We start from the raw sequence: 72,089 nt of genomic DNA on the forward strand, positions 1-72,089 counted from the left end.
ATGCTATTTCCCGTGCAGTAAATGTAGCTGTAACATTAACTGAAGTGGAATTATTGTTTTTATAGACAGTGAGCTAGATCCACTTCTAATTCCGTTCCTGACCTGTAGGTGGCATATGCTATTTCCCGTGCAGTAAATGTAGCTGTAACATTAACTGAAGTGGAATTATTGTTTTTATAGACAGTGAGCTAGATCCACTTCTAATTCCGTTCCTGACCTGTAGGTGGCATATGCTATTTCTCGTACAGTAAATGTAGCTGTAACATTAACTGAGGGGGAATTATTGTTTTTATAGACAGTGAGCTAGATCCACTTCTAATTCCGTTCCTGACCTGTAGGTGGCGTATGCTATTTCCCGTGCAGTAAATGTAGCTGTAACATTAACTGAAGTGGAATTATTGTTTTTATAGACAGTGAGCTAGATCCACTTCTAATTCCATTCCTGACCTGTAGGTGGCGTATGCTATTTCTCGTACAGTAAATGTAGCTGTAACATTAACTGAGGGGGAATTATTGTTTTTATAGACAGTGAGCTAGATCCACTTCTAATTCCGTTCCTGACCTGTAGGTGGCGTATGCTATTTCCCGTGCAGTAAATGTAGCTGTAACATTAACTGAAGTGGAATTATTGTTTTTATAGACAGTGAGCTAGATCCACTTCTAATTCCATTCCTGACCTGTAGGTGGCGTATGCTATTTCTCGTACAGTAAATGTAGCTGTAACATTAACTGAGGGGGAATTATTGTTTTTATAGACAGTGAGCTAGATCCACTTCTAATTCCGTTCCTGACCTGTAGGTGGCGTATGCTATTTCCCGTGCAGTAAATGTAGCTGTAACATTAACTGAAGTGGAATTATTGTTTTTATACACAATGAGCTAGATCCACTTCTAATTCCATTCCTGACCTGTAGGGGGCGTATGCTATTTCCCTTGCAGTAAATGTAGCTGTAACATTAACTGAAGTGGAATTATTGTTTTTATAGACAGTGAGCTAGATCCACTTCTAATTCCGTTCCTGACCTGTAGGTGGCATATGCTATTTCCCGTGCAGTAAATGTAGCTGTAACATTAACTGAAGTGGAATTATTGTTTTTATAGACAGTGAGCTAGATCCACTTCTAATTCCGTTCCTGACCTGTAGGTGGCATATGCTATTTCCCGTGCAGTAAATGTAGCTGTAACATTAACTGAAGTGGAATTATTGTTTTTATAGACAGTGAGCTAGATCCACTTCTAATTCCGTTCCTGACCTGTAGGTGGCATATGCTATTTCTCGTACAGTAAATGTAGCTGTAACATTAACTGAAGTGGAATTATTGTTTTTATAGACAGTGAGCTAGATCCACTTCTAATTCCGTTCCTGACCTGTAGGTGGCATATGCTATTTCTCGTACAGTAAATGTAGCTGTAACATTAACTGAGGGGGAATTATTGTTTTTATAGACAGTGAGCTAGATCCACTTCTAATTCCGTTCCTGACCTGTAGGTGGCGTATGCTATTTCCCGTGCAGTAAATGTAGCTGTAACATTAACTGAAGTGGAATTATTGTTTTTATAGACAGTGAGCTAGATCCACTTCTAATTCCATTCCTGACCTGTAGGTGGCGTATGCTATTTCTCGTACAGTAAATGTAGCTGTAACATTAACTGAGGGAGAATTATTGTTTTTATAGACAGTGAGCTAGATCCACTTCTAATTCCGTTCCTGACCTGTAGGTGGCGTATGCTATTTCCCGTGCAGTAAATGTAGCTGTAACATTAACTGAAGTGGAATTATTGTTTTTATAGACAGTGAGCTAGATCCACTTCTAATTCCGTTCCTGACCTGTAGGTGGCGTATGCTATTTCCCGTGCAGTAGATGTAGCTGTAACATTAACTGAAGTGGAATTATTGTTTTTATACACAATGAGCTAGATCCACTTCTAATTCCATTCCTGACCTGTAGGGGGCGTATGCTATTTCCCTTGCAGTAAATGTAGCTGTAACATTAACTGAAGTGGAATTATTGTTTTTATACACAATGAGCTAGATCCACTTCTAATTCTGCATCTGTACAGCAGGGGGCAAAAACATACATAAACAGAAGGGGAAATAGAGGGTTTATAATAAATAATCTAGTTCCTCTTCAGTTACTGAAACAGAAGGGGCTCTAGTCCCTACTTTTATAGTGTCTAGTTCCCCTTCCGTAAAAACGTACATAAACAGAAGGGGAAATAGAGGGCTTATAATACATAGGCTAGTTCCTCTTCAGTTACTGAAACTGAGGGGGATCTAGTCTCTTCTTGCAGCTGGCTGCTACATGGGGCTTGCTGGAGGTCCTGATGCTCGATTGCGCGAGGTGTCTACCGTGGTGCCTGCGATTCCCGTCACTAGCCGACGCTGCTTCTCCGCTTGTGCTTGTAATGACGGTGGTCTTCTACGAAGTCCTGGTCCGCTGGCTGCACCTCCGGTCCTGGCTCTGCTTCACTCCCCAAGCAGTGACTTCTCTTTTCTTTCTGAACAGACGGGCAGTGACCCGGGCAGCCCTCACTCCCTCACAAGGGTCCTCAACAGAGACAGCGCCAGGGACTGGCAGAGCGGGAGCCGGGCATATGATACATGATCGCGGCTTCCTTCTCCGTCCTCCCCGTACAGTATGACGGAGTGTGCCCCGGGAGGTGACGTGGCAGCATCGCACAAGTGTGGGGAGCTGTAGTGGGAGCTCCGGCTATCCCTCTGTATAGCGCTAGTGTGTATATATATAATGATGGGATGTGTGCTGCGTAATCAGTGTGCGCTGCGGCATAGGCTGTGCACCTGGTGCCAGTGAGGGGATGGGGTGAGGCTGTATAGTGCCCTATATGTGCCAGGCTCTGCACCGTCTCTGTAACATGTAGTAATGGAGATGAATGGAGTCATTCTTCCAGCCACTGATGTGACCCTGCTTCTTGCACGATGTTCCTTATTCAATGTAACCAGCATCTACCCAGAATATAGTTACATATAATTAAGGCTATTGGCGATGATGGTATTTCTGCTGTAACGTGCAGCCACTGTGCATGCCATGCCGGGTGTCAGAGTGCTTACATAGAGGACAGCCTTCACACCAATAAGCCATGTGAGGTAATGATTTCATATGCAGAATGAATGTAGCCGTGTGCCTTTACCTTATTCATATCTCACATTACACTGAAGAGATGAGAAACCCAATAAGGTTCTGATGTGATGGAAGTGTGTAATGTGCGGCATCTATAGATGGTTCTGCTGCACCTGATCGGCTTTGCCAATGTGTTTCTACAGCATTCTGACCACAAATCTCCATCAAGTAGGGTGTAAGTGAATTGTTTGTGAATGGCGACAGCTGGAGGTTAGCCGTCCATTTTAGGAGACGGGTTTAGAAAATATGGGAGCTGAGGTAAATAGAAGCAGGGAATCCATAGTTGTCCTTTATAGTGATCTGTAGCACAAACTAGTACAGAATACATTCCGTATGTTTAATGTGAACATAGCAGAATACAGCACAAGCAGGACAGAGGGGATGTAGTTATGTGATCGGCGGTCAGGAGACCCGGCGGTCACAATACCGACAGCTACATCCCGGACCCTCTAAATCCCGACAGTCGCCATGCCAACTAACAGGGACCATTCCCAGTCATGGGTGTCCACGACACACAATACCGACGGCTACACCCCGACACCTCTAAATCCCAACAGTCGGCATGCCGACTAACCACAAGGGGCATCATAGCGCTCCCCTCCCCGCCGGCAATCTGCTGCCTGGGTCCCGCTGTCGGTATGCTGAACGCCGGGATCCCCAGCACCGGTCAACCATCCCCAACCCAGACAGAGGAAACCTATTGCAGTGTGGACTGTGATTGTGAGGAAAATGTTGTAAACTTACCCAAATTTATAGACAAAGGTAATATTTGTGTTGGAAACTAACAAAATTATTTTTACAGTCAAATCCTTCAATTTAAATCTGTGTGACACAAAGTGTCCCTTTTACGGGAATGTTAAAGTTGACTATAAAATGAAAATTATTTTATAGGCTATAAACAAATAATGGGTAATACTGACATATAACATATTATGCAGTGCTTGACAGAGAATGTTTACGAGCTCACATCAGTCCCTGCTTCATGAGAGCTTACAATCTAATTTCCATTCAGATGCACAAACTAATGCTGGGTACACACTCTGACGTCCTGCCAATCTCATGACTGACTGATACATTGGGTTCTATTCAGCAAGAAAGTCGATATTGCCTCCATCATTATCTATCAGGCAATATCTACACTAAAAAATATGTTTAACACTTTTTTCTCTTACGTCCTAGAGGATGCTGGGGACTCCGTAAGGACCATAGGGTATAGACGGGCTCCGCAGGAGATAGGGCACCTAAAAAGAACTTTGACTATGGGTGTCCACTGGCTCCTCCCTCTATGCCCCTCCTCCAGACCTCAGTTAGATCTTGTGCCCAGAGGAGAATGGGTGCACTGCAGAGAGCTCTCCAGAGTTTTCTGTGGAAAAAGAATTTTGTTAGGTTTTTTATTTTCAGGGAGTCCTGTTGTCAACAGGCTCCCTGCATCGTGGGACTGAGGAGAGAGAAACAGAGCTGGCTTGTAAAGTTGGGCACTGCTTCTAGGCTACTGGACACCATTAGCTCCAGAGGGAGTCGGAACACAGGTCTCACCTGGGGTTCGTCCCGGAGCCGCGCCGCCACCGTCCTCCTCACAGATGCCGAAGATAGAAGCCGGGTGAGTATTGAGGAAAAGACTTCAGGCGGCAGAAGACATCAGATCTTCATGAGGTAAGCGCGCAGCGGTAAGCTGCGCGCCATTGCTCCCTGTCACACACACAATGTAGGCACTGAAGGGTGCAGGGCGCAGGGGGGGGGCGCCCTGGGCAGCAATAAACCTCGTTTTGGCCATATATAAGGTGGATTAGGCTGGGGGACAGTAAATCCGAGGACCGCCGCCATAATATTAATATATGATGAAAGGACCGAAGCCCGCCATCGGGTGGGCGGGGCTTAAGGACCGCTGTGTCAGGAGACGGTAGCGCCACTTTCTTGGTAGCGCCATTTTCTCCACAGAGGCTGCATGAGGAAAACGCTGGCTCCCTGTTCTCTCCCCTGCTGAGCTTCACAGGTTGGAAAAAGGAGGAGGGGGGCACTTTGGCGACGCAGTGAGTGGAGATTACGATTATAAACATATAAAAGCGCTATCTGGTTGTATATTCCAGTGTTTTTAAGTGCTTGGTGTGTACTGGCATACTCTAACTCTCTGTCTCTCCTAAGGGCCTGTTTGGGGTTTTGTCCCCTTATAGGTAAATACCTGTGTGTGTGTGAGGTGTCGGTACGTGTGGGTCGACATGTCTGAGGCGGAAGGCTTCTCAAAGGAAGAGGTAGAGCAAATGAGTGGTGTGTCCCCGTCGGCTGTGCCGACTCCTGATTGGATGGACATGTGGCATACGATGCATGCAAGTGTGGCATCTTTACATAAGAGGCTTGATAAGGCTGGTTTAGGGGGGACATCAGGCGGTCAATCCTCAGATTGAACCGACTCACAGGACCCGTCGGGGTCTCAAAAGCGTCCCTTAACACAAGACACTACTACCGACACGGATTCAGATTCCAGTGTCGACTATGACGAAGTAAAATTGCACCCTAGGGTGACTAAAACTATTCAGGGTATGATTGTGGCAATAATGGATGTCTTGCATATTGTGGATGAACCCTCGGTCCCCGACACAAGGGTACACATGTTTAAGGAAAAGAAACAGATTATTAATTTTCCCACATCTCATGAATTAAATTAGTTCTTTGGAAAAGCTTGGGAGACTCCGGATAAGAGACCGCAGATCCCCAAAATAATTTTTATGGCATACCCTTTCCCTAAGCAGGACAGGGAGATTTGGGAATTACCCACCACTGTGGACAAGGCCCTGACGCGCTTATCCAAGAAAGTGGCGCTACCGTCTCCTGACACAGCGGTCCTTAAAGACCCAGCAGATCGCAGGCAAGAAACTACCTTAAAGGGTATTTATTCTCATACGGGTGCTGTGCTAAGACCGACGATTGCGTCGGCATGGGTGTGTAGCGCAATTGCAGCTTGGACAGATGAGCTGACAGATCAATTTGATAATATGGATAAGGATACTATATTCCTAACTCTAGCCCATATAAAAGACGCAGTCTTATATATGAGGGATGCTCAAAGGGACATTGGATTGCTAGCTTCTAGGGCCAATGCCATGGCTATCTCAACGAGAAGATCCTTATGGACTCGCCAATGGACGGGTGATGCGGATTCCAAGAAACATATGGAAGTACTACCCTATAAGGGAGATGTATTGTTTGGGGATGGGCTGATGGACCTGGTTTCCACAGCTACAGCAGGTAAATCAAATTTTTTACCATATATTCCCCAACAACAAAAGAAAGTAACACCCTCTCAGATGCAGTCCTTTCGGTCGCACAAGTCCAAAAGAGGTCGTGATCCTCTTTCCTCGCCAGAGGTAAGGGCAGAGGCAAGAGAGCACCTGCTTCGGCAGGTGCCCAGGAACAAAAGTCCTCCCCGGCTGCTTCAAAACCCACAGCATGACGCTGGGGCTCCCCTGAGGGAGTCCGCACCGGTGGGGGCACGTCTTCGACTTTTCAGTCAGGCCTGGGTCAGTTCGGACCTGAATCCCTGGGTGCTGGAAATAGTTTCCCAGGGTTACAAACTGGAATTCGAGGACGTGCCCCGGCGCCGATTTTTCAAATCGGCTCTACCAGCTTCCACATAGGAAAGGGATGTAGTGTTAGCTGCAATTCAAATGCTGTGTATACAGCAAGTCATAATCAAGGTTCCCCTGCAACAGCAGGGAAGAGGTTACTACTCAACCCTATTTGTGGTCCCGAAACCGGACGGTTCGGTCAGACCGATTTTGAATCTGAAATCCCTAAACCTGTACATAAAAAGATTAAAATTCAAAATGGAATCACTCAGAGCTATAATAGCCAACATGGAGGAGGGGGAGTTTATGGTGTCTCTGGACATAAAGGATGCGTACCTTCATGTCCCTATATATGCCCCCCATCAGGAATACCTGAGATTCGCTGTACAGGATTGTCATTACCAATTTCAGACGTTGCCGTTTGGACTTTCCACGGCCCCGAGGATTTTCACCAAGATAATGGCGGAAATGATGGTGTTCCTGCGCAAGCATGGTGTCACAATTATCCCATACTTGGACGATCTCCTGATAAAAGCAAGATCAAGAGAGAAATTGCTGAGCAGTGTGGCGCTCTCTCGGAGAGTGCTCCAGCAACACGGTTGGATTCTAAATCTACCGAAGTCACAGTTGATTACGACAACTCGACTGCCGTTCCTAGGTATGATACTGGATACGGAACAAATGAAGGTCTTCCACCCAATAGAGAAAGCCCAAGACATCCAGAACATGGTCAGAGAACTGCTAAAACCGAAAAAGGTGTCAGTTCACCAATGCCCTGAGTTCTGGGGAAAATGGTGGCGGCCTACAAGGCCATTCCCTTCGGCAGGTTCCATGCAAGGACTTTTCAATGGGACCTTCTGGACAAGTGGTCCGGGTCCCATCTGCACTTACATCGGACAATAACTCTGTCCCCAGGGACCAGAGTGTCCCTCCTGTGGTGATTGCAAAGTGCTCACCTCCTGGAGGGTCGCAGGTTCGGTATTCAGGATTGGATCCTGGTTACCATGGACGCGAGCCTCCGAGGATGGGGAGCGGTCACACAGGGAAAACATTTTAAGGGTCTGTGGTCAGACCAGGAGTCCTGTCTACACATCAATGTGTTGGAACTCAGGGCCATTTACAACGGCCTTCGACAACCAGAGAATTTTCTTCGAAACCTACCAGTTCTGATTCAATCAGACAATGTCACAGCAGTGGCTCATGTGAACCGCCAAGGCGGGACAAAAAGCAGAGTCGCAATGGCGGAGGCCACAAGGATCCTTTGCTGGGCGGAAAATCATGTAAGCGCTCTGTCAGCTGTCTTCATTCCGGGAGTGGACAACTGGGAAGCAGACTTCCTCAGCAGACACGATCTCCATCCAGGACAGTGGGGACTTCATCAAGAAGTCTTTGCAGACGTAACACGTCTTTGGGGAACTCCTCAAATAGACATGATGGCGTCACGTCTCAACAAAAACTTCAGAGGTACTGCGCCAGGTCTCGGGACCGTCAGGCAATAGCAGTGGACACTCTGGTAACACCGTGGGTGTTCAAATCGGTCTATGTGTTTCCTCCTCTTCCTCTCATCACGAAAGTGTTGAGGATCATAAGACGAAGAAGAGTACAGACGATACTCGTTGTCCCAGACTGGCCTCGAAGGGCTTGGTACTCGGATCTACAAGAGATGCTCACAGGAGACCCCTGGCCTCTTCCTCTGAGGGAAGACCTGTTGCAGCAGGGGCCCTGTGTATTTCAAGACTTACCGCGGTTACGTTTGACGGCATGGCGGTTGAACGCCGAATCCTAGCAAAAAAGGGGATTCCGGAAGAGGTCATGCCTACGTTAATAAAGGCTAGGAAGGAGGTGACGATAAAACATTATCACCGTATCTGGCGAAAGTATGTGTCTTGGTGTGAGATCAAGAATGCACCTACGGAAGATTTTCATCTGGGTCGTCTTCTCCACTTCCTACAGACAGGAGTGGATATGGACCTGAAATTAGGCTCTGTTAAGGTACAGATTTCGTCCCTCTCGATTTTCTTTAAGAAGGAATTGGCTTCTCTTCCAGAAGTCCAGACGTTTGTAAAGGGAGTGCTGCACATCCAGCCCCCCTTTGTGCCTCCAGTGGCACCATGGGACCTGAACGTGGTGTTGCAGTTCCTAAAATCACACTGGTTTGAACCGCTTAACAAGGTTGAGTTGAAATTTATTACCCGGAAGGTGGTCATGTTGTTGGCCTTAGCATCAGCAAGGTGAGTGTCAGAGTTGGCGGCTTTGTCACACAAGAGCCCCTACTTGATTTTTCATGTGGATCGAGCTTTATTGAGGACACGTCCACAATTTTTGCCTAAAGTGGTTTCTTCGTTCCATATAAATCAACCTATTGTGGTGCCTGTGGCTACAAGTGACCTGGAGGATTCCAGATCCCTGGACGTAGTCAGGGCCTTAAAAATGTATGTAGCCAGGACGGCTAGAATTAGGAAAACAGAGGCCCTGTTTGTCCTGTATGCGGCCAATAAGATTGGCGCTCCTGCTTCGAAGCAGACTATTGCTCGCTGGATCTGTAACACGATTCAGCAGGCTCATTCTATGGCTGGATTGCCGTTACCAAATTCGGTAAAGGCCCATTCCACTAGGAAGGTGGGCTCTTCTTGGGCGGCTGCCCGAGGCGTCTCGGCTTTACAACTTTGCCGAGCGGCGACTTGGTCGGGGTCAAACACTTTTGCTAAATTCTACAAGTTTGATACCCTGGCTGATGAGGACCTAGCGTTTGCTCAGTCGGTGCTGCAGAGTCATACGCACTCTCCCGCCCGATTGGATGCTTTGGTATAAACCCCATGGTCCTTACGGAGTCCCCAGCATCCTCTAGGACGTAAGAGAAAATAAGATTTTAAACCTACTGGTAAATCTATTTCTCCTAGTCCGTAGAGGATGCTGGGCGCCTGTCCCAGTGCGGAAACTCTGCAAGACTTGTATATAGTTGTTGCTTACATAAGGGTTATGTTACAGTTGACATCGGTCTTGGACCGTTACTGTTGTTTTGTTTATACTGTTAACTGGTTATGTATGTTCCAGGTTACATGGTATGATTGGTGTGGGCTAGTATGAATCTTGCCCTTGGATTGCTAAATCCTGCCTTGTATTGTCCATCTCCTCTGGGCACAGTTCTCTAACTGAGGTCTGGAGGAGGGGCATAGAGGGAGGAGCCAGTGCACACCCATAGTCAAAGTTCTTTTTAGGTGCCCTATCTCCTGCGGAGCCCGTCTATACCCCATGGTCCTTACGGAGTCCCCAGCATCCTCTACGGACTAGGAGAAATAGATTTACCGGTAGGTTTAAAATCTTATTTTATCAGGCTACTCAGCATAAAACGTCACAGGAACAGCGGTTGTGATAACGTCTGTTCCTGCAAAGTGCTACAAGGCTTTGTTTTCGGAACTTAGTAAACAAAGCCTTCTGTTTTTCCTCCTGAACATTCTCATCCATGATTTACTTACCAATGCAAATAGGGGTCATTCCGACCTGATCGCACGCTAGGATTTTTCGCTGCACTGCGATCAGGTCACTACTGTGCATGCCTATGCACCACAATGCGCAGGCGCAGCGTACGGGTACAAAGCGGATCGTTGCTGAGCGATGGATTTAACAAAGAATCCATTCGCACAGCCGATCGCAAGGAGATTGACAGGAAGAGGGCGTTAGTGGGTGTCAACTGACCGTTTTCTGGGAGTGTTTGGAAAAATGCAGGCGTGTCCAACCGTTTTCAGGGAGGGTGTCTGACGTCAATTCCGGGACCGGACAGGCTGAAGTTATTGCAGCGGCTGAGTAAGTTCATACCTACTCAGAAACTGCACAAACTGTTTTTTGTACTGCTCGGCTGCACAGGCGTTTACACGGCTGCAAAAAGTAGCTAGCGAGCAATCATCTCGGAATGACCCCCATAGTCTCCTTTTCACATTATTAAGTCTGCAGTGTAAGGAGCGGCAATTGTAAGCCCAACTCCAGCCTCCCAAATCCTCTGAATTGATTAAAATATGTATATAGACTTTATATTAGTCTGTATACATTTATAGTTATGTGGTTTATAATATACACATTTTAATCAATTCAGAGGCTTTAGGAGGCTGAAGCTGGGCATGCAATTTCCGCTCCTCACATTTTACTGCAGGGAATGATGGGAAATTAACCTCACTGCAATGTACGTCTCATCATGCCATCTGGTGTGCAGCACCTCAGATGGAAAGATGCGGCCACGCAATTCATGAAGCAAGGATTTGTACACACTACATGATAGTCATGCAGAGTATTTGCTGGCACCGTGATTGTACCACAAATCATCTAGTGTGTAAGATTAGTCTACTCTTTAGTCAGAAGCCAATGGACTTGCCAGTAGGTATTTCTCTTACGTCCTAGATGATGCTGGAGTCCACATTAGTACCATGGGGTATAGACGGGTCCACCAGGAGCCATTAGCACTTTAAGAGTTTGAGAGTGTGGGCTGGTTCCTCCCTCTATGCCCCTTACCAGACTCAGTTTAGAAAATGTGCCCAGAGGAGCCGGTCACAGCTAGGGGAGCTCTCCTGAGCTTTTCTGGTAAAGTTTTATTTTAGATTCTTCACACAAATCATCTAGTGTGTACCATGTGTAAGATTAGTCTACTCTTTAGTCAGAAGCCAATGGACTTGCCAGTAGGTATTTTTAGCTGTCAGAGGAAACCTTACAAAGACCATATTACCATTTTATTTATTTTTGGGGGCTTTCTTTTGACATGTGGGAGCATTTTACTGTGCCCTGGACAGTGTGTCTGTTTTAGTTTCAATAGTGAATGGGGATCATTGGGACAGTACGGGGGCAGGAAGGGTCCGGGGATCAGTGTGACAGTACTGGGGCGGGTATAAGGTCAGGGGATCAGTGTGACAGTACTGGGGCAGGAAGGGACCGGGGATCAGTGTGACAGTACTGGGGCAGGAAGGGACCGGGGATCAGTGTGACAGTACAGGGGCAGGTAGGGTCAGGGGATCAGTGTGACAGTACTGGGGTAGGAAGGGTCAGGGGATCAGTATGACAGTACTGCGGCAGGAAGGAACCGGGGATCAGTGTGACAGTACTGGGGCAGGAAGGGGCAGGGGATCAGTGTGACAGTACTGCGGCAGGAAGGGACCGGGGATCAGTGTGACAGTACTGGGGCGGGTATAAGGTCAGGGGATCAGTGTGACGGTACTGGGGCAGGTAGAAGATCAGGGGATCAGTGTGACAGTACTGGGGCGGGTAGAAGATCAGGGGATCAGTATGATAGTACTGGGGCAGGTAGGGTCAGGGGATCAGTGTGACAGTACTGGGGCAGGAAGGGTCAGGAGAGCAGTGTGACAGTACGGGGGCAGGAAGGGTCCGGGGATCAGTGTGACAGTACTGCGGCAGGAAGGGACCGGGGATCAGTGTGACAGTACTGGGGCGGGTATAAGGTCAAAGGATCAGTGTGACAGTACTGGGGCAGGAAGGGTCAGGGGATCAGTATGACAGTACTGCGGCAGGAAGGAACCGGGGATCAGTGTGACAGTACTGGGGCAGGAAGGGTCAGGGGATCAGTGTGACAGTACTGCGGCAGGAAGGGACCGGGGATCAGTGTGACAGTACTGGGGCGGGTATAAGGTCAGATGATCAGTGTGACAGTACTGGGGCAGGAAGGGACCGGGGATCAGTGTGACAGTACCGGGGCAGGTAGGGTCAGGGGATCAGTGTGACAGTACTGGGGTAGGAAGGGTCAGGGGATCAGTGTGACAGTACTGCGGCAGGAAGGAACCGGGGATCAGTGTGACAGTACTGGGGCAGGAAGGGGCAGGGGATCAGTGTGACAGTACTGCGGCAGGAAGGGACCGGGGATCAGTGTGACAGTACTGGGGTGGGTATAAGGTCAGGGGATCAGTGTGACAGTACTGGGGCAGGAAGGGACCGGGGATCAGTGTGACAGTACTGGGGCGGGTATAAGATCAGGGGATCAGTGTGATAGTACTGGGGCAGGTAGAATATCAGGGGATCAGTGTGATAGTACTGGGGCAGGTAGGGTCAGGGGATCAGTGTGACAGTACTGGGGCAGGAAGGGTCAGGGGATCAGTGTGACAGTACCGGGGCAGGTAGGGTCAGGGGATCAGTGTGACAGTACTGGGGCAGGAAGGGTCAGGGGATCAGTGTGACAGTACCGGGGCAGGTAGGGTCAGGGGATCAGTGTGACAGTACGGGGCAGGTAGGGTCAGGGGATCAGTGTGACAGTACGGGGCAGGTAGGGTCAGGGGATCAGTGTGACAGCACTGGGGCAGGAAGGGTCAGGGGATCAGTGTGACAATGCCGGGGCAGGTAGGGTCAGGGGATCAGTTAAACAGTACTGCGGCAGGATGGGTCAGTGGATCAGTGAGACAGTACTAGGGCGGGTATAAGGTCAGGGGATCAGTGTGACAGCACTGGGGCAGTTTCGGTGCCGTCCCCCTTTTTACTCTATAGTTACATATGTACTAAGGCCTGATTCGGAGCTGTACACAAAGCGGATTTTTCTGTTGTTGAGCAATTATCATCCAGCTTCGCATTCATTTAAGTCACACTGTGCATGTGACGCGACGGTGTTACTAGCGCTAATGGGCCCAAATTTCTTTCTGTACTATAATGATCTCTCATGTGTGATACCACTATGGGGCATATGTATTAAACTATTTGTGGGATGTCCCCCACAAAAACAGGTTTCTATAGAGGCTGCTACACTGTCAGATTTACCATGTTCCAGCATGTGTGTTACGCACACCAGTGCTAACAGGAGTATACCGGTGTATGAACAGAGAGGGATGCGAAGCAAACAAACTCACAGACAGTATAACACAACATACACAGGAGGTGATGGAATAACTAATAAACACAAAGTGAACGGGGAAGCCCAAAGGCTCAGGAATTGGGTGTCTCCCTAGTGTCAGGAATGCTCAGATGGAATAGAGCGGACAATGAAGCAAGATGTAGTGATTTAACATGTGGAGCACCCGAAATGATGTTGCTAAGAGCAACAGAAAAAACCCCAAAGGGTTACCAACGGGTGTGGGAATAAACTCCTTGGTCAGAGATAGAAATATAGGCCCTCATTCCGAGTTGTTCGCTCGGTATTTTTCATCGCATCGCAGTGAAAATCCGCTTAGTACGCATGCGCAATGTTCGCACTGCGACTGCGCCAAGTAACTTTACTATGAAGATAGTATTTTTACTCACGGCTTTTTCTTCGCTCCGGCGATCGTAATGTGATTGACAGGAAATGGGTGTTACTGGGCGGAAACACAGCGTTTCAGGGGCGTGTGGCTGAAAACGCTACCGTTTCCGGAAAAAACGCAGGAGTGGCCGGGGAAACGGTGGGAGTGCCTGGGCGAACGCTGGGTGTGTTTGTGACGTCAACCAGGAACGACAAGCACTGAACTGATCGCACAGGCAGAGTAAGTCTGGAGCTACTCTGAAACTGCTAAGTAGTTAGTAATCGCAATATTGCGAATACATCGGTCGCAATTTTAAGAAGCTAAGATTCACTCCCAGTAGGCGGCGGCTTAGCGTGTGTAACTCTGCTAAATTCGCCTTGCGACCGATCAACTCGGAATGAGGGCCATAGACACAAGGAGAGTATCCACAATCCTAACCCCCACTTGCAGGGCACAGGTTCAGCTTACTGCCACTAAACTGACACCTGGACGCCCTGCACAGTGAGGGAGGATTAAGCAAGCAGGTCTGAGAGTAAAAACAAAAGAACTACAGACAGCGCTTGCAGATTTCTTATTATAATAAATTTATTGATAAATTTTTATCTCAATAATAAAATTTTCACTAGTATTATTATAGTACCGAAACTAATAAAAAATCTTTCACTTGCTTTGACAACAAATTTACAAATAAAATTACTAAAACCACATTAATATTTCATATTGCATATAATAAAACATTCAATGCTCTGCTCCTTATAACAATTTTGCTAGCCCTTTTAGTGCAAAGAAGATACAATGGTTACAATGAATCCTAATGTTGCATTTAATTGCTACAAAGGTTACAGCAGCTGAGTCCGTGGTTTGGTTACTTATTTCCACTCGGTTCTCTGCTAAATCATGTCTTGAAATAGTTGTAATCTTGAGCTGGATATTATGACACTAAGTGAGATATATCATAGGTGGAAAGGATTTGCATTTACCACACACAGTCCGTGTATTATCCAATAGCTTTTTCTCTAACGTCCTAGTGGATGCTGGGGACTCCGTCAGGACCATGGGGAATAGCGGCTCCGCAGGAGACAGGGCACAAAAAGTAAGCTTTTAGGATCACATGGTGTGTACTGGCTCCTCCCCCTATGACCCTCCTCCAAGCCTCAGTTAGGTTTTTGTGCCCGTCCGAGCAGGGTGCAATCTAGGTGGCTCTCATAAAGAGCTGCTTAGAAAAAGTTTTTTAGGTTTCTTATTTTCAGTGAGTCCTGCTGGCAACAGGCTCACTGCTACGAGGGACTTAGGGGAGAGAAGTGAACTCACCTGCGTGCAGGATGGATTTGCTTCTTAGGCTACTGGACACCATTAGCTCCAGAGGGATCGAACACAGGCCCAGCCATGGAGTCCGGTCCCGGAGCCGTGCCGCCGACCCCCCTTGCAGATGCCGAAGTTGAAGAGGTCCAGAGGTCCGGAAACAGGCGGCAGAAGACTTTGTCTTCATAAGGTAGCGCACAGCACTGCAGCTGTGCGCCATTGTTGTCGGCACACTTCACACCAGCGGTCACTGAGGGTGCAGGGCGCTGGGGGGGGCGCCCTGGGCAGCAATGTATAATACCTTTTTCTATGGCTAAAATACATCACATATAGCCCTTGAGGCTATATGGATGTATTTAACCCCTGCCATATATCGCAAACTCCGGGAGAAGAGCCCGCCGTTTTAGGGGGCGGGGCCTATTCTCCTCAGCACACAGCGCCATTTTCCTGCTCAGCTCCGCTGTGAGGAAGGCTCCCAGGACTCTACCCTGCACTGCACTACAGAAACAGGGTAAAACAGAGAAGGGGGGCATATTTTGGCAATATTTTTATATATTAAGCGCATATAACAGAAACAACACCTTTTAGGGTTGTTTATATACATTTTTATAGCGCTTTGGTGTGTGCTGGCAAACTCTCCCTCTGTCTCCCCAAAGGGCTAGTGGGGTCCTGTCTTCGATAAGAGCATTCCCTGTGTGTCTGCTGTGTGTCGGTACGTGTGTGTCGACATGTATGAGGACGATGTTGGTGTGGAGGCGGAGCAATTGCCGGTAATGGTGATGTCACCCCCTAGGGAGTCGACACCGGAATGGATGGCTTTAATTATGGAATTACGTGATAATGTTAGCACGCTGCAAAAGTCAGTTGACGACATGAGACGGCCGGAAAACCAGTTAGTACCTGTCCAGGCGTCTCAGGCACCGTCAGGGGCTGTAAAACGTCCCTTACCTCAGTCAGTCGACACAGGTACCGACACAGATGAATCTAGTGTCGACGGTGAAGAAACGTATTTTCCAATAGGGCCACACGTTATATGATCACGGCAATGAAGGAGGCTTTGCATATCTCTGATACTGCAGGTACCTCAAAGGGGGGTATTATGTGGGGTGTGAAAAAACTACCTGTAGCTTTTCCAGAATCAGAGGAATTGAATGACGTGTGTGATGAAGCGTGGGTTAACCCCGATAGAAAACTGCTAATTTCAAAGAAGTTATTGGCATTATACCCTTTCCCACCAGAGGTTAGGGCGCGCTGGGAAACACCCCCTAGGGTGGATAAGGCGCTCACACGCTTATCAAAACAAGTGGCGTTACCGTCTCCTGATACGGCCGCCCTCAAGGATCCAGCTGATAGGAGGCTGGAAACTACCCTGAAGAGTATATACACACATACTGGTGTTATACTGCGACCAGCAATAGCCTCAGCCTGGATGTGCAGTGCTGGGGTGGTGTGGTCGGATTCCCTGACTGAAAATATTGATACCCTGGATAGGGACAGTATTTTATTGACTATAGAGCAATTAAAGGATGCTTTTCTTTATATGCGAGATGCTCAGAGGGATATTTGCACTCTGGCATCGAGAGTAAGTGCGATGTCCATATCTGCCAGAAGAAGTTTATGGACGCGACAGTGGTCAGGTGATGCGGATTCCAAACGGCATATGGAAGTATTGCCGTATAAAGGAGAGGAATTATTTGGGGTCGGTCTATCGGATCTGGTGGCCACGGCAACAGCCGGAAAATCCACTTTTTTACCCCAGGTCACCTCCCAACAGAAAAAGACACCGTCTTTTCAGCCGCAGTCCTTTCGTTCCTATAAGAACAAGCGGGCAAAAGGACAGTCATATTTGCCCAGAGGCAAAGGAAGGGGTAAGAGGGTGCAGCAAGCAACTACTTCCCACGAACAGAAGCCCTCCCCGGCTTCTACAAAGCCCTCAGCATGACGCTGGGGCTGTGCAAGCGGACTCAGGGGCGGTGGGGGGGTCGACTAAAGATTTTCAGCACACAGTGGGCGCGCTCACAGGTGGACCCTTGGATCCTGCAGGTAGTATCTCAGGGTTACAAGTTGGAATTCGAAAAGTCTCCCCCTCGCCGGTTCCTAAAGTCTGCTTTACCAACGTATACCTCAGAAAGGGCGACGGTATTGGAAGCCATTCACAAGCTGTATTCTCAGCAGGTGATAGTCAAGGTACCCCTCCTACAACAGGGAAAGGGGTATTATTCCACACTATTTGTGGTACCGAAGCCGGACGGTTCGGTAAGACCTATTCTAAATCTGAAATCCTTGAACCTGTACATACAGAAATTCAAGTTCAAGATGGAGTCACTCAGAGCAGTGATAGCGAATCTGGAAGAAGGGGACTTCATTGTGTCCCTGGACATAAAAGATGCTTATCTGCATGTCCCAATTTACCCTTCACACCAAGGGTATCTCAGGTTCGTGATACAAAACTGTCATTATCAGTTTCAAACGCTGCCGTTTTGTTTGTCCACGGCACCTCGGGTCTTTACCAAGGTAATGGCCGAAATGATGGTTCTTCTACGAAGAAAAGGCGTATTAATTATCCCTTACTTGGACGATCTCCTGATAAGGGCAAGGTCCAGAGAACAGCTGGAAGTCGGAGTAGCACTAACCCAAGTAGTGCTTCAACAACACGGGTGGATTCTGAATCTTCCAAAATCTCAATTGACCCCGACGACACGTCTGCTGTTCCTGGGAATGATTCTGGACACTGTTCAGAAAAAGGTGTTTCTCCCGAAGGAGAAAGCAAGGGAGTTATCCAAACTTGTCAGGAACCTCCTAAAACCAGGAAATGTGTCAGTACATCAATGCACAAGAGTCCTGGGAAAGATGGTGGCTTCTTACGAAGCAATTCCATTCGGCAGATTCCACGCACGAATATTTCAGTGGGATCTGCTGGACAAATGGTCCGGATCGCATCTGCACATGCATCAGCGGATAACACTGTCACCAAGAACAAGGGTGTCTCTTCTGTGGTGGTTGCAGAGTGCCCATCTGTTAGAGGGCCGCAGATTCGGCATACAGGACTGGGTCCTGGTGACTACGGATGCCAGCCTACGAGGCTGGGGAGCAGTCACACAGGGAAGAAACTTCCAGGGCGTGTGGTCGAACCTGGAGACGTCTCTTCACATAAATATACTGGAGCTAAGAGCGATTTACAATGCTCTAAGCCTGGCAAAACCGCTGCTTCAGGGTCAGCCGGTGTTGATCCAGTCGGACAACATCACGGCAGTCGCCCACGTAAACAGACAGGGCGGCACGAGAAGCAGAAGAGCAATGACAGAAGCTGCAAGGATTCTTCGCTGGGCGGAAATTCATGTCATAGCACTGTCAGCAGTGTTCATTCCGGGAGTGGACAACTGGGAAGCAGACTTCCTCAGCAGACACGACCTCCACCCGGGAGAGTGGGGACTTCATCCAGAAGTCTTCCACATGATTGTGAACCGTTGGGAAAAACCAAAGGTGGACATGATGGCGTCCCGCCTCAACAAGAAACTGGACAGATATTGCGCCAGGTCAAGAGACCCTCAGGCAATAGCTGTGGACGCTCTGGTAACACCGTGGGTGTACCAGTCCGTGTATGTGTTTCCTCCTCTGCCTCTCATACCAAAGGTACTGAGAATTATACGGCTACGGGGAGTAAGAACAATACTCGTGGCTCCGGATTGGCCGAGAAGGACTTGGTACCCGGAACTTCAAGAGATGCTCACGGAAGAGCCGTGGCCTCTACCGTTAAGAAGGGATCTGCTTCAGCAGGGACCTTGTATGTTCCAAGACTTACCGCGACTGCGTTTGACGGCATGGCGGTTGAACGCCGGATTCTAAAAGAAAAGGGCATTCCAGAGGAAGTTATTCCTACCTTGATTAAAGCCAGGAAGGAAGTGACCGCACAACATTATCACCGCATTTGGAGAAAATATGTTGCGTGGTGTGAGGCCAAGAAGGCCCCAACGGAGGAATTTCAATTGGGTCGATTCCTACATTTCCTGCAGGCAGGATTGTCTATGGGCCTCAAATTGGGGTCTATTAAGGTTCAAATTTCGGCCTTATCGATTTTCTTCCAGAAAGAATTGGCTTCAGTGCCTGAAGTACAAACCTTTGTCAAAGGTGTACTACATATACAGCCCCCGATTGTGCCTCCAGTGGCACCGTGGGATCTCAACGTAGTTTTGGATTTTCTCAAATCCCATTGGTTTGAGCCGCTCAAATCGGTAGATTTGAAGTATCTTACATGGAAAGTAACCATGCTACTGGCCCTGGCTTCAGCCAGGAGAGTATCAGAGTTGGCGGCTTTATCGTACAAAAGCCCATATCTGATTTTCCATTCGGACAGGGTAGAACTGCGGACGCGTCCTCAGTTTCTGCCTAAGGTGGTTTCGGCTTTTCACTTGAACCAGCCTATTGTGGTGCCTGCGGCTACTAGCGACTTGGAGGACTCCAAGTTGCTGGACGTTGTCAGAGCATTGAAAATATATATTTCAAGGACGGCTGGAGTCAGAAAATCTGACTCGCTGTTTATCCTGTATGCACCCAACAAGATGGGTGCTCCTGCGTCTAAGCAGACGATTGCTCGTTGGATCTGTAGCACAATCCAACTTGCACATTCTGTGGCAGGCCTGCCACAGCCTAAATCTGTAAATGCCCACTCCACAAGGAAGGTGGGCTCATTTTGGGCGGCTGCCCGAGGGGTCTCGGCATTACAACTTTGCCGAGCAGCTACGTGGTCAGGGGAGAACACGTTTGTAAAATTTTACAAATTTGATACTCTGGCTAAGGAGGACCTGGAGTTCTCTCATTCGGTGCTGCAGAGTCATCCGCACTCTCCCGCCCGTTTGGGAGCTTTGGTATAATCCCCATGGTCCTGACGGAGTCCCCAGCATCCACTAGGACGTTAGAGAAAATAAGAATTTACTTACCGATAATTCTATTTCTCATAGTCCGTAGTGGATGCTGGGCGCCCATCCCAAGTGCGGATTGTCTGCAATACTTGTACATAGTTATTGTTACAAAAATCGGGTTATTATTGTTGTGAGCCATCTTTTCAGAGGCTTCTTCGTTGTTATCATACTGTTAACTGGGTTCAAATCACAAGTTGTACGGTGTGATTGGTGTGGCTGGTATGAGTCTTACCCGGGATTCAAGATCCTTCCTTATTGTGTACGCTCGTCCGGGCACAGTACCTAACTGAGGCTTGGAGGAGGGTCATAGGGGGAGGAGCCAGTACACACCATGTGATCCTAAAAGCTTACTTTTTGTGCCCTGTCTCCTGCGGTGCCGCTATTCCCCATGGTCCTGACGGAGTCCCCAGCATCCACTACGGACTATGAGAAATAGAATTATCGGTAAGTAAATTCTTATTTTTTTCCTTTCTCCCCCTCCTCACTTTAAAGTGACGCTGATCCAGTTAGCAATAATTTAGTAATGCATAGCTTTTTGGAGCAGTAGAATTAGTGAATAAAGTCACAATTTATATAAACATGGCCATGTTAGGTTTTAATTACCACTCCGCCTCAGGTTACTGATTCTGTAGTTCTCCCGGCTCTGGTGCTGATTAACCGTTCGTAGTGAGCCCTATCCGGAGATACATCCAAATTCCTCCTGATACTCGGCAGTGGTAAGTAAAGTTGTCACTGGCAGGTGAAGTGAAGAGACGCGTTTCACTGCCTACGGGCATCGGCAGCTTCCTCAGTCTGAGAGTACAGCCACAAACCTGCTGGGTTCACAGAATAGCAAAAGAACCCCAGCAGGTTAAACAACTGACTCCAGTCTTACTGCTAGGTCCGGATTGGCAGAATGAAGTACCGAATCCCAAGGCCTATTCGCAGTAAGCAACAAGTAAATACAAAGTCACACAGTACTAGCTAACTCTCTGGAACTGACTAACAAACAAAGATTCAGCAGCATTTGCCTAGCCTGAGAGAATGGTTTATATAGCAGGTGCTGTCCACACCCCTCTCAGACCTCACAGACTGTGAGCACAAAACCAGCGCCGGATTCCCTGCCGTGCACAGAGCCTGTAACCACTACACAGTAAAAACCCGGACCGGAGTATAAGCTGCGCTCAGGTTACTTCGCTAACACTTGCCTCCCGGTTGCCATGGCGACGTGGCAGCACAGAACAGGAGATCCTAACAGTGTGAAGCATTCCAGAGCTTGTCTCCAGTAGCTAACGCTCTGGATCCCTCTCCATCACCCCCTACTGATACATGCATCGCCTGATGGCTGTGCATTATGTGGTATGTACCATGGACTACTCTGTGGCCCCATGTCATAGGTTAGCGGCGGGCAATAAAATATTCCTAAGTATTATTTCCTCATGATCACATGTTGCTTTTTCAGAGGAAGAAGGAAAAGGTTAAGCCGCGGAACACTGAGTGGGAGGGGCAGAGGCTCCTGGCTGGATGTGCTGCAATGACATTGGCGCGGCAGGAGGAGAAGCTTAGCAGGGAGATAAGGAAGAGGCTGGATCAGCATAACCAGCAGCAGCTGAGCAGAGAGCGGAAGGCACAGTGAGTAACTGGCACCAGTCCCATTGTACCATTAGTCATGCTATTAGAATACATTCATGCTGCCATTTAGGGTGCCCATTGGTGCAATCTATAATCTGTATTCCCTCTTATCTCTCCACATTCAGTCCCTCACCCAATCCTGCTGCTTCCACCTCCATATTATCTCCAGTATCAGCTGAGGCTAATATAACCCCTCATTCACAATCCCCTCCTCTCTCACCTGGAGCTGAAACTAATATAACCCCTCATTCACCATCCCCTCCTCTCTCACCTGGAGCTGAAACTAATATAACCCCTCATTCACCATCCCCTCCTCTCTCACCTGGAGCTGAAGCTAATATAACCCCTCATTCACCATCCCCTCCTCTCTCACCTGGAGCTGAAGCTAATATAACCCCTCATTCACCATCCCCTCCTCTCTCACCTGGAGCTGAAGCTAATATAACCCCTCATTCACCATCCCCTCCTCTCTCTCACCTGGAGCTGAAACTAATATAACCCCTCATTCACCATCCCCTCCTCTCTCACCTGGAGCTGAAGCTAATATAACCCCTCATTCACCATCCCCTCCTCTCTCACCTGGAGCTGAAGCTAATATAACCCCTCATTCACCATCCCCTCCTCTCTCACCTGGAGCTGCAGCTAATATAACCCCTCATTCACCATCCCCTCCTCTCTCTCACCTGGAGCTGAAGCTAATATAACCCCTCATTCACCATCCCCTCCTCTCTCTCACCTGGAGCTGAAGCTAATATAACCCCTCATTCACCATCCCCTCCTCTCTCACCTGGAGCTGAAGCTAATATAACCCCTCATTCACCATCCCCCCCTCTCTCACCTGGAGCTGAAGCTAATATAACCCCTCATTCACCATCCCCTCCTCTCTCACCTGGAGCTGAAGCTAATATAACCCCTCATTCACCATCCCCTCCTCTCTCACCTGGAGCTGAAGCTAATATAACCCCTCATTCACCATCCCCTCCTCTCTCACCTGGAGCTGAAGCTAATATAACCCCTCATTCACCATCCCCTCCTCTCTCACCTGGAGCTGAAGCTAATATAACCCCTCATTCACCATCCCCTCCTCTCTCACCTGGAGCTGAAGCTAATATAACCACTCATTCACCATCCCCTCCTCTCTCACCTGGAGCTGAAGCTAATATAACCCCTCATTCACCATACCCTCCTCTCTCACCTGGATTACTGTAATCTATTCCTCTCTGGTGTTCCCAATAACCATCTTGCCCACTCAGTCTACCCTTACCTGTGCTGCCCACCTCATTTTCCTCTCGTCGCTCTGCCTCTGCTGCTCACCTGTGCCAGGTACTACATGGGCTCCCTATACCCCACAGATAAAATGCAGCTCCTCATACTCACCTACAAAGCCCTTACCTACTCTTCTCCCTACAGATCCCTTCTCAGCTCACCTTACACTCCCACCCACTTGTCTCTGCCAATGACCCTTCCTCTGCTTCCCCCGATCAGCTCTTGCCACTGGCATCTTCAGGATTTCTCCCCCTTTGTTTCCTCTCCTCCTGCAGAAAGTCAGCTGTTGCTGCTGTAGTAGAGCTCTCTCCTCCCCTTCTATTATCTAGTATATTAGTAACGAGATGTGCTAGTCTGTAACCATGTTACATGTATAACCCCTATGGACATTGCTGTGCAGCTCTGGCATGCTATATAATACCCCTTTTCCACTAGTAGCACGGGTCGCAGCCGCGTCGCCTGACATGGCTGCGACCCGTGCTACAGCCCCCTTTCAGACAGCGCTCCCCGCATATTGCCGGGTTGGTGACGCTGCTAGTGACACGGCAGGGGCGGCGCTGGGAGATCACATGATCTCCCAGCGCCGCCCTCCCATACACTGTGAATGGGAACCGTGTCGCCTCGACACGGCTCCCATTCACACTAGACAGCTAGCCGGGTTGAACACGTGTTCAACCCGGCTAGCTACCAGGGTAGGATTCCCGGATCACTTGATCCAGGAATTTGCAGGGGGACCCTTTTCCACTAGGGAAAAACACGGGTAAATGCGTGCCCCCTTCGCATTTACCCGTGTTTTAAGGAGCTAGTGGAAAAGGGGTATAAGTAAGCTGCCTACTGGCTCCCAGTCCTCAGACACATCCCCTCTTACCCCTGATAACATACACACAGGTACAGCACAGGGGGCAGTAAGGGTTATAATTACCCTCCTAACGGCTGAGGATTGCCCTGTGTATGCATCAGTGATAACCAACATAAACCTTACATAAAATAACGACACGGAGACATGAATTTGGCAGAAACTGTTATCTATTTATTTAAATGAGCTTTAAAGGCATAAACTTAAAGCCATAAACCTAGCCGAGCAGAAGACATGAGTGGCCAGCTATGCGATCCTTGCGCCTATCGCCCAGCAAACCTATAAGGGATGGAAAGAACCAGAGAAAAAGCTCAAACTGACACGTAACATAGAAACAGTTCTGTTGGAAACATAATGAAATGAGGATCTGCCAAAAAGAAAAAAAAAATAGCATGGAAATTCCATGTAAACGAGCTTCAGGCCAATCGAAGCAACATATAGATACAATAGGATAGGAGGTAAAACAAATAAATGGGGGGGGGGGGGGGTCACACAAGTAAACTCGGCTAGAGGTAAAACTTAAAACCTGCTGAGGGACATATAATTAAAATCCAATTAGCCAAATCAAGTATAATTAAGCCGAATTAAGTCCGTCAGTCCAGGTAAAAAAATTGTTAAATCCCTCTAAACTCCCACTGCCAACAGTGACGAGTAGCTAATCCCCGAGTAGGGAGGACAGGGGGAGACGTACAAGACCAACAAACAGCGCAACAAGTCCAGCATGCGCCTAAACGCTGCTAAGCCCTGTGCAAACTATCTAAACCCGCCGGAGCTTAGCCGCACCTAACAGCCTCTTGTCTAGCATACTAAGCGGAACGCTTCTATACCCTGACCGCGCTAGTAGCAGAAGGTGACAGCGAAGAGGAGGAGGAAGATCTATCATCATCGTCTGACTCCCCCGGTGCCTCATCTCAGAGACAGCTTAAGGCTACGGGGGTCTGGGGAACTCAAGTCAAGGGGGCGCCCTGAGGACTATGGCCGACTATTCACGATCCAACTGTAAGAATTACTAAAAGGAAGCGGGGAAATGCGCAGTGCCTGTCCTGCGCATGCGCCCACATTTCCTGCGCGCTCCAGCAGAAAATGAGAACACCTCTGCATGTCAATCAGGCAGAGGCATTCGTGGGCATGGGGGGTGGACGTTCATTGGGCAGCAACGTTACAATTCCTAGCTGGAAACGGAGCATTGCGGGTGCGCGGCGGCGTGAATGGAGTGCGGCAGCGGCGTGGTCGGGATGGCTGCATGATGTCACACACAGCCGCTGCAATCACAAAAATGTTGGCGGCCTGCGCCGGCAGGAGGCTACCCATTATTTGCAATCAAGCAGAAATTGCTGTGCAATCGCAAATTCTGCTTGCTCAAGGGGGGAGGGGGCGGTCAGCATGCCGGGTGGTCTTGCCCTGCGATGGGCAGCTGTCAGCATGCGATCAGAAGGATTGCAAATTCTGCATCTTAGCAGACTTTGCAATCCTTACTGATATAGGCCCAATATATATATAATATGCATGTGTTCATATACATATATACAAACACACACCATACATACATGCATTCACACAGCATACATACACACACACAGCATACTTGCATATACACAACATACATACATGCACAGCATACCTACAAACACACATATCATGAATACACTCACATATAGCATAGACACACACACACACACACACACACACACACACACACACACATAGTATGCATCCAAACACACACAGCATACATACATACATACATACATATATATATATATATATACATACACACAGTATACCTACACATACACAGCATACATACACACAGCATACATACTCATACAGCATACATACAAACACACACATATATTATGCATACATACATACATACATACACACAACCATACATACATACATACATACATACATACATACATACATACATAGACAGCATACCTACAAACACACATAGCACGCACACACACATATACACACAGCATATACCTACACACACACACACACACACACACACACACACACAGCATACATACATGCATACATACACACCGCATACCTACAAATACACACACACGCATACACACGCAAAATACAAAATTAACCAAATAAGTAAGAGGAGAGTCACTGCCGGAGTCCATATGAGCTGAGCTGCTACTGCACATGCTCAGTAGCTCCCGGCCTCAGCTGTGTGGGTGCAATGTATCCAATGCAGAGAGCTCTGCCGATCAGAGCTCTCTGTGAGGAGCAGCCAGGCAGGCGCTCTGATTGTGCATGGGGGCGGCCCCGACCGCTGCAGAGATGGAGACAAGGTTGTCTCCATCTCTGAAAAACAAATTGGTCCAGCACAGGGGGCCCTGAGAGGCTATGGGGCCCGGGGTAACGTATCCCCTGGGCCCTCCCTTAATCTGGCTGTGCCTCACCTGTAGTCTCAGGCGGACCAGCCACCGATGCCTCCGTCGAGAAAACAGCTTCATCTTCTCTCAGCTCTTCATTAAATTCTGAAAAAGTTAAAGCCACCCCCGAAGCTGAAGCCACAGAGGAGAGCAAAAAGGGAGGAGAAACCACAGCAGGCACCCTAGTATACTCTGCTGTAGCCAATCAGCTCTGGTTGCGTCATAGGCCCTGCCCCTGTCTGACATCAGAGGCCGGGCAGGAGCTGAAGAATACAATAAACAATTCCTCCTATGGCGCTGCACAATGAAGCAGCACGAGATAGTACAAAATAGCTCACCAACCTATAACAACATATGGAAAAGAAAAAGGGTACAATCTCACTTGCACTTAAAATGTCCCAAACTTTTGTTGATCCTCAATGTGGTTATTTCACAATAGAGTCAAACGATGTAATGTCCGATGGTAATCACATAGAAACAAGAAAATCACACAATAGTGTAATACTGCAAATAAACACAGCTCCACCAGTCAGTGATACAAGGAAGGGAAGAGTGTGTGGAAGGTCCCAATCCAATTATAAGTCTCTCATTCCTTTACGTCGACACCCAAAGTGGTGATAGATGCAAACTTGAGCAGATTTTTACATGTACGCTTACTTGTAACAAATAGATGCAACGCACATAAAGGTTTCTTTGGACTTCTGTAGTCCCAATGGCTGGATAATGATAGAGACTGATGTCTCAAATAACATATATATGGAACCAGAAAGAACCGTATTCTAATCCAAAAGTATTTATTAGAAGTGATAAATACATACAATTGGACAAGACAACTGTACCATAATGATGTTATATACAATCCACTGGAAGATGTAACCCGGGTATCAATACGCAGTGGGTTCAGAAATATGGATTTTGGTTGTCAGACCAATATCAAAACACTGTTTCTACACATTTCTATGCTGTGCAGCGTCTTTATCAAGATGACAACAGTGTTATAAGCACCGATGTCTGATAGCAGTTTGTTTTATTAAACCCCTTGTAGGATTGGCAGGACCTTTGGAAGGCGCAACACTTTGGGGGGGTGCCCAGCATTTCTGGAGATGCTGGGCTGCCCCTGCTGGGACCAAAGAAGACGGATGCCATGGAAGAAAGAAGAAGGGATCGCAGCGGCCTGAGAGTGAAGAGGATGCTGCGGGAGCAGTTCCTGAGGCCGCAGAAGAGGACTGAATATGCTGCTATCAAGAAAGAAGTTCATCAGCGCCGCCTGAACGCAGAGAAGGGGCGGCGGCCAAAGACAGTGTAGGTAGGCCCTCAGTGAGACACGCAAGTCACCCCCTTCCCCACTATACCACCAGATTTTGGGCATTAGGCCCTTGGGGTCAAATCAGACACTAGTCCTGTGACGCACTATGCGGGCCCTTTGGCCCAGGGTGCAGAGGTCAAGCACTAGGCCTGTTGACCAGTTCAGGCTTAGGCCTGTGGGCATGTCAGAGGGCACTAGGCCCTATCAGTTAAGTGTGGCCCCCATAGGTGTATATGGTGACTCTGGGCATTAGGCCTAGGTCATCCAAACTGCCCCATGGTAGGCAGATACTAGGCCCATGGCTAAAAGTCAGCCTTTAGACCTTTGGCCAGTTAAGGGGTACTAGGCCCTATTAGTTTGCGTGCCCACAAGTAGGCAGGCCCATAGGGCTGAACCGCATATAAGGAGTGATGCTGGGCGCTTGGCCCAGGTCACCAGAAAAGACACTGTAAAGGGGAGGAGTTGGCAGTTCCTGAGGCTGTGGAAGTGGCCTGAATGCGCTGCCATCAAGAAAGAAGACCTCCAGCGTCGGCTGACCATGGAGAAGGGGCGGCAGCCAAAGACAGAAGTTGAGGATCGGGCATCGCTTCTCCAACAGGGTAGGTAGGCCCACAGTGAGGCACGCAAGTCACCCCCTTCACCACTAGACCATCAGATTTCAGGCATTAGGCCCCTGGGGTCAAATCAGACACTAGGCCTGTGGCGCACTAGGCGGGCCCTTTGGTTCAGGGCGCAGATGTCGCGCACTAGGCCTGTGGCTCAGTTCACCCTTAGGCCTGTGGTCAGAGGGCACTAGGCCCTATCAGTTAAGTGTGGCCCCTGTAGGTGTATAAGGTGACTCTGAGCATTAGGCCCAGTTCACCCAACCTGCCCCATGGTAGGCAGGCACTAGGCGCATGGCTAAAACTCAGGCCTTAGGCCTGTGGCCAGTTAAGGCGTACTAGGCCCTATTTAGATTGAGTGCCCACAAGTAGGCAGACCCATAGGCCTGAGCCGCATATAAGGAGTGATGCTGGGCACTTGGCCCAGGTCACCGTAAGAGACATTGTAAAGGGGAGGAGTTGGCATGAAAAAGGGGAGGAGTCAGGAGAAATAATTACCCCCCCTAAAAGTAAAGTCTAGATCTGCCCCTGCATCGTGGCCAAGATGAGTGGATGGAGGCCAGCCCTGCCACTGCATGTAGAGACAGCCCAGCCCATCTCACAGCCAAGCAGCGCTGATCTGACCTGGACCTGGACACAGAAGTATTGTAGGACCTGTACACAGAAGTACTGTAAGTAAACTTTTGAATGACGTTGCCTGCAGCCACTTCATTGCTTTTCTCTATTGCCTCCCCAAGCACCCACTATCTCCATGCCACCCTCTCCCTACCACTCAGTATCACCCTGTCACCCACATTCATCCTGTCACTGTCACCCTCTCCGTCACCCAGTATCTCCATGCCACTTTCTCCCTGTCACTGTCACCCTCTCCCTGATACTATCGCCCTGTCACCCTGTCACTGTCACCCACTATCTTAATACTACCTTCTCCCTGCCACTCACTATCACCCTGTCATTGTCACTCTCTCCCTGTCACCAATTATCTCCATGCCACTCTCTCCCTTTCACCAATTATCTACATGCCACCCTTTCCCTGTCACTATCACCCTGTCACCCTTTCCCTGACACTCCCTATCACCCTGTCTTCCTCTCCCTGACACTCCCTATCACCCTGTCACCCTCTCCCTGACACTCCCTATCACCCTGTCACCCTCTCCCTGACACTCCCTATCACCCTGTCACCCTCTCCCTGACACTCCCTGTCACCCTCTCCCTGCCACTCACCATCACCCTGTCAATCTCTCCCTGCCACTCACCATCACCCTGTCACCCTCTCCCTACCACTCACCATCACACTGTCACCCTCTCCCTGCCACTCACTATCACCCTGTCACCCTCTCCCTGCCACTCACCATCACCCTGTCACCCTCTCCCTGCCACTCACTATCACCCTGTTACTATCACCCTGTCACCCTCTCCCTGTCTCTTACTATCTCCCTGTTACCAACTGTCTCCTTCTCACCCACTACCTCCCTGTCACCCTCTCCATGTCAATTTCTCTCTGTCACCCTCTGCCTTTTGCTATAACCAACCCACCGCCTCTCCATCACCATCTACCTCTCCTTGTCTCCCTCTGCATTCCTTTGTCACCCTATGCTTCTCCCCATCACCCTCTGCCTTCCCCATCACCCTTTGATTTCCAATGTCTCCCTCTACCTCTATCCGTCACCCACAGCCTCTCCCCGCTGTCACCCACTGCATCTCCCGTAGGGCGGAGGAGGGGGGCCCAGAGCATATTTTTGCACATGGGCCCACCACTCTCAAGTTCTGCCACTGATGTCGGACCCATCTTTTTGGTGTAAAGAGGCCTGAGGGTTACTCGGATGACCGATGCTCATGCAGATGGTACAATGCTTAGAACAGCAGCGGATCAGAGAAGACATCAGCTGATGTCTGATTGTACAAGACGCCTCCTTGGCCATTATATATTTTCATTCAGCAGCTGCCTTCATAGACGCAGCTACTGTATGATCTGCATCCATCTCTGAATCAGGCCCTGGTGGATTCTGGGCGCATGGCATCTATGCTATGCAGAGCAGGGGTGAGAGTGCTCCCCCTAACTCCCCACCCTGGAACAGTGCGCCCCATGGGTGGGACAGCCAGACAGTTCCCGAAAAGTGGGACTATCCTGTCCAAAGCAGGATGGCTGTGGGCTATGCATAGGATTCCCCCAGTGCCACACATAAGATGGCCACTGGCTGATAGGGACACAGTGGGCCTGATTCATATGTGGATGGAGGAGCTATCGCACTGCTTACATGGAAGCAGGCCGAGTGACCCAAGGAGTCACGGAAGTCAGCCACCTTATCTACTATGAAGGGGCCAGGATATCTCCAACCTCAGACGGAGCTCTTAACCGCATCCCTCCCCAACAACGGCGGCGACACAAATCCATTTAGGGAAACTGAGGCTGTTACCGCCCGTTCCCCGTCCTCACGCAGCATCAGACCATCAATCACTGATAATCTAATACCGTAGTATGACCAACGCCATAGACCTGTACTGCACATGCATGGGTCCGGCACATGTGCAAGGTACCGAACATCAGTACTTGACTGCATGTTCCGCTACAGCGTCGAGACCTAAATCAGGCCCAGTGTGGTGATGGAGTCTGTGGATATGTCAAGCCTAGGCCGCAGGAGGGTGGTAGGAGTACAGGAGATATAGTAGTCGGCTGATGGAACTGGACAGTGGAGGAGATGGTACGGAATGGAGAGAAGATGGGGATTTAGATGTTCCTCTTCTCGCCGTACTCAGCGGATCAGGCACACGGCCGGCCTCAGGATGCACTCTCTGCGGCACAGAGGACAGCTGAGATTTGTTGCAAACCACCGTAAGATGCAGCTTGGATGATACCTGTGGCTGCAGGACAGGACGATCACTCGCTCCCCTTCTTCGTACTCCATCAGACAGATAGCACACGATTGTGCTGCTTCATCCTCTGCAACGGTGGTCATTTGGAATCCGTAGATCTCTTCCACCATGGCCAGGAGATTCTGCTGGTCAATCTCGATCATCATGGCCAGGAGATTCTGCTCGTCAATCTCGATCATCATGGGCAGGAGATTCTGCTGGTCAATCTCGATCATCATGGCCAGGAGATTCTGCTCGTCAATCTCGATCATCATGGGCAGGAGATTCTGCTCGTCAATCTCGATCATCATGGCCAGGAGATTCTGCTCGTCAATCTCGATCATCATGGCGGAGAGATTCTGCCCGTCGATCTCAATCACCATGGCTGGAAGATTCTGCTCATTCTCAGCTGGTTGCTGGGAGCTTGGACCAGGGCGAGGATCTGGGCTTGGTCTGTCCGTTGTTGCTACCGGAGGAGTAGGAAGAGGAGAGCGGCTTCGATGTCTGTGCTCCCTCCGAGGTCTCTGTAGCCGAGGAGATGTTTCTCCGCTTGATGGATGTTCCCGGGTGTTCTGACGAGTTCTTCTTACACCTCTGCGTCGCTCAGACCGCAGCCTCTCCTCAAACACGGTCTGCGATGACTCATCTGAAAAGATATACCTTTATATTGTAGCCATAATAATTACCTATAGATAACATGGACCAATCAATTGTTGATCAATAATTTGAGTTACATCAATAATAATACAAATATAATATTATTTTGGTATATCATTGGTAGTGTTACACTGTAAGAGGCTGTCAGAATAAGAGTCGTTTCATTTATTGTAGTTAGAAGAGAGTGTTGGTAGTGGTACAGGTGGGAAGGGAGAAGGAAGGGGGAGAGCTGGCATGACAAATCATTAAGAAAGTGATCAAATATCAGACCTAAGCAAGGGGGGTGGACTTCTGTATGCCGATTGTCGGGATCCTGGTGCACAGTATACCGGCGCCGGAATCCTGACACCCAGCATACCGACAACTATTCTCCCTCGTGGGGGTCCACGACCCCCCTGGAGGGAGAATAAAATAGTGTGGCACGCGTAGCGCGCCACCGTGCCCGCAGCGAGTCCGCAAGGGGCTCCTTTGCGCTCGCCACGCTGTCGGTATGCCGGCGGTCGGGCTCCCGGCGCCGTTATGCTGGTCGCCGGGAGCCCGAGCACCGGCATACCATACTACACCCAGCAGGGGATATAGTGGAGGAGGCTTCGTTTTGACAAACCCGAGGTGCCCAAATATATGCAAACTGGTTGGGGTGCTCAGGCAGGACGCTAGAAATGTATTCCAGGTGTAGATTTTCCAAATAAGGATGAGTAGAGCAGAGAAGGGAGGCAGCGCTGGATGATTCTAATGAGCAGTAACAGTACAATTAGCTGCATTTAGCTGCATGAGTGAGTACTGCTGTGTGTGTCTGCTGCGGAGTAGGGTATGGTAATACCAGTGACTGTAACATTCAGACAGTCAGTCGCTGACCAGAACCCTGTGATTCTCAGACAGAACCACCATAAGTATCCCAAGGAGCTCCTATAACATCTATGAGTGGTTGGAGGGAAAATAAATGAATGGCACCAGAGGAACGAGTGCGGCTCAGAGTGGAGATTGGGCTAGATGTGAGGGTGCATTATTTGGGGTAGAATAGGTGGGAGGGTAATAAAGAGATGGGAATAAGGGTGTCAGGGCTGTGGGAGAGTCTGGTCTACCTCCTGCTTGCTTGCACCTCATGTCATCTGTCTGTCGCCCCTTCCTACTAGATTGTAAGCTCCTCAGAGCAGGGCCCTCTTTCCTCTTGTTGTCAAAACCCTCTCCTACTCAGCAACCATCTTTACTGGCTTTTTCTCCTGCTGGTAAAGGCTCATCTCTATCTATGGCCACCAGCTCCTAGTAGTGCGCTGATCACTCACTCACTACTTACATCTGAGCTGTATTATGTATGAGAATTGTGGTGCTCTTTGTTGCCTGTACTCTATGTTTGTTATTTATTTACTGTAATGTTACATTTTGTCTCCCTGTACTGTCCTTTGTACAGCGCTGCAAAACACTTGTGGCGGCTTATAAATAAAAAACAATAATAATGATAATAATAATAGCCTTTAAGGAACTCTCTAAGTGGGAAGCGGAAAAGGAAAAACACTTAAAAAAAAAAAACATCTAAAAAACTGAACTAGTCTTTAAATGAAAACATGATGAGGACTGAGCTTTAATGGTTCAGGTCTGTGTTTCTTATACTTGATCCTTAGCACCCGTAACAGGTCATGTTTTCCAGACCTCCTATGTCTACCAAGACTGTGTCAGTCAGCAATGAATGCGCTGCAACTTTTGTAATGTGACAGATGCAGCGAGTGATGAGCCCACCTGTGCCCCAGCTAGGGGGTCTGCAGCACGTGACCTGTCAGCGGTCCTGAGGGCTGAGTATGAGAAACCCCTTACATCATACAATGACTTGGTGATTTTGTGAGCTCGGAGACACCATGTTACTTTGGGCCAAGCTGGCTGTGTCCATCTCTGTTCAGCTGTTGGACCCAGAGCTCAGCTGTCAGCTCCTATTTCTCCCTCTGCATTACTTCCCCATCACTGCATCCCTCCTCGCTAGTCTGCACTCATGACCTGCTTTATTCCCTGCGCCAGCGCACTCTCAGGCCTACATAAGCAGAATCACCTCACACCCACAATTCATCCGGGCATGTCTATCTCACCCTGTACCTTCTCATGGCTGCTGGTGACATCTCACCCAACCCTGGACCCCGTACACTCCCCACTATCTGCTCACACTCCTCTTTCCACCCCAAAACTTTCCATCCAGCTCATGCATGTAATCCCTCCAACCTGACCCACATATCTCCCATACTCTGTATAGTACATAAACCATAGACCTCAGATTCACATTACAGTTTCCAGATCATAGACTGTTGCTTGATAAAATTGGTTTGTAAAATGAAAAATTTATTGAGATAATTTGCGAGGGGAGCTCTGAGATTTCAGCTGCCTAGGGGCCTCCATAGGGTTTAATCCTGCACCACTCACACCCGTCCATGATCTATTTAATCCCTCACACCCCATTGCCAGTTTATTTTGACACTCAGAGCACTTTGCATTGTCATCAGACTGCGTCACCTCCCCCTATTGGTCCAGCAACTGAAGAGAGATGTCAGCTCAATAGATCCTACATTAGCCTTGTTTTATGTGTGATCCCAGATCCTCAGCACCAGTGCGTTATTATGAGCAGTACCTATAAGTGTCGGATGGTTTGTGTATATATATATATATATATATATATATATGAGAATAAGAGAATGTGAGGCAGGGCATAGAGATAATGTGTACAGTACTTCAGCTATCACAAAACTAAAAAAAAATAATTCACAGATTCAATGATTCCCCCCATTTAACCACTTAACTGGCATGGTCAGATCAAATGTGACCCCATCCCCCCCCCCCCCCCCAATCTCACCCCCCCACCCCACCCCACTGTGTCCCCCAGTTGGTGACAAGGATATCCGGGTCTGGAGATGAGCATGATATCATATTTCAAAATATACTTTTGAAACTATATATACTGTATATCTCCCCCCCCTGACTGTAAAATGACAGTTAGTAGCTGATTGGTTGGTACATTGGGGTCTATGTATAAAGCCTGAGATAAAGTGGATGGCGATAAAGTACCAGTGAATCAGCTCCTAACTGACATGTTATAAGCTGTGTTGTAGAAATGACAGCTGGTTGGTTGGTAGTTTATCTCCATTCACTTTATCTCTCTCTAAGCCTTAAATACATAGACCTTTTTATCTCTCTCCGAGCTTTCATGAATCTCCCACAAAGTGTAAGGCAGGACATATAACTAATGTGCAGCTACCTCCAACTGCCGCCCGCATGCCACGCAGGGTGAGAGGACACAGCAGAGATTTATCACAGCTTGGAGAAAGGGAATGTGGGGAGAGATAAAGTACCAGCCAGTCAGCTCCTGTCATTTTAATGACAGTTGGAAGCTGATCGCTTGGTACTTCATCTCTCTCCAATCTTTGATAAATCTGCCCCTTAGATTGGAATCACTGCCCCAAAATATCTCACTTACCATGATCTCCTTGACGGCTCCATGTTCGCTGGTCCTCCAGGAGCCGTCTCAGCTCTCTCCGGCTCATCTCCAGATGTTAAATAAATCCACCAAATAGAAAAAAATAAAATAAAAAAAATGTTCAGGAAAAGCACAGATTTTATTGTGTTCTGAACAACAAGATAATCGCTGGAAGTATAACACTAGCTGCAAAGCACACTAGCTCGCTCTTCCAAGGCAAGACTATAGTATCAGCCACCAGAGCTTCAACTGTCAACTGCCACTGATGCTGCTGTGCACTGGGCTCTTATACCTGTCCATAGACAAATGGCCGACCAGCAGTCAGGCGGCCATATTTCTTACTGGCATGGAGAAAACCAGCTACTGAGTATCTCAGGGACGTGCAGTCAGGGGAGGCAGGGGAGGCAGTGCCTCCCCTGTCATAATCATTAAAATAATATAAAGAAAATACTTATGACACATATACTGTGTCATAAGTATATGATTTAGGCTTTATATTATTTGAATGATTCTTTTAGTTTAAAATAATCATTTTAAGTCAGTTTAGGAGGCACCGCTGTCGGTGCCTCCCGCTGTCATCGCAACGGCAGGAAGCGGGTAGGCGGTACTAAGAATTGGGCAGTAAAAGCCCATGAAAAAATACATGTGAAGCGGCACTTTGTGGAAGTGCCGCTTTGACAGAGGAATGTCAGGGGCGTGCTTTCAACCCATAGCACGCCCCTGTAGCAGTGAGCAGCAGCGGTGGAGCGGCGGCTGGCCCTGTCAGGCCGGAGTCAGCAGCGCGGGAGGAGATCTGTCCGGGAGCCTAACCCTCTGTACCGCCGGTGGAAGGAGTGTGAGATGCGCCTTCCCCTTGTCCCGCCACTGCCGTCGTCCCCGAGTCCCGCTGCTCCTACTCAGCGCCTGAGACCATCATCGCGCAGCCGAGAGTGTCTGGACCGTGGCCCCCCAAGGCGAGTAACACACACACACACAAAAAAAAAGCTGCCGTTATGTGTAAAAAAAAGGGTACTGTCTGCCGTTATGTGTAAAATAGGGGGACTGTCTGCCGTTATGTGTAAAAAAAAGGGTACTGTCTGCCGTTATGTGTAAAAAAAAGGGTAATGTCTGCCGTTATGTGTAAAAAAAGGGTACTGTCTGCCGTTATGTGTAAAAAAAAAGGGTACTGTCTGCCGTTATGTGTAAAAAAGGGTACTGTCTGCCGTTATGTGTAAAAAAAGGGGACTGTCTGCCGTTATGTGTAAAAAAAGGGGACTGTCTGCCGTTATGTGTAAAAAAAGGGTACTGTCTGCCGTTATGTGTAAAAAAAGGGTACTGTCTGCCGTTATGTGTAAAAAAAAAAGGTACTGTCTGCCGTTATGTGTAAAAAAAAGGGTACTGTCTGCCGTTATGTGTAAAAAAAAGGGTACTGTCTGCCGTTATGTGTAAAAAAAGGGGACTGTCTGCCGTTATGTGTAAAAAAAGGGGACTGTCTGCCGTTATGTGTAAAAAAAGGGGACTGTCTGCCGTTATGTGTAAAAAAAGGGTAATGTCTGCCGTTATGTGTAAAAAAAAGGGGACTGTCTGCCGTAATGTGTAAAAAAAGGGTACTGTCTGCCGTTATGTGTAAAAAAAGGGGACTGTCTGCCGTTATGTGTAAAAAAAGGGTACTGTCTGCCGTTATGTGTAAAAAAAAGGGTACTGTCTGCCGTTATGTGTAAAAAAGGGTACTGTCTGCCGTTATGTGTAAAAAAAAGGGGACTGTCTGCCGTTATGTGTCAAAAAAAAAAAAAGGGGGACTGTCTGCCGTTATGTGTAAAAAAAAAAGGGGACTGTCTGCCGTTATGTGTAAAAAAAAAGGGGGACTGTCTGCCGTTATGTGTAAAAAATGGTGACTGTCTGCCGTTATGTGTAAAAAAGGGGACTGTCTGCCGTTATGTGTAAAATAGGGGGACTGTCTGCCGTAATGTGTAAAAAGGGGGACTGTCTGCCGTTATGTGTAAAAAAAGGGGACTGTCTGCCGTTATGTGTAAAATAGGGGGACTGTCTGCCGTAATGTGTAAAAAGGGGGACTGTCTGCCGTTATGTGTAAAAAAAGGGGACTGTCTGCCGTTATGTGTAAAAAAAAAGGGTACTGTCTGCCGTTATGTGTAAAAAAGGGTACTGTCTGCCGTTATGTGTAAAAAAAGGGTACTGTCTGCCGTTATGTGTAAAAAAAAAGGGTACTGTCTGCCGTTATGTGTAAAAAAGGGTACTGTCTGCCGTTATGTGTAAAAAAAGGGGACTGTCTGCCGTTATGTGTAAAAAAAGGGGACTGTCTGCCGTTATGTGTAAAAAAAGGGTACTGTCTGCCGTTATGTGTAAAAAAAGGGTACTGTCTGCCGTTATGTGTAAAAAAAAAAGGTACTGTCTGCCGTTATGTGTAAAAAAAAGGGTACTGTCTGCCGTTATGTGTAAAAAAAAGGGTACTGTCTGCCGTTATGTGTAAAAAAAGGGGACTGTCTGCCGTTATGTGTAAAAAAAGGGGACTGTCTGCCGTTATGTGTAAAAAAAGGGGACTGTCTGCCGTTATGTGTAAAAAAAGGGTAATGTCTGCCGTTATGTGTAAAAAAAAGGGGACTGTCTGCCGTAATGTGTAAAAAAAGGGTACTGTCTGCCGTTATGTGTAAAAAAAGGGGACTGTCTGCCGTTATGTGTAAAAAAAGGGTACTGTCTGCCGTTATGTGTAAAAAAAAGGGTACTGTCTGCCGTTATGTGTAAAAAAGGGTACTGTCTGCCGTTATGTGTAAAAAAAAGGGGACTGTCTGCCGTTATGTGTCAAAAAAAAAAAAAGGGGGACTGTCTGCCGTTATGTGTAAAAAAAAAAGGGGACTGTCTGCCGTTATGTGTAAAAAAAAAGGGGGACTGTCTGCCGTTATGTGTAAAAAATGGTGACTGTCTGCCGTTATGTGTAAAAAAGGGGACTGTCTGCCGTTATGTGTAAAATAGGGGGACTGTCTGCCGTAATGTGTAAAAAGGGGGACTGTCTGCCGTTATGTGTAAAAAAAGGGGACTGTCTGCCGTTATGTGTAAAATAGGGGGACTGTCTGCCGTAATGTGTAAAAAGGGGGACTGTCTGCCGTTATGTGTAAAAAAAGGGGACTGTCTGCCGTAATGTGTAAAATAGGGGGACTGTCTGCCGTTATGTGTAAAAAGGGGGATGCTGTCTGCCGTAATGTGCAAAAAAGGGGACGCTGTCTGCCGTAATGTCTAAAAAGGGGGACTGTCTGCTGTAATGTGTAAAAAGGGGGATGCTGTCTGCCGTAATGTGCAAAAAAGGGAACTCTGTCTGCCGTAATGTGTAAAAAAGGGGGACTGTCTGCCGTAATGTGTAAAAAAGGGGGACTGTCTGCCGTCATGAGTAAAAGAGGGGGACGCTGTCTGCCGTAATGTGTAAAAAAGGGGGACTGTCTGCCGTCATGAGTAAAAGAGGGGGACGCTGTCTGCCGTAATGTCTAAAAAAAGGGGGACTGTCTGCCGTAATGTGTAAAAAGGTGACGCTGTCTGCCGTCATGTGTAAAAAGGAGACGCTGTCTGCCGTAATGTGTAAAAAGGGGTACCTAACTCTGATCCCAAATCCCCCAACTATTTCAAATCAAGGGCTACCTAAAACACATATCTTCAAAAAATATATAATGTTTAAATAGAAAAATAGAAGTAGACAGGCACTGTCAGCCTACTTCCATGACATCACAAGTGGCGATGCCGGACTTTTCGGATCATTATGGCTGCAGTGCCTCACCAGCCAATGACCTCACCGCACGCCACTGGAGTATCTGCATTATCATGAATTTTGCTGCTGACTAGTTTACACAATATTTCTTCAAACTTTCCAATAAAACCCCACTCACTACCCCATAAGCACAACCCCCTGTTCGGTCACAGATTGGGACTGTTTGGGTGTAATAGTGACAGTGGGCTGGTATGTCTCATGGTAAATTCTGCTCAATTCAAAATCATTACTCTACAGTCTGCAACATACTAATCCATAGGCCCCAATTGATAACGTAATAATATCCATATTATTTCTTATCTGCAGCCTTACTTATCAATCCTGTGGCCATGGCCAGGAGACTGATTACAGCCGCTAGAACTATCCTCAGCAGGAGATGCGGAACTGCGCTTCTACCAGATTCTAACAAAATGTGTCTGAGTGATAGGACATAGCTCCGTCATGGTGAAACACATTGGATGTTATCTGCTGGTTAGCTGTCCAATTCAGATAAGGTATCTAACTTTTATTCAGTGTATGTGCAATATTGTATGTTTTTAGTGATATATTTGTAAGCAGGAATACACTGTGTGTTCTTGTTTATATTTAATTCCATTTATGATATGGAGCCTTAACTAAAAAGGCAGAAATTCCTGGTATTGGGACTACTTAGGGAAAAAGTAGCAGGTGCACTATCTCACCCTGTAATAACCAGAGGCATTTAGCATATTCCTGGCCAGGGCTATGAGCTTACCCACCGCGCCTGAACCCCTGTAGTTAGTGTTAGGGACTTACCCAATGAGAGGCTACCTAGGTGCGGTGGATAAGCTCATATCTCTGGCCAGGAATATGCTAAATGCCTCTGGTTATTATTACAGGGTGAGTTAGTGTGAGATAATGCACCTGCTACTTTTTCCCTCTGTACATTGTATTAAGGGGGCCATTCCGAGTTGTTCGCTCGCTAGCTGTTTTTAGCAGCCGGGTAAATGCTAAGCTGCCGCCCTCTGGGAGTGTATCTTAGCTTAGCAGAAGTGCAAACGAAAGGATCTCAGAGCGACTACAAAAAAAAATAGTGCAGTTTCTGAGTAGCTCCAGACCTACTCCTAGCTTGCGATCACTTCAGACTAGAGATGTGCACTTGAAATTTTTCGGGTTTTGGTTTTGGGTTCGGTTCCGCGGCCGTGTTTTGGGTTCGACCGCGTTTTGGCAAAACCTCACCGAATTTTTTTGTCGGATTCGGGTGTGTTTTGGATTCGGGTGTTTTTTTCAAAAAACACAAAAAAACAGCTTAAATCATAGAATTTGGGGGTCATTTTGATCCCAAAGTATTATTAACCTCAAAAACCATAATTTCCACTCATTTTCAGTCTATTCTGAATACTTCACACCTCACAATATTATTTTTAGTCCTAAAATTTGCACCGAGGTCGCTGGATGACTAAGCTAAGCGACCCTAGTGGCCGACACAAACACCTGGCCCATCTAGGAGTGGCACTGCAGTGTCACGCAGGATGGCCCTTCCAAAAAACACTCCCCAAACAGCACATGACGCAAAGAAAAAAAGAGGCGCAATGAGGTAGCTGTGTGAGTAAGCTAAGCGACCCTAGTGGCCGACACAAACACCTGGCCCATCTAGGAGTGGCACTGCAGTGTCACGCAGGATGGCCCTTCCAAAAAACACTCCCCAAACAGCACATGACGCAAAGAAAAAAAGAGGCGCAATGAGGTAGCTGTGTGAGTAAGCTAAGCGACCCTAGTGGCCGACACAAACACCTGGCCCATCTAGGAGTGGCACTGCAGTGTCACGCAGGATGGCCCTTCCAAAAAACACTCCCCAAACAGCACATGACGCAAAGAAAAAAAGAGGCGCAATGAGGTAGCTGTGTGAGTAAGCTAAGCGACCCTAGTGGCCGACACAAACACCTGGCCCATCTAGGAGTGGCACTGCAGTGTCACGCAGGATGGCCCTTCCAAAAAACACTCCCCAAACAGCACATGACGCAAAGAAAAAAAGAGGCGCAATGAGGTAGCTGTGTGAGTAAGCTAAGCGACCCTAGTGGCCGACACAAACACTTGGCCCATCTAGGAGTGGCACTGCAGTGTCACGCAGGATGGCCCTTCCAAAAAACACTCCCCAAACAGCACATGACGCAAAGAAAAAAAGAGGCGCAATGAGGTAGCTGTGTGAGTAAGATAAGCGACCCTAGTGGCCGACACAAACACCTGGCCCATCTAGGAGTGGCACTGCAGTGTCACGCAGGATGGCCCTTCCAAAAAACACTCCCCAAACAGCACATGACGCAAAGAAAAATTAAAGAAAAAAGAGGTGCAAGATGGAATTATCCTTGGGCCCTCCCACCCACCCTTATGTTGTATAAACAGGACATGCACACTTTAACCAAACCATCATTTCAGTGACAGGGTCTGCCACACGACTGTAACTGAAATGACGGGTTGGTTTGGACCCCCACCAAAAAAGAAGCAATTAATCTCTCCTTGCACAAACTGGCTCTACAGAGGCAAGATGTCCACCTCATCATCATCCTCCGATTCATCACCGTGTACATCCCCCTCCTCACAGATTATCAATTCGTCCCCACTGGAATCCACCATCACAGCTCCCTGTGTACTTTGTGGAGGCAATTGCTGCTGGTGAATGTCTCCATGGAGGAATTGATTATAATTCATTTTAATGAACATCATCTTCTCCACATTTTCTGGAAGTAACCTCGTACGCCGATTGCTGACAAGGTGAGCGGCGGCACTAAACACTCTTTCGGAGTACACACTTGTGGGAGGGCAACTTAGGTAGAATAAAGCCAGTTTGTGCAAGGGCCTCCAAATTGCCTCTTTTTCCTGCCAGTATAAGTACGGACTGTCTGACGTGCCTACTTGGATGCGGTCACTCATATAATCCTCCACCATTCTTTCAATGGGGAGAGAATCATATGCAGTGACAGTAGACGACATGTCCGTAATCGTTGTCAGGTCCTTCAGTCCGGACCAGATGTCAGCATCAGCAGTCGCTCCAGACTGCCCTGCATCACCGCCAGCGGGTGGGCTCGGAATTCTGAGCCTTTTCCTCGCACCCCCAGTTGCGGGAGAATGTGAAGGAGGAGATGTTGACAGGTCGCGTTCCGCTTGACTTGACAATTTTCTCACCAGCAGGTCTTTGAACCCCAGCAGACTTGTGTCTGCCGGAAAGAGAGATCCAAGGTAGGTTTTAAATCTAGGATCGAGCACGGTGGCCAAAATGTAGTGATCTGATTTCAACAGATTGACCACCCGTGAATCCTTGTTAAGCGAATTAAGGGCTCCATCCACAAGTCCCACATGCCTAGCGGAATCGCTCCGTGTTAGCTCCTCCTTCAATGTCTCCAGCTTCTTCTGCAAAAGCCTGATGAGGGGAATGACCTGACTCAGGCTGGCAGTGTCTGAACTGACTTCACGTGTGGCAAGTTCAAAGGGCAGCAGAACCTTGCACAACGTTGAAATCATTCTCCACTGCGCTTGAGACAGGTGCATTCCACCTCCTATATCGTGCTGAATTGTATAGGCTTGAATGGCCTTTTGCTGCTCCTCCAACCTCTGAAGCATATATAGGGTTGAATTCCACCTCGTTACCACTTCTTGCTTCAGATGATGGCAGGGCAGGTTCAGGCGTTTTTGGTGTTGCTCCAGTCTTCTGTACGTGGTGCCTGTACGCCGAAAGTGTCCCGCAATTCTTCTGGCCACCGACAGCATCTCTTGCATGCCCCTGTCGTTTTTTAAAAAATTCTGCACCACCAAATTCAAGGTATGTGCAAAACATGGGACGTGCTGGAATTTGCCCATATTTAATGCACACACAATATTGCTGGCGTTGTCCGATGCCACAAATCCACAGGAGAGTCCAATTGGGGTAAGCCATTCCGCGATGATCTTCCTCAGTTGCCGTAAGAGGTTTTCAGCTGTGTGCGTATTCTGGAAACCGGTGATACAAAGCGTAGCCTGCCTAGGAAAGAGTTGGCGTTTGCGAGATGCTGCTACTGGTGCCGCCGCTGCTGTTCTTGCGGCGGGAGTCCATACATCTACCCAGTGGGCTGTCACAGTCATATAGTCCTGACCCTGCCCTGCTCCACTTGTCCACATGTCCGTGGTTAAGTGGACATTGGGTACAACTGCATTTTTTAGGACACTGGTGAGTCTTTTTCTGACGTCCGTGTACATTCTCGGTATCGCCTGCCTAGAGAAGTGGAACCTAGATGGTATTTGGTAACGGGGGCACACTATCTCAAGAAATTGTCTAGTTCCCTGTGAACTAACGGCGGATACCGGACGCACGTCTAACACCAACATAGTTGTCAAGGCCTCAGTTATCCGCTTTGCAACAGGATGACTGCTGTGATATTTCATCTTCCTCGCAAAGGACTGTTGGACAGTCAATTGCTTGGTGGAAGTAGTAAAAGTGGGCTTACGACTTCCCCTCTGGGATGACCATCGACTCCCAGCAGCAACAACAGCAGCGCCAGCAGCAGTAGGCGTTACACGCAAGGATGCATCGGAGGAATCCCAGGCAGGAGAGGACTCGTCAGAATTGCCAGTGACATGGCCTGCAGGACTATTGGCATTCCTGGGGAAGGAGGAAATTGACACTGAGGGAGTTGGTGGGGTGGTTTGCGTGAGCTTGGTTACAAGAGGAAGGGATTTACTGGTCAGTGGACTGCTTCCGCTGTCGCCCAAAGTTTTTGAACTTGTCACTGACTTATTATGAATGCGCTGCAGGTGACGTATAAGGGAGGATGTTCCGAGGTGGTTAACGTCCTTACCCCTACTTATTACAGCTTGACAAAGGCAACACACGGCTTGACAAATGTTGTCCGCATTTCTGTTGAAATACTTCCACACCGAAGAGCTGATTTTTTTGGTATTTTCACCAGGCATGTCAACGGCCATATTCCTCCCACGGACAACAGGTGTCTCCCCGGGTGCCTGACTTAAACAAACCACCTCACCATCAGAATCCTCCTTGTCAATTTCCTCCCCAGCGCCAGCAACACCCATATCCTCCTCATCCTGGTGTACTTCAACACTGACATCTTCAATCTGACTATCAGGAACTGGACTGCGGGTGCTCCTTCCAGCACTTGCAGGGGGCGTGCAAATGGTGGAAGGCGCATGCTCTTCACGTCCAGTGTTGGGAAGGTCAGGCATCGCAACCGACACAATTGGACTCTCCTTGTGGATTTGTGATTTCGAAGAACGCACAGTTCTTTGCGGTGCTTTTGCCAGCTTGAGTCTTTTCATTTTTCTAGCGAGAGGCTGAGTGCTTCCATCCTCATGTGAAGCTGAACCACTAGCCATGAACATAGGCCAGGGCCTCAGCCGTTCCTTGCCACTCCGTGTGGTAAATGGCATATTGGCAAGTTTACGCTTCTCCTCCGACAATTTTATTTTAGATTTTTGAGTCCTTTTTTTACTGATATTTGGTGTTTTGGATTTTACATGCTCTGTACTATGACATTGGGCATCGGCCTTGGCAGACGACGTTGCTGGCATTTCATCGTCTCGGCCATGACTAGTGGCAGCAGCTTCAGCACGAGGTGGAAGTCGATCTTGATCTTTCCCTAATTTTGGAACCTCAACATTTTTGTTCTCCATATTTTAATAGGCACAACTAAAAGGCACCTCAGGTAAACAATGGAGATGGATGGATACTAGTATACTTATGGATGGACGAGCGACTGCCGACACAGAGGTAGCTACAGCCGTGGACTACCGTACTGTGTCTGCTGCTAATATAGACTGGATGATAATGAGATAAAATTAAAATATATATATATATATCACACTAGTACTGCAGCCAGACAGGTATATATTATGTAATGACGGACCTGCTGGACACTGTCTGTCAGCACTGCAGACTCCTAAAGTAAGCTACTAGTATCAAGAAGATAGAAAAAAAAAAAACCACGGGTAGGTGGTATACAATTATGGATGGACGAGCGACTGCCGACACAGAGGTAGCTACAGCCGTGGACTACCGTACTGTGTCTGCTGCTAATATAGACTGGATGATAATGAGATAAAATTAAAATATATATATATATATATATATATCACACTAGTACTGCAGCCGGACAGGTATATATTATGTAATGACGGACCTGCTGGACACTGTCTGTCAGCACTGCAGACTCCTAAAGTAAGCTACTAGTATCAAGAAGATAGAAAAAAAAATAAACCACGGGTAGGTGGTATACAATTATGGATGGACGAGCGACTGCCGACACAGAGGTAGCTACAGCCGTGGACTACCGTACTGTGTCTGCTGCTAATATAGACTGGATGATAATGAGATAAAATTAAAATATATATATATATATATATCACACTAGTACTGCAGCCGGACAGGTATATATTATGTAATGACGGACCTGCTGGACACTGTCTGTCAGCACTGCAGACTCCTAAAGTAAGCTACTAGTATCAAGAAGATAGAAAAAAAAAATAAACCACGGGTAGGTGGTATACAATTATGGATGGACGAGCGACTGCCGACACAGAGGTAGCTACAGCCATGGACTACCGTACTGTGTCTGCTGCTAATATAGACTGGATGATAATGAGATAAAATTAAAATATATATATATATATATCACACTAGTACTGCAGCCGGACAGGTATATATTATGTAATGACGGACCTGCTGGACACTGTCTGCAGAATGCGTTTATAAAAACACCACACGACGAGTGTTTAACTTTTTCAGGCAGACAATCACAATATACTGGTGGTCAGCAGACAATCACAATACTGGTGGTCAGTGGTCACTGGTCAGTCACACTGGCAGTGGCACTCTGGCAGCAAAAGTGTGCACTGTACTTAAAATATGTACTCCTGCTATAACTGCTCCCCAGTCTCCCCCACAATTAAGCTGTGTGAGCAGTGAGCACTCAGCAGTCAGATAATGATATACAGTATATGATGCAGCACACTGGGCTGAGCACAGATATGGTATGTGTGACTGTCACACTGTGTATCGTTTTTTTTCAGGCAGAGAACGGATTCATTAAACTGGTGGCACTGGTCACTGCCACTGGTCACACTATCAGCAGCAAGTAGTACTCCTCCTATATTATGCTCCCCAAAATTTGTGTCTCTCTCTCTCTCTAGTACTATTAGTTACTCTAAACGGAGAGGACGCCAGCCACGTCCTCTCCCTATCAATCTCAATGCACGTGTGAAAAATGGCGGCGACGCGCGGCTCCTTATATAGAATCCGAGTCTCGCGATAGAATCCGAGCCTCGCGAGAATCCGACAGCGGGATGATGACGTTCGCGCGCGCTCGGCTTAACCGAGCAAGGCGGGAGGATCCGAGCCTGCTCGGCCCCGTGTAAAAAAAGCTGAAGTTCGGCGGGTTCGGATTCAGAGAAACCGAACCCGCTCATCTCTATTTCAGACTGTTTAGTTCCGGATTTGATGTCACAAACACGCCCTGCATTCACCCAGCCACGCCTGCGTTTTTCTGGACACGCCTGCATTTTTTCAATCACTCCATGAAAATGGTCAGTTGACACCCAGAAACGCCCACTTCCTGTCAATCACTCTGCGGCCAGAACTGCGACTGAAAAGCTTCGCTAGACCTTGTGTGAAACTACTTCGGCTGTTGTGAAACTACGTTGCTCGTGCGCATTGCGTCACATCCGCAGCGCAGCGAACATTTTCAGCTAGCGATCAACTGGGAATGACCCCCTAAGTCTCAAGCAGAGTAGCACCTCATTACCTAATTATGGTGTGCAAATTAGGGCCCCCTTCTCGCTATTGGGACTACTTATGAAGTCCTATTGGATATCAGTGAAGCTCTATTTTCTCATATTTTCGTAACGGGTTTATTTTTATATACTTAGCACAATTGGTGTTTTCACGTGTTACTGCACTACGGGGCGCCTTGGTGTGAATTCTGATGATTAGCTTTGCCATCCTATATGTGTGGATTGTCCTATGCACATAACGGTATCCGGTTGATAGATAGACCGTGTCTAGTTAGACAGTCAATAGATAGACACCATATGTTACACAGACATTAGGTCGACAGGGTCAAAAGATCGACATGGTCAAAAGGTCGACATGAAAAAGGTAGACAGTACAAAAGGTCGACATGAAAATGGTCAACATAAAAAAGATAGACAAATGTTTTTTCTCTTACGTCCTAGAGGATGCTGGGGGACCACATTAGTACCATGGGGTATAGACGGGTCCACCAGGAGCCATTGGCACTTTAAGAGTTTGAGAGTGTGGGCTGGCTCCTCCCTCTATACCCCTCCTGCCAGACTCCGTTTAGAAAATGTGCCCGGAGGAGCCGGTCACAGCTAGGGGAGCTCTACAGAACTTTTCTAGTAAAGTTTATTTTTAGAGTTTATTTTTTTACAGGAGGCTGTTGGCAACAGCCTGCCTGCAGCGAGGGACTAAGGGGGGGGAGCAGAGTCCGCCCTGCGGGGTTTGAGCCACTGTCTCCGCTGACTGGACACTGAGCTCCAGAGGGGACAGATCGCTCTCCGCCACAGGGGCATGCCGCCAACCCATACTTGCCTACTTTTCAAAACTAGTTTCAGGGAGATTATAGGCTTCGCGCAGAATGAGGGAGCGTGTAATGCTTCGCCCAAAGGGCATGTGTTATATATATATATATATTTATATATACACACACACACACAATTGGATCCCTCTCAGTATCAATGTGGAAAGAAGCCCATAGGCTACTATAAAGTAACGCCAACAATAGCTGGCATTACCCTCCGCACTGAGCCCCCGGCTGGGCTTAGAAAATATGGAAATGCGGTAAAAACCCAGGAAGCAGGGGTTTTACCACATTTTCCCATTAGTACATACCACCCGGAGAAATAGACAGTGGGAATTGAAGTAGGAAAAGAGAGAGAGACATGGAGGGGATACGGTCAAGATCCTGCCGGACGGAATCCCAGCAGTCGGAATACCGACACCCTGACTGGCACAATCCCGACATATTCTCCCACCTATAGAGGGAGAATAAATTAGTGTGCCAAGCGTACCGAGGCACCGTGCCCGCAGTGTGGTGAGCGCAGCGAGCCCGCAAGGGGCTGCGTTGCGCTCCCCCCCGTCGGGATTGTGCCGGTCAAGATCCCAGTGTCGGTATTCTGACCGCCGGGATTCTGTCCGGCGGTATTGTGTACTGATCCCACATGGAGGAGAAAAGATGTGTGAGGGAGAGTGAAGGATGTGGGGGAGAGATTGTGAGAGGTGGGGGAGATTAAGCAAGACAGGGAGAAAGATGTCTGGGGAATGTAGGGGGATAAAGAGAGTGTCTGAGGGGAGCAAAGTAAAAAAACAAAACCTGTAAAAGCTAGTGACCCTTCAAATGGTGGGTCCAACCAAAATACAGTGTGTGCTGTATGTCCTCAATGTCACCCTCTACTGTGAACAAAATAACCCCCATTTTAGTGCGTTTTGATTATCAAATCAACAGTGCCCCAGAGGATCACACTTACAGTACCAGAATGATATATCCTGCAGCTGTGGCTCAGGCTCCCTCACCCACAGGTCCACAGCGTTATCTTCAGAGGAGGAGGAGGAGCAGCTCGGGTCCCGCAGTCAGGAAGGTAGGGGCTGGGCGGCTGTGGCCTGCCCTGTGATTGCAGGAGACAGGAGGGAAATTGTCCGTGACAGCATTAGTTAGGGTGGCGGGGGGCGTGGTCTAGTATGACACTAGCCTCCACTGCCTCAGGCTGCCTATGTACAGTGCGCACTGCTGGATGTCCGGCATCCTGGACTCCGCGTTTCTGCAGTTTTTTAAGGTCACGGTCAAAAAACCGGGAGGACAGGCAGGGTTTGCGGGGCAGCGGGAGGCTCAATGAAAAAACGGGAGCCTCCCGCTAAATGCGGGAGGGTAGGTAAGCCTGCGCCAACCCCTTACAGAGCTGAAGAGTGGTGAGTAAGACACCAACCCCCCTAGCAAGCGGGGTGCTGTTGTGAAGATGGCGGCAATGGGCAGGGAGCACAGTATTAACTGCGCTCCTGGGAGGCTCAGAGGCACATGGTGTGGCGCTGTGAGGGGCGCTCTGGGCCAGCGCTTACCCCCACACTGGTCCAGAAGTCTGTCGGGGTCCGCGGATCTCAGCCAGCACATTTTACCTCAGGCCAGTATAATCCTTGAAGAGCGGGAAGACAGTGCCATTGAGGGGGCGGAGCTTGTACTCAGATCGGACCCAGCAGCGTTCCAGCACCATTTTCCTGCCTGCACAGCGCTGAGAGGAAGAACAGGTCCCTCCACAGCAACTCCAGCTTTCTGTACACGGTACCAGGGGGTTGTAGAAGGGAGGGGAGGCTGTAAAATGACTGTGTATGCTATTAAGGGGCACAGTCAGCGCTGACAAGGGGTCTCCCTTTACTAAAAGCGCTGTGTGTGGGTTGTCTCCAATCTCTGTGTCTCTCTTGCCATTCTTGGGGGGGAAACTCTGTCTGCCCCCACATGTGTTTGTGTGTGGAGTGTTTGGTGGTCTCCTTTAGCTATGTCCAGGGACACTGTGTCATATGCTGCAGAGGATTTATCCTCCCAGGATGAGCCCATTCCATGTAATCAGTATAGCACTGGTTTAGCACAGATACCTGCAAGGGAACCAGAGTGGTTTTCCTCTATCAAATCATGGATTTCTCATATTTCTGACAGGGTTACAAGTAATGAATCTGCAACCCAGGTATTACAGTGCTCTATGGCAGTATGGCCGGTTTCTGGTACCTCAGGACACCCCACTATGTACCCCCACAAACGTGCGCTTGTGCATGTCACACAAGATGACACGGATACCAATTCTGACACCGCAGACGGTGATGGGGATGTGTTGCGGGGGTCCGCATCTCTTGCAAACGGGGTGCAATTGTTGATAGAGGCTATCAGGGATATGTTGAATGTTAATGATACCACACCTGAGCAGGTTTACGAGGCTATTTTCACTGAAAATAAAAAAGCATTGCTAACCTTCCCTGCGTCAAAGGAATTGAATGCTATATTTGAAAAGGCATGGGTAAACCCTGAGAAAAAATTCCAGGTCCCTAAAAGGGTGCTAATGACGTTTCCTTTCCCTGAGTAGGATAGGAAAAAAGGGGAAAACCCGCTGATTGTTTACGCATCTGTGTCCAGACTCTCAAAGAGGTGGTTTTACCTGTTGCGGGATCTACCGCCTTAAAGGAGCCACACTTAAATCAATGTACACTGCTTCAGGGGCCATATTACGTCCCACTGTTGCTACTGCATGGATTGCGAAGGCTATAGTAAAGTGGTCGGCTACCTTACTTGAGGATTTGGATACGATGGAAAGGGATGACGTTGCTTTATATTTGCACAACATACTGTATATGATTCAGCAGGTTTTATGGTAGAATCCATGAAAGACCTGGGTTCCATCGCTGCGGGAATATCTTCCATGTCTGTGGGAATATCTTCCATGTCTGTTTTAGCTTGTCGGGGACTGTGGCTGCGCCAGTGGTCGGCCGACGCGGAATCCAGGAAAAGTGTGGAGGCCTTACCTTATACAGGTCAGGCTCTCTTTGGGGAAGAGTGAATTGTCAAAATGGGGTTGAGGTAGAAAAACTGCGCTGTATAGACTTTAGCTGGCCTAGGGGTGGTCACAGGGCTCCCCTGTTGAGCCCAAAAATAGAAATGGATATATGCAATACAGAAAGAGGACTACTCCTGATTGGCGCTTGTCAGATAACACCCACATAAAACATTATGATTGAGCCATGATTGGTAGGAAATAAGGCATGTGTCTAGTGTTATGTAAAAACAATCTCTGTTTTAATTTAAACAAACACTTAAAATCAAAACACATATAAAATGGAAGTAGATAACACAGAGAATCCTACCAAGATGGTGGCCAGAGCCGCAGGTGTTATATGCAAGGTATACCCGGGAAAGATACCCTGCATAAGGCTCCGGAAGGCGAGATTTTCCCTGTGGTATAAACTGAGTCCAAAAACCTCCTTGGAAGTCCAGAGCACTGGTAGGCAGAAACAGAGATTGTTTTTACATAACACTAGACACATGCCTTATTTCCTACCAATCATGGCTCAATCATAATGTTTTATGTGGGTGTTATCTGACAAGCGCCAATCAGGAGTAGTCCTCTTTCTGTATTGCATATATCCATCTCTTTGGGGAAGCTCTAGATGCGTTGATATCCACGGCTACAGCTGGTAAGTGTCCGTTTCTTCCCTCAGCAGCACCTACTCCGAAGAAGTCCTTCTCTTCACCTGCAATGCAGTACTTTCGGCCTAACAGGCCTAGAAAGGCCAGAGCGTCCAATACCTTCTGTAGGGGAGGTCGAGTAAAGTCCAAGAAACCTGCAGCTGCAGGTTTCCAGGAACAAAAGCCTGCTTCAGGTATGCCAAAGTCTCCGCATGACGGTGGACCGCACGGCCTGGAGATGGGGCCAGTGGGAGCCAGACTCAGACATTTCAGTCACGTCTGTGTATCATCCGGCCTGGATCCCTGGGTGATAGATATTGTATCCCAGGGATACAGACTGGAATTTCAAAGTCTCCCTCCTCATCGCTTTTTTCAAATCAGGCTTGCCGACTCTGTTGGCAGACAGCTCTGTACTACAAGACGCTGTCCAAAAACTGGTGGAGGCACAGGTCATTATACCAGTACCTCCTCACATGCAGAACAAAGGTTATTATTCAAACCTTTTCATTGTACCGAAACCAGATTGTTCGGTCAGGCCCATTCTGAACCTAAAATCATTGAACCCCTTTCTAAAGGAGTTCAAGTTCAAGATGGAGTCTCTCAGGGCGGTGATATCAGGTCTGGAAGAGGGGGAATTCCTGGTATCCCTGGATATCAAGGATGCGTACCTCCACATTCCGATCTGGCTGCCGCATCAGGCTTATCTCCGTTTCACATTGCTGGACTGTCATTTCCAGTTCCAAGCCCTGCCATTCGGCCTTTCCACAGCACCAAGCGTGTTTACCAAGGTGATGGCAGAAATTATGATTCTCCTCCACAAACAGGATGTGAACATCATTCCATATCTGGGCGATCGTGTTTGTGTCGGTTTGTGTAGTGTTTAAACTCGTCTTGTATCGGGTGCATTTTCATGCAACTTTTTGAAACTATGGTGGTCATTCCGAGTTGTTCACTCTGTAATTTTCTTCGCATCGCAGCGATTTTCCGCTAATTGCGCATGCGCAATGTTCGCACTGCGACTGCGCCAAGTAAATTTGCTATGAAGATTGGTATTTTACTCACGGCATTACAAGGTTTTTTCTTCGTTCTGGAGATCGGAGTGTGATTGACAGGAAGTGGGTGTTTCTGGGCGGAAACTGGCCGTTTTATGGGAGTGTTTGAAAAAACGCTACCGTTTCTGGGAAAAACGCGGGAGTGGCTGGAGAAACGGAGGAGTGTCTGGGCGAACGCTGGGTGTGTTTGTGACATCAAACCAGGAACGACAAGCACTGAACTGATCGCACTGGAAGAGTAAGTCTCAAGCTACTCAGAAACTGCACTGAGAAGTCTTTTCGCAATATTGCGAATCATTCGTTTGCAATTTTGATAAGCTAAGATTCACTCCCAGTGGGCGGCGGCTTAGCGTGTGCAAAGCTGCTAAAAGCAGCTTGAGAGCGAACAACTCGGAATGACCACCTATATACGCCAAGTTACTAAGCATTCGAGTTTATTGTTTTCGTGTTTTCCGATGTCGATGCCAGTCGGGTTTTTTTGGCACATTTACGGCCGTCATTGTCGTTTGCGTACGTGTTTGTGTTGTTTTTGCTGGGGGGTTTTCTAAGTTAAACGCGGCAGGGTTTTTTTTTTTCCCGCGGCCGCATTTTCACTTTTAGTTTCGGTTTTCATCCCCGTTCGTGATTGGTTGTGTTTCAGATGGTAGGAGTGTCTGTGCGCAACCATATAAATACGCCCCAAACCGTCCGCACCTGGGTTTAGTTAGTGGTGAGGAGAGAGGTTGTGCAGTGGAGTTTGGTGAGTAGTGTTTGTTTGGAGTATTTTTTGCGAGTTCTGAGTGTTGTATTGTGTTTGAAAGTAGTTTTGTCATTCTTGTTGTCTTGTATTTTTTGGTTTTGTCTCAATTTTTGTCCTAGTTTTTTTTATTTATAGTCCTGTGTGTGTGTGTGTGTGTGTGTGTGTGTGTGTGTGTGTGTGTGTGTGTGTGTGTGTGTGTGTGTGTGTGTGTGTGTGTGTGTGTGTGGTTAGTGTAGTGGTAGTGGAGGAGTGGTTTTTTTTTGGGTTTTTTTTTCTGTGTTAATTGTTTAGTCACACAATTATGTGTGACTCAGAGGTGGGTAAGTTGGAGGGTGTTAGTGAGGGGGAGGAGGTCGGTCAGGTGGAGGAGGTGAGTGTTAGTGAGGTTAGTGAGGTGGAGGAGGTTGGTGAGGTTGCTTCAGCAGCCTCAAGTGACAGTGATAGTGACAGTCAGACAGCTCCGCAGCCACCCACCACTACTAAGACTGGGCGGAATGTCAAGTTTAGTTATGCAGAAAATGTGGCATTGGTGCGGGAGCTGATGAAGTATCAGCGGCAGCTATTTGGGCCTGAGTCCGCCAAGGTGCCAACACGGAAGAAGACGGTGTTGTGGGCGAAAGTAGTTGCTGCTGTAAATAGTGAGGGGGTGGTGAAGCGGACGGAGGACACGTGCCGCAAACGGTACTATGACATAAAGCGACGTGTCAAGTCCAAAATGGCCAAGGAGGCGAAGTCGGCTCGCAAAACCGGTGGTGGTCTGCCCTTTATTGCCACATATCTGGACTATGAGGAGCCCATGCGGACTATAATCCCTCCAGAAGTAGTGTCTGCAACCCATGTCCGGTATTCCGATCGGTATTCCGATCGCCCCAGGTGAGCATGTGTATTTGCCTTAACATTCTATGACATTACTTCTGGCTTACTGTATGTTTTAAATGTGTGTCATGTGACGTTGCATATTACTCCCATCTTCAAGTGTGTGTCATCAAATACATTGTTTTGGGTCGTTTCATACAAAAGTCAATGTAACGTCTTACTTGCTTGTATGTCATTTGGTTTTTGGACAGTACATTTTCCATGTGTAGTTTGGACTTGGTGTGTCATTGAATTGTCCAGCAATAATGTTTTACTTTTGCACATTGTACATTTTGAAAGTTGGACTATGTTTTTTATTCTGTTATCCATGTGCAATGTTTCCAAATCAGTGGTTGATATGTTAGAGGCTGGAGTAGTGCAAAGTGTCTTTGAAGGCAGTTACATGTGTAATTTCATTAGTACTCAATGTAATATTGTTTAAGTCAAGGCCACTATTTGCTGGTTCATTTTGAGTCTGTATTTGTACACTGACACAACAACTGCAGACTTAGTTACCTTACTGTTTTTTGTTTTTGTTTTAATTTTTTAAATTTTTGTTGGCCTCATATTGTGTTAATGTGTGTTTGGAGTGCCACATCACAGACCTATTTCTATATCGCATCTGTATTTTTTTTTATTTATTTTTTTTCATTTTATTTGAAAATGAAGCTGTGTGTGTTTTGGCTTGTTAGTGTATGTTTTTTGAATTGTGTCCTATGTCTGTGTCCTGTATATGATTCCCTGTGTTGCACTTTCCATAGTGCATATGGCTATTGGACAATGTTTTCGATTTGTTGTTGTGCTTTTTGTATTTAATGTCCTTATTTTTAGATTCATAATAAAACATCCATTTTTTAAAGATGTCATGTTTATAAGCATAATGGGTGGATGTATTAACAATAGCATGAATAATAGTTTTGTTTTTTGGGGGGATTTACAGTGTTGAAAAAAAGCAGTACTGGTCGTCCTACAGTCACTCCCATCACATCTGATGATGATGACGCTGCGGAAGCAGGTAAAGTGTCCATTGTAGTCAGTGGCGGATCTTGCCACGGGCAAGCAGGACTTTTGCCCGGGGCGCCGCCTTCCGGAGGGCGCCGGCGCCATCCGGAGGGCGCCGCACCATGGCAAGATCCTCCACTGTCAGTGTGCGCCCCCGCTGTGCCCCCCCTCCCGCTGTGAGAAGGGAACCAGACGCTAAGCGTCTGGTTTCCCTTCGTGGCGCTGGTCCTCCCCCGCTCTGAAGGGAATCAGACGCTAAGCGTCTAGTTTCCCTTCATGGAGAGGACCTTTGGTGTGCGGTGCGCGATGACGTCATCGCGCACCGCACAGCATTGTGGCATAGACGCTAGGGGTCATAATTGACCTCTAGCGCTTATGCTGTGCTATGGGAGAGACGTCATGACTGACGTCTCTCCCATAGATCCGAGGAGAAGAGCGGCGCCGGTCTGCAGGGTCTGGAAACAGGAGCGGGGTACAGTAAGTATACTTTTTTTTTTTTTTTCCAGCGGCGCTACAAATGGGGGGCGTGACTGACCACGCCCCCATGTTAAGCCACGCCCCTAAATTTTGCCCGGGCCGCCGAAAGGGCAAGAACCGGCCCTGATTGTAGTATAGGTTAGGTTTGTAAATGAAAGGCCATAACAACAAAATGTCACTTTCAATACTAGGTCCATCCAAAGAAGTCTTAAGCAGCAGAAGGCGCACTTCTGGAACACACCACAAAAAAACATCTGCCAGCAAAGAAAGCAAGGTCTGATGTCCAGGGCCAACCACAGCAGGCTACCCCGCCATGAAGATTATCTACTGTTTGTTCGGTGCCCCCACTCCAAATTTTGGACACACCTCCAAGATGGCAACCACACTCCCCTCATCTTGATTGTGAGTAACAAACTGTGATAACAATTAAAAATGTCAGATCTCTAAAAAAACCATTTACTTAAACTCATTAAGTCAATACCCATCAAAATGTGCTATACTTACCCAAGTCAGTAAAACATGAAATGGAAACCAAACAAAATGGCCTACACAACATCCAGTAAAGATATGTATGTCCACTACAGCCATACAGTAGCACATTGTGTGGAAGATGCTGCAACAGAAACTCATGTGTAAGCTTTGCAAATAGTAAGGTTGTTAGAATCATTTACACATGTGTGCTTGTCCTAACATTGCCAACTGCATACAAAAACATTACTATGTTTTGGTTGGAGACACTATAAGGCAACACATTATGGATTACAATGTGTTTTTAGGCAGGAGTATGTCTGATGTACCATACAACTCATGTGTTTGCTTTCAGAATGAAGTAACCAGACACATTTGCCACAAACAGGCATATGTCTGTATTTAAGTAATGAGTGATGATGTTGCTAGGCCAGATATCTGAAAGCACCAGTCCATTACATGTGTTCCATGTTTAGTGCTTTGTACCAATGTATTAAACATATAAATAAGTAACGGATAAATGTTTTTAATTTCAGCTTCTAGTCCTGGTACCAGCATCCCTCCGCAACAACAGCAACACAGTGACATGGATGACACAATCATGTTAGAAATGCATCCAGTAAGCGAAGGAATCAGCCCCCCAGCACCCGTGAGTACTCCCCCACAGCAAAGCACACCACCAACCCAACACAGCCCAACAACACCAGTAACACAAGTCCCTGATCAAGTGTTCTGGACCATTTGGGCTAGACAGCAGGCCACTAATGAAGATTGCCTGCGTAGGCAGACCCAAATGTTTGCAAGCCTACCATCTCACCTCAGACGAATCAGCAGAAATCTGAGTAGGCAAAATGAAACAAACACAAGAATTGCAAATACCATGGAAATCATGCGTGCAGACATTACACATGTCATGGGCAACTTACAGCGCATAATGGAAGAACAGCACAGACAACAGCAAAGCTATATAAACATTTTAGAAAGCAACCAAATGATCAATGAATCCATGTCCAGAATTGTAGACAATCAAAATGCTGCAACACGTGAACTCAATGCCACCCTCAGTAACCTCAATGAAACACTCAGATCCCTGCAGCAACAGCAAACAAGCAGCAGTTCTGGTACGACTACTCCAAATGTAACGCCAGTGTCATCACCACCAAGGCGCTCCACCAGAGCACGCCAACACGACAGTGGTAAAGGCAAAGGCCAGGACAAGCAACCACCCAAATAAACATAAAAAAACCACACCCATTTCTTTAAAGAGAAGAGAAAAAAACACTTACCAAGTGTATGATTAACAGAATATATATAACACTTAGCTCCTTGACAATTTGTACAACATCATTAATTATAACTGGTACAAACAACAAAAGGAATTTTGTACACACATTTCTTTATCATCTTTGTATTTTTTGTTAGCAGGAAACTGTTGTTTGAGCTGCACATAGATGTTAGCATGCAGAAAGCAGACCACTTGATTTTTTTCTAATCATTACTCTTTCTAGATTCAAATCATTCTTTGAGCCTGCAGGCAGACTAATTGGCAGCCAGGCAGATTGTCTTAAGCAGGCAGAAAGCAGACCACTTGATTTTTTTCTAATCATTACTCTTTCTAGATTCAAATCATTCTTTGAGCCTGCAGACAGACTAATTGGCAGCCAGGCAGATTGTCTTAAGCAGGCAGAAAGCAGACCACTTGATTTTTTTCTAATCATTACTCTTTCTAGATTCAAATCATTATTTGAGCCTGCAGACAGACTAATTGGCAGCCAGGCAGATTGTCTTAAGCAGGCAGAAAGCAGACCACTTGATTTTTTTCTAATCATTACTTTTTCTAGATTCTAATCATTCTTTGAGCCAGAAGACAGACTAATTGGCAGCCAGGCAGATTGTCTTAAGCAGGCAGAAAGCAGACCACTTGATTTTTTTTTCTAATCATTACTCTTTCTAGATTCTAATCATTCTTTGAGCCAGTAGACAGACTAATTGGCAGCCAGGCAGATTCATCCATGACCAATACAATTTACAATGTGAATTGTAACTGTTTTACATTTCTTCTCTAGACGAATTGACAAGAAAAACACAATTGAGTTGGCTAAAAGTGTCCTAATATGTTGGGAGTAATATTTAGATAATTCAGTCCGAAAATGACTGACATTATTGTTGTGCCATGTTTGTGTGTGTTAAAAATAAGTAATCAGATTTAAAAACATGATGCAGAAACAACAACATTTGAAATATTTTAAAGTTGAACACAAATGTGTGTAATAATGGATATATGTTGTTAAATGTTTATTGCCTTACAAATCTACAATTTTGTGCCAGCAAACATAAGGAAATAAATTATTTTCCATGAGAGAAGTTTGTGTCCCTTTTATAGGCATCCTAATTCAGGTTAGAATGATTTGTAAGTGTCAACACATGTAAACACGGCTGAAAAAAGCAGGTCTATTTTTTTGCCGCTTTTTTTACCGATTCGCAAAAAAATACGACCGCAATTGAGCACTCAGAGACTAACACCCAAATACGAATGTATAGTGAATTCCCGTATTCCATGAAATAACAGCCGCGTTTGACCGATGGTCTATTCATTCGTACTTCGGAACTTTGCCAATCAAACCATTACGAATAGTCCAAACACTGCCGAGATTGGTGCTTAGTGAATTCCCGGATTGGGACTTAGAAAAAAAAAACACAAATCGGACAAACTCGATTTCTTAGTAAATATTGGCCATGGTTGGATTCTGAACCTTCCAAAGTCACATTCGGAACCAACCCAGAGGTTGTCCTTTCTAGGAATGATCCTGGACATGGAAGTGCAAAAGGTGTTTCTTCCGCAGGAAAAGGCGTTGGTGATACAAACTATGGTCCGGGATGACCAACAAATTGTGTGCGCTTGATGTGCTAACAATTTATTGTTTATATGTAAGCTAAAATAGATCAAATGTGTTTGGATTCATTGAATAATTGAGAAATTTGCTTTTAATAAAAAATCTTTACTGGGTTCATATATAATTAAATAACAATTTAATGGTAACAATTAACTGTACAATATAATAAAATAAAATGGTAATAAAGGACACAGAGCTGGATATCTAAAGTCCGTTCTGGAGCAGAGCCAGGATTAGAATGTATTTAATATCTTTGGTATTTGAAGCAACAATGTTATTCTTTACCATAAAAGTAGCCGCGTGTTGATACTAAATAGCAGGGAGTGCTACAATTTGTGAGCACACACATGTGGATGACAAAGTCCTGCTATAAGATGAATTTGTAGCAGTATTGTTTCACCTGTTACCGGCGTCCCGGTCCAGGAGACAGTTCAATAGGTAATTACCCCATCCAGCGGGATTTGTATGTAATACCCAAGCTGTATAATAATGTGCGGTGTATGCTCACCCTGCATATAGCTGCACGTTGCCTCTATTAACAGTCGTGTCAGTGTCCGATTCCAATGTGCGGGATGGATAGCACACCTTCTCTCCAATTGGAGACACCCGCACCGATGGATCTGCTGTGTATAGCCGCCGCTTCCAGCTCACTGGCACTGCACGTGCACGATGACAGAGAGCCAAATCGACACCACCAAGGCGCTCCACCAGAGCACGCCAACACGACAGTGGTAAAGGCAAAGGCCAGGACAAGCAACCACCCAAATAAACATAAAAAAACCACACCCATTTCTTTAAAGAGAAGAGAAAAAAACACTTACCAAGTGTATGATTAACAGAATATATATAACACTTAGCTCCTTGACAATTTGTACAACATCATTAATTATAACTGGTACAAACAACAAAAGGAATTTTGTACACACATTTCTTTATCATCTTTGTATTTTTTGTTAGCAGGAAACTGTTGTTTGAGCTGCACATAGATGTTAGCATGCAGAAAGCAGACCACTTGATTTTTTTCTAATCATTACTCTTTCTAGATTCAAATCATTCTTTGAGCCTGCAGGCAGACTAATTGGCAGCCAGGCAGATTGTCTTAAGCAGGCAGAAAGCAGACCACTTGATTTTTTTCTAATCATTACTCTTTCTAGATTCAAATCATTCTTTGAGCCTGCAGACAGACTAATTGGCAGCCAGGCAGATTGTCTTAAGAAGGCAGTAAGCAGACCACTTGATTTTTTTCTAATCATTACTCTTTCTAGATTCAAATCATTCTTTGAGCCTGCAGACAGACTAATTGGCAGCCAGGCAGATTGTCTTAAGCAGGCAGAAAGCAGACCACTTGATTTTTTTCTAATCATTACTTTTTCTAGATTCTAATCATTCTTTGAGCCAGAAGACAGACTAATTGGCAGCCAGGCAGATTGTCTTAAGCAGGCAGAAAGCAGACCACTTGATTTTTTTTTTCTAATCATTACTCTTTCTAGATTCTAATCATTCTTTGAGCCAGTAGACAGACTAATTGGCAGCCAGGCAGATTCATCCATGACCAATACAATTTACAATGTGAATTGTAACTGTTTTACATTTCTTCTCTAGACGAATTGACAAGAAAAACACAATTGAGTTGGCTAAAAGTGTCCTAATATGTTGGGAGTAATATTTAGATAATTCAGTCCGAAAATGACTGACATTATTGTTGTGCCATGTTTGTGTGTGTTAAAAATAAGTAATCAGATTTAAAAACATGATGCAGAAACAACAACATTTGAAATATTTTAAAGTTGAACACAAATGTGTGTAATAATGGATATATGTTGTTAAATGTTTATTGCCTTACAAATCTACAATTTTGTGCCAGCAAACATAAGGAAATAAATTATTTTCCATGAGAGAAGTTTGTGTCCCTTTTATAGGCATCCTAATTCAGGTTAGAATGATTTGTAAGTGTCAACACATGTAAACACGGCTGAAAAAAGCAGGTCTATTTTATTGCCGCTTTTTTTACCGATTCGCAAAAAAATACGACCGCAATTGAGCACTCAGAGACTAACACCCAAATACGAATGTATAGTGAATTCCCGTATTGTATGAAATAACAGCCGCGTTTGACCGATGGTCTATTCATTCGTACTTCGGAACTTTGCCAATCAAACCATTACGAATAGTCCAAACACTGCCGAGATTGGTGCTTAGTGAATTCCCGGATTGGGACTTAGAAAAAAAAAACACAAATTGGACAAACTCGATTTCTTAGTAAATATTGGCCATGGTTGGATTCTGAACCTTCCAAAGTCACATTCGGAACCAACCCAGAGGTTGTCCTTTCTAGGAATGATCCTGGACATGGAAGTGCAAAAGGTGTTTCTTCCGCAGGAAAAGGCGTTGGTGATACAAACTATGGTCCGGGATGACCAACAAATTGTGTGCGCTTGATGTGCTAACAATTTATTGTTTATATGTAAGCTAAAATAGATCAAATGTGTTTGGATTCATTGAATAATTGAGAAACTTGCTTTTAATAAAAAATCTTTACTGGGTTCATATATAATTAAATAACAATTTAATGGTAACAATTAACTGTACAATATAATAAAATAAAATGGTAATAAAGGACACAGAGCTGGATATCTAAAGTCCGTTCTGGAGCAGAGCCAGGATTAGAATGTATTTAATATCTTTGGTATTTGAAGCAACAATGTTATTCTTTACCATAAAAGTAGCCGCGTGTTGATACTAAATAGCAGGGAGTGCTACAATTTGTGAGCACACACATGTGGATGACAAAGTCCTGCTATAAGATGAATTTGTAGCAGTATTGTTTCACCTGTTACCGGCGTCCCGGTCCAGGAGACAGTTCAATAGGTAATTACCCCATCCAGCGGGATTTGTATGTAATACCCAAGCTGTATAATAATGTGCGGTGTATGCTCACCCTGCATATAGCTGCACGTTGCCTCTATTAACAGTCGTGTCAGTGTCCGATTCCAATGTGCGGGATGGATAGCACACCTTCTCTCCAATTGGAGACACCCGCACCGATGGATCTGCTGTGTATAGCCGCCGCTTCCAGCTCACTGGCACTGCACGTGCACGATGACAGAGAGCCAAATCGACACCACCAAGGCGCTCCACCAGAGCACGCCAACACGACAGTGGTAAAGGCAAAGGCCAGGACAAGCAACCACCCAAATAAACATAAAAAAACCACACCCATTTCTTTAAAGAGAAGAGAAAAAAACACTTACCAAGTGTATGATTAACAGAATATATATAACACTTAGCTCCTTGACAATTTGTACAACATCATTAATTATAACTGGTACAAACAACAAAAGGAATTTTGTACACACATTTCTTTATCATCTTTGTATTTTTTGTTAGCAGGAAACTGTTGTTTGAGCTGCACATAGATGTTAGCATGCAGAAAGCAGACCACTTGATTTTTTTCTAATCATTACTCTTTCTAGATTCAAATCATTCTTTGAGCCTGCAGACAGACTAATTGGCAGCCAGGCAGATTGTCTTAAGCAGGCAGAAAGCAGACCACTTGATTTTTTTCTAATCATTACTCTTTCTAGATTCAAATCATTCTTTGAGCCTGCAGACAGACTAATTGGCAGCCAGGCAGATTGTCTTAAGCAGGCAGAAAGCAGACCACTTGATTTTTTTCTAATCATTACTCTTTCTAGATTCAAATCATTCTTTGAGCCTGCAGACAGACTAATTGGCAGCCAGGCAGATTGTCTTAAGCAGGCAGAAAGCAGACCACTTGATTTTTTTCTAATCATTACTTTTTCTAGATTCTAATCATTCTTTGAGCCAGAAGACAGACTAATTGGCAGCCAGGCAGATTGTCTTAAGCAGGCAGAAAGCAGACCACTTGATTTTTTTCTAATCATTACTTTTTCTAGATTCTAATCATTCTTTGAGCCAGAAGACAGACTAATTGGCAGCCAGGCAGATTGTCTTAAGCAGGCAGAAAGCAGACCACTTGATTTTTTTTTCTAATCATTACTCTTTCTAGATTCTAATCATTCTTTGAGCCAGTAGACAGACTAATTGGCAGCCAGGCAGATTCATCCATGACCAATACAATTTACAATGTGAATTGTAACTGTTTTACATTTCTTCTCTAGACGAATTGACAAGAAAAACACAATTGAGTTGGCTAAAAGTGTCCTAATATGTTGGGAGTAATATTTAGATAATTCAGTCCGAAAATGACTGACATTATTGTTGTGCCATGTTTGTGTGTGTTAAAAATAAGTAATCAGATTTAAAAACATGATGCAGAAACAACAACATTTGAAATATTTTAAAGTTGAACACAAATGTGTGTAATAATGGATATATGTTGTTAAATGTTTATTGCCTTACAAATCTACAATTTTGTGCCAGCAAACATAAGGAAATAAATTATTTTCCATGAGAGAAGTTTGTGTCCCTTTTATAGGCATCCTAATTCAGGTTAGAATGATTTGTAAGTGTCAACACATGTAAACACGGCTGAAAAAAGCAGGTCTATTTTTTTGCCGCTTTTTTTACCGATTCGCAAAAAAATACGACCGCAATTGAGCACTCAGAGACTAACACCCAAATACGAATGTATAGTGAATTCCCGTATTGTATGAAATAACAGCCGCGTTTGACCGATGGTCTATTCATTCGTACTTCGGAACTTTGCCAATCAAACCATTACGAATAGTCCAAACACTGCCGAGATTGGTGCTTAGTGAATTCCCGGATTGGGACTTAGAAAAAAAAAACACAAATCGGACAAACTCGATTTCTTAGTAAATATTGGCCATGGTTGGATTCTGAACCTTCCAAAGTCACATTCGGAACCAACCCAGAGGTTGTCCTTTCTAGGAATGATCCTGGACATGGAAGTGCAAAAGGTGTTTCTTCCGCAGGAAAAGGCGTTGGTGATACAAACTATGGTCCGGGATGACCAACAAATTGTGTGCGCTTGATGTGCTAACAATTTATTGTTTATATGTAAGCTAAAATAGATCAAATGTGTTTGGATTCATTGAATAATTGAGAAACTTGCTTTTAATAAAAAATCTTTACTGGGTTCATATATAATTAAATAACAATTTAATGGTAACAATTAACTGTACAATATAATAAAATAAAATGGTAATAAAGGACACAGAGCTGGATATCTAAAGTCCGTTCTGGAGCAGAGCCAGGATTAGAATGTATTTAATATCTTTGGTATTTGAAGCAACAATGTTATTCTTTACCATAAAAGTAGCCGCGTGTTGATACTAAATAGCAGGGAGTGCTACAATTTGTGAGCACACACATGTGGATGACAAAGTCCTGCTATAAGATGAATTTGTAGCAGTATTGTTTCACCTGTTACCGGCGTCCCGGTCCAGGAGACAGTTCAATAGGTAATTACCCCATCCAGCGGGATTTGTATGTAATACCCAAGCTGTATAATAATGTGCGGTGTATGCTCACCCTGCATATAGCTGCACGTTGCCTCTATTAACAGTCGTGTCAGTGTCCGATTCCAATGTGCGGGATGGATAGCACACCTTCTCTCCAATTGGAGACACCCGCACCGATGGATCTGCTGTGTATAGCCGCCGCTTCCAGCTCACTGGCACTGCACGTGCACGATGACAGAGAGCCAAATCGACAATCTGCCGCTGCTCACTTGGCCCGTCTCAGCACACAGATGGTGGGTGTAGATGTAAGTAAATACCAGCCGCAAATAGCTCATCTATGGAGTGCTGTAACGGTCCGTGGCTCGGTAGATACCCGCTCAATCAGCAGGGATGACGTTATGAGGCTCTCCAGTATGGGAGGTTCCACGCTCGGACCTTTCAACTGGATCTTCTGGACAAGTGGTCGGAATCTCATCTCCACATGCACCAGAGAATTCGTCTGTCGCCAAAGGCAAGGATTTCACTCCTCTGCTGGCTCCAATTGCCTCACCTTCTAGAGGGCCGCAGGTTCGGGATTCAGGACTGGGTCCTTCTAACCACGGATGCGAGCCTTCGGGGCTGGGGAGCAGTCACTCAAGGAGTAACCTTCCGAGGACGGTGGTCAAGCCTGGAAGCCGGCTTACCCGTCAACATCCTGGAACTAAGAGCCGTCTACAACAGGCTTCTTCAAGCACCCCCTCTTCTAAGAAATCGGGCCATTCAAGTGCAGTCGGACAATGTAACAACAGTGGCTTACATAAACCGACAAGGCGGAACGAAGAGCAGAGCGGCAATGTCAGAGGTGACAAGAATACTCCTCTGGACAGAAAAGCACGCGTTGGCGCTATCAGCCATCTTCATTCTGGGAGTAGACAACTGGGAAGCAGACTTCCTCAGCAGACACGATCTCCATCCAGGGGAGGGGGATCTCCATCCGGAGGTGTTCACGGAAATAACAGACCTTTGGGGTTTGCCCCAAATAGACATGATGGCCTCTCGTCTCAACAAGAAGCTTCGGCGTTGTTATTCCAGGACGAGGGACCCACAGGCAGTGGCAGTGGACACCCTGATGTCTCCGTGGGTGTTCCGGTCAGTGTATGTTTTTCCACCACTCCCACTCATCCCAAGAATCCTAAAGCTCATAAGGAGAACAAGGGTTCAAGCGATACTCATTGCCCCAGACTGACCAAGAAGGGCTTGGTACGTGGACCTTCTGAATCTAGTGCAAGAAGAGCTGAGGCCTCTTCCTCTTCTAGAGGACCTGCTGCAGCAGGGGCCGTTCACCTATCAAGACTTACCGCGGCTACATTTGACGGAATGGTTGTTGAGCGCCTGATACTTGCTCGGAAGGGTATTCCGAAGAAGGTTATTCCTACCCTCATACAGGCTAGGAAAGGGGTAACGTCTAAACATTACCATCGTATTTTGTAGAAATATGTCTCTTGGTGTGAATCCAAGAAGTTTCCTATGGTGGAGTTTCAACTGGGATGTTTCCTCCTATTCCTGCAAGCAGGAGTGGATATGGGACTGAGGTTGGGTTCTGTAACGGTCCAGATTTCGGCCCTATTCATTTTCTTTCAGAAACAATTGGCTGCCCTCCCTGAGGTTCAGACCTTTTTGATTGGAGTTCTGCATATCCAACCTCCCTTTGTACCGCCCACGGCTCCCTGGGACCTTAACGTGGTGTTGCAGTTCCTTATGTCAGATTGGTTTGAGACCCTACAGGAGGTAGAGGTCATAGAAACATAGAACATAGACCAAGTTTCTTACATGGAAGGCGATCACGTTGTTGGCCTTAGCTTCTGCTAGACATGTGTCCGAGTTGGGGGCTTTATCCTGTAAAAGCCCTTACTTGATCTTCCACGAAGATAGAGCTGAGCTCCGGGCACGTCAGTAGTTTCTTCCGAAGGTTGTGTTGGCATTTCATATCAACCAACCTATTGTGGTGCCAGTGGCTACTGACTCCTCAATTACATCAAAGTCCTTGGATGTCGTAAGGGCTCTGAAGATATATGTGAAGAGAACTTCTTGTCACAGAAAGTCGGACTTTCTGTTTGTCCTATATGAATCCAAGAAAATTGGGTGTCCTGCTTCAAAGCAGACGATCTCTCGCTGGATCAGGTTCACTATCCAGCACGCTTATTCTACGGCAGGTCTGCTGTGTCCAAAATCTGTTAAGGCCCACTTTACTCGTAAGGTGGGGTCTTCCTGGGCAGCTGCCCGGGGTGTCTCGGCAGTGCAATTTTGCCGAGCTGCTACTTGGTCTAGGTCGAACACGTTTGCAAGTTTTACAAATTTGATACTTTGGCCTCTGATGATCTGAAGTTCAGTCAATCAGTCATGCAGGAGCCTCTGCACTCTCCCTCCCGTTCTGGGAGCTTTCGTACATCCCCATGGTACTAATGTGGACCCCAGCATCATCTAGGACGTAAGAGAAAATAGGATTTTGGTTACCTACTGGTAAATCCTTTTCTCGTAGTCCGTAGAGGTTGCTGGGCGCCCGCCCAGCACTTCGTTTTCCTGCAAATGTTATTTGGTTCAGTACCACTTCGTTTTAGTCGAGTACTGCATTGTTACTTGGTAAGTAATGTTTCAGCAGTTGCTGAATGTTCAAGCTACTTCGGCCTTGTATGTGTGAGCTGGTACGAATCTCACCACTATCTGTGTATAATCCTTCTCTCGAAGATGTCCGTCTCCTCGGGCACAGTTTCTAGACTGAGTCTGGTAGGAGGGGCATAGAGGGAGGAGCCAGCCCGCACTCTCAAACTCTTAAAGTGCCAATGGCTCCTGGTGGACCCGTCTGTACCCCATGGTACTAATGTGGACCCCAGCATCCTCTAAAGGACTACGAGAAAAGGATTTACCGGTAGGTATTAAAATCCTATTTTAAAAAATTTAACATGTTTTTGGACTATTTCATACCTTCTCTATCCATGTCGGCGTAGAGTTGGCTATAAACCTTGTGGCGAGCCACCGAGCCCGAAGTGTGGCGAGCGAAGCGAGCCCCACGACGGTATGCCTTTCTACAATTGGGGGTCCCAGATGGCAAAACTATCCACACAAACCACAAAAATGCAAAAAACATGGTGTCTACCTTTTTTTATGTCGACCATTTTCATGTCGACCTTTTGACCATGTCTACCTTTTTCATGTCGACCTTTTGACCCTGTCGATCTTTTGGCCTTGTCTACCTAAGGTCTGTCTAACATATGGTGTCTATCTATTGACTATCTAACTAGATTCTATCTAGCATACCACACCCGCACATGGGGGGTAATTCCAAGTTGATCGCAGCAGGAATTTTGTTAGCAGTTGGGCAAAACCATGTGCACTGCAGGGGAGGCAGATATAACATGTGCAGATAGAGTTAAGGTGGGTACACACTAACAGATATATCTGCAGATCAATTGATCTGCAGATATATCTATGGACGGATCGAGCAGTGTGTTCAGCAAACACACTGCTCGATCCGTCGGGGACTGACGTCATGAATTGGGCGGGCATGTACACACGCCCGCCCAGTTCACCTGTCAATCACCGCCGGCCGCCGCAGCATGTGTAAGGGCGGTCGGTCGACCGCCCCGTACACACACAGCGACGCGCCAATATATTGGTAGATATATTGGCCGTCGGCTGTGCTGCGCAGCCGACGCGATACGTCTGTGAACGACGGAGCTCACAGACGTATCGGCCGTACACACTGGCCGATGGTCCCGCGATATATCGGCCGTTCAGGAGAACGGCCGATATATCGACCAGTGTGTACGGGCCTTTAAATTTGGGTGGGGTGTGTTCAATCTGCAATCTAATTTGCAGTGTAAAAATAAAGCAGCTAGTATTTACCCTGCACAGAAACAAAATAACCCACCCAAATCTAACTCTTTCTGCAAATGTTATATCTGCCTCCGCTGCAGTGCACATGGTTTTGCCCAACTGCTAACAAAATTCCTGCTGCGATCAACTTGGAATTACCCCCATAACACAGTGTGTCATAGCTCAATCGCGCATGTACGTTATATACCTAACATGAACATTGCCCTGTGCACCAATACAATTATTTCAGATTAAAGTGCTAAAATTATAGATAGATAGATAGATAGATAGATAGATAGATAGATAGATAGATATTATGTATAATGTTCCCAAATCGGCCGGCACTCAGTGGTAAAATACAACTGGCCCCGGTGTCCTAATCCAAGGCAATATATAGCTCCAATCGCGGATCAATCAAAGGCACTCATGAGGCAAAAATACACAGAGAAACGCTGGTCGTAATGAAATCGACGTTTCGGAGCTGGCGCCCCTTTATCACGCCATATGGGTGCCTGCTCCGAAACGTTGATTTCACTACGACCGGTGTGTTTCTCTGTGTATTTTTGCCTCATGAGTGCCTTTGATTGGTCCACATTTGGAGATTATATATATATATATATATATATATATATATAGAGCTGGTATCTAGCACTACAGCCACAATGTACAGGTTGTCAGAAAAATATGTAAGGGCTGTCAATGTCCTTCTAGTGAGAGTTATTCAATATATCATATATCAATAAACGTGACCCGGTGATACTTCTAATCACCAATTCACTCCCTTAAAATCCTGGCCGGCAGCTTCTCTCCAAAGAGACGGATGTTTCCACCAATTTTAGATGATGTGAACGAAAGGTGAGAGAGACGCTCTCTGGTGTAGTGTGTCACGAATAGTAGAAAAAAAGGTGTCCTCCACCATAACTTCGCACCCCAAATAGTAGACGTGTACCGTATTAAGGGGGTCATTCCGCGTTGTTCGCTCGTTGCCGATATTCGTTATACTGCGATTAGTCGCTAACTGCGCATGCGCATAGTACGCAGAGCGCATGCGCTTAGTTATTTTACTAAAAACTTAGCTGTTTTGCTGTAGCGTCTGCGCCGCTTTTCAGTCGCACTGGTGTTCGGTAAATGATTGACAGGAAAGGGGCGTTTCTGGGCGGCAACTCAGCGTTTTCCCGGCGTTGGCTGAAAAACGCAGGCGTGTCAGGGAAAAACGCGGGAGTGTCTTGAGAAACGGGGGAGTGGCTGGCCGAACGCAGGGCGTGTTTGTGACGTCAAACAGGAACGAAACGGGCTGAGCTGATCGCAGTGTAGGAGTAAATCTCGAGCTACTCAGAAACTGCTAAGAATTTTCTATTTGCAATTCTGCTAATCTTTCGTTCGCAATTCTGCTAAGCGAAGATACACTCCCAGAGGGCGGCAGCCTAGCGTGTGCAATGCTGCTAAAAGCAGCTAGCGAGTGAAGAACTCGGAATGAGGGCCTAAGTGGTTCAAAACCACTTGTTAGATTGCATCCACTGCTTAAACATAATAGCAGTCTCCTGGATCAGGCCACATCACTCATTTCTCCGCTGACAGTTTCTCTTAGAAATCCTTATGGTGCAATGCATATAAAGAGGAAAGAGAGCACCCAATAGCGTAATACAGTTTAAACAGTATTTATTTCACATAAACAATAAAATACCCGTACATCAAATAATAAGAATAAAAAGCTTATCTGGTGAAAGGAGGATTGCTGGATACCCTCAACGCGTTTCGTCCTTTATGCTTTTTGGCTGAACTTCTCTATGAGTGTTACAAAACCTTCATGTTCCAATCCTTTTTGTGTGTGTTTGAAACAAGTTTTGTATATTTGTAAGTATTCCAGAATATTATCCTGTTTGATTGTAAAACTGATCTGTGTGTGTTTATTTGGTTACAGATGAAAAAACTCTCGCACATGGAATCTTTGGTTTCGGCTTCTTCCCAGGAAAGTGTCAGTTACAGCCTCCGCCTTGGTAATGTGATGTCAGAGGAGGGGGAGGAAGGCGGGGATTCTGCCTGACAATAAGCAGGGGGCTCCAAAGTATCCCTGATCACCAAATTATGCAACGTGACTGTGGCTGTCATGCAGGGGCGTATCTACACTTTGGCGAGGATGGCACTCGCCAGGGGCGCCTACAGAGCCGGGGCGCCGCTGGCTGTACCACTCGCAACTACTGGATATAAAATCAAATAGTAGGGAAGCGAGATGGTGCTGGTGGATGGTGGCGTGTGGACGTGTCTGCAAGTAGCTGCGTGTCCATGACTCCCAGCGGCAGCATGGGGGACTCTCCTTCTGTGTCTGCAGTCAGCCAGGGGGAGGTGCCGGCCACAGATGCTGCTCTCTCTGTGTGACAGCGGCCGTCGGGTCTGCATTGTCTGCTGCGCGCCGTGTGTGAGTATGTAGCGGGAGACAGGCGCTGATGCACGGGGCAGCGGCGGAGGTGACTGTGCAGTGGGTGCGGGCTCAGCGCACAGAGGCTGTGTCTGTGCTTGGGGGACAGGGCGGGGGGCAGCAGAGTTACCGGAACACTGATGGTGAGGGGAGATTTGGGGTGGGGGAAGTGTTTAGCAGGTGGGTGTCTTGAATCAAATAGATTATAGAACTTAAATATATCATCCCCCATGTGCCATCTCCCATCTTCAGGATGGCATATTGAGAAGGAATATGGGGAGCATGGCATATTGAGGAGAAGGCATATGGGGGGGGGGCAGCATATTGAGAAGAAGGCATATATTGGGTGCAATATTAAAGAGAAGGCATATGGGGAGCACTGCATTTTAAGAAGAAGGCATATGAGGAACAGAGGCATATCTACCTATTGGCCAGGATGGCACTCGCCAGGGGCGCCACCTGACTGTGCCACCCGCGGCCAGGAGGTAGATACACTTCGTACCTTTGTTCCCCCTTCCCCTGGCAGTTCCTCACCTGCCCCTCGGCATCAACCACGGCAGGCAGCAGCTGGAGCCACTGTAAGGTGCCGGGGTCCGGCGCCGCACCGCATAACAATAAAGAAAACGCTGCATAAACTACAGCTCCCAGCAGCCCTGGCTGCCGGAGCTCTCAGAAGCAAGGGCTGCTGGGAGCTGTAGTTTATGCAGTGATTCTTTATTGTTATGCGGCAGCTCCAGTTGCTGCCTGCCTTGATTGTTGCCTGTTGCCGGGGCAGGTGAGGAACTGCCGGGAGAAGGGGGAAAAAAGGTGCTGCCTCTTCACGTTCCTCCAATGCCCGGCATGAAAATATATATATATGCATCAAACGACCGGTGCCCTCCACAGGTGAGCAAATGGTAGCCAGACGTATAATATAGCAGTCGGCGGCACTCACAGCTCCATCAGAAGGATGACACAGACGCAGTCTGAACAGTCTGTTCAGACCGCGTCTGTGTCATCCTTTTGATGGAGCTGCGAGTGCCGCCGACTGCCATATTTTATATATATATATATATATATATGTGCTTGAAGTGGGCCTGTATGGCGTACTGGCACTACGAGCACTGACAGTGATCCATCGCCGTCGCAATTTTTTCCAATTTGGCGCTATTCACGCGTCAGTTGGAGCTCTTGAACCAGCAGCCATTTAGGAGCGGCTGCGCGGCAGCTGCTGTTTGGCTGACAGTCCGCGGAAGATTTGATAATGGTGGCGGTCATAGGAGCAGCGCCAAAGGCCACTGACCAGAGCCTCTGCACCACCGACCACAGCCTCCTCCATGCCGCAGATGCCCACAGCCGCCTCCATTGCCCACAGTCTCCTCATCCTCCGCACCAGTGACCACAGCCTCCTCCGCACCACCGCTGCTCATTAGGTAATCTCTTACCCTGTTGCCTTTCTCCCTAGTCCATACTGTATGTCCTTAATGTCCCTCTTTTTGCCACTCTCCCTGTCCTTATGTCCCTGCTGTCACTCTCCCTGTCCCTGCTGTCACTTTCCCTGTCCTTATGTCCTTGCTGTCACACTCCCTATCCCTGCTGTCACTCTCCCTGTCCCTATGTACTGTCCCTTCTGTCACTTTCCGTCTCTATGTCACTGCTCTCACTCTCCCTGTCCCCGAAATTTCAGTGTGGCATAATGTAAATTTTGTCGCAGTCAGTGTGAATTGTGGATCATAGTGTGTGGCATAATGTGACTTGTGGCTCCTACTGTGTGGCATAATGTGAATTTCGGCTCATTCCGTGTGGCATAATGTGAATTTTGTCTCATTCAGTGTGAATTTCGGCATATACTGTGTGATACAATATGAATTTTGGCTCATATTGTGTGGTATAA

General features: G+C 46.9%; 1 protein-coding gene and 1 long non-coding RNA gene across 3 annotated transcripts; one reads left to right on the forward strand and one right to left on the reverse strand.

Annotated features, from left to right (window-relative positions):
- Positions 1-2,555: 2,555 nt before the first annotated feature.
- Positions 2,556-60,468, forward strand: LOC134948546 (uncharacterized). Of its 2 annotated transcripts, none has more exons than XR_010182971.1 (5): positions 2,556-2,731; positions 21,564-21,733; positions 39,178-39,365; positions 55,370-55,580; positions 56,183-60,468. It is a non-coding gene; the product is annotated as an uncharacterized LOC134948546 (long non-coding RNA). The 2 variants fall into 2 exon arrangements; XR_010182972.1 differs by lacking the exon at positions 2,556-2,731 and adding an exon at positions 2,750-3,105.
- On the reverse strand, positions 24,650-35,388 carry LOC134948545 (E3 ubiquitin-protein ligase RNF43-like). The gene is made up of 2 exons (XM_063936590.1): positions 35,121-35,388; positions 24,650-31,658 (listed from the first exon to the last, which is right to left on the reverse strand). Exons 1-2 carry the CDS (start codon positions 35,185-35,187, stop codon positions 30,913-30,915), a joined length of 813 nt encoding a protein of 270 aa, XP_063792660.1. The 5' UTR covers positions 35,188-35,388; the 3' UTR covers positions 24,650-30,912.
- Positions 60,469-72,089: the final 11,621 nt, after the last annotated feature.

This window comes from Pseudophryne corroboree, chromosome 8 (genome assembly GCF_028390025.1).
Source record: "Pseudophryne corroboree isolate aPseCor3 chromosome 8, aPseCor3.hap2, whole genome shotgun sequence".
Lineage (NCBI taxonomy): Eukaryota > Metazoa > Chordata > Amphibia > Anura > Myobatrachidae > Pseudophryne > Pseudophryne corroboree.

Bases quoted from the DNA above. Each gene is read 5' to 3' on its own strand.
- LOC134948545 (XM_063936590.1), bottom strand. From the start codon at position 35,187: ATGAGCCGGAGAGAGCTGAGACGGCTCCTGGAGGACCAGCGAACATGG. The intron at 31,659-35,120 runs GTAAGTGAGATA...ATATCTTTTCAG, and splicing joins GAGCCGTCAAGGAGATCATG to ATGAGTCATCGCAGACCGTG.